The sequence below is a fragment of the Lolium perenne genome, chromosome 2 (assembly GCF_019359855.2).
Source record: "Lolium perenne isolate Kyuss_39 chromosome 2, Kyuss_2.0, whole genome shotgun sequence".
Lineage (NCBI taxonomy): Eukaryota > Viridiplantae > Streptophyta > Magnoliopsida > Poales > Poaceae > Lolium > Lolium perenne.
In genome coordinates, this window is record NC_067245.2 from 269356648 (window position 1) to 269428352 (window position 71705).

Below are 71705 nucleotides of genomic sequence, written 5' to 3' on the forward strand. Positions count from 1 at the left end.
TTGGTCGGCGACGAGCGCAAACGCGGCCTCCGCCGATGCCGCTTGCGTTGGGTGGAAGCCGTCCCAGAAGAGGTAGTTGTCGCGGTTCGGGCACACCGAAGCGAACTTGGTGCACTTGCCATCCCCGGACAGCCCGGCGCCGCCGCAGCACCCCGTGTCCAGCACCGTCAGGTCTGCCCAAAAATACGACACATTAGCAATTTAGCATACGACTTAGGTGGGGGGCGTTGCAGCTAGCTGACTTACTCAATGTAGGCGAGGCGGCGTGTTTGAGGACACTCTCGGCCATGGCGGCCGAGTCGCAGATGGAGTAGTTCATGCCGGCGAGATCGACGCTCAGGTCCTGAAGCATCGAGTGTAGCTTGGTGTACAGCTGCCTGGAGAGGTCGTTGGCCGTGCCGAAGCAGCGGTACCCGTCTAGGTCCTTCTTTGTCGCCCCGGCGTACCTCTGCGTTGGGCAGCAACCCACCATTGATGGGCTCACGATGCTGAACTTCCTCGCCCCGACCGCATACAGCTCCTGCAACAACAACATGCCCATTATTTCCTAGCACAACACAACTCTGACTGATATACACAATTCGTGTTCATGTTACTAGAACAATTAGAATTTTAGATATATATATAGGCACCTGCAGGTAGCACTTGTAAGTGCCGACGAGGCCTTCCAGGAACGCGGTGTCGTTGCGGCTAGGGGACAGGGTGGCGTTGCCGTCGACGTACTCGAACAGGTCGTTGCTGCCGACGCTGATGAAGACGAGGGACCTGGAGATGAGGTCGTACGAGCTGTTCCCCATCATCTGAACGGCAGACGTGAACTCCTCCAGCTGGTCCGTCATCGTGTACACTCTCCCGCACTGCAATAAAGCAGAGCCAATGTTACAATTCTACCTATTCGATCAGAGAAGTCAGGCAGTGTGTGCGCGTACGTGTTTGCCCGTCTGATCCTGGAGTCCTGACCCTCCTGATGCGAAGTTGATGCCGGTCTTCATCTGCCCAAGGATTCTCTCCGGTGGCAGGGATCCATAGGCTGGTGGGCTCTCGGTGAATCCAAGAAACTGAGCTGTTCGCGCAAACAAACAAAACTGGTCAACCTTAAGGTTTTTCATACTTCCTCCGTCTCATGAAGGTTGTCTGAATTTTTTCATCACCTCAGACAACTTTCATGGGATGGAGGGAGTACTTCCTTATGGCAAATATCTATACTTTGGAAAACCGCATTGACAGATGATATGAACAATTTTGCTATTTCTCCGATTTATAATAAACTGCATGAGAACTTGGTGAAGAGAAATGTCAAACATATGTAGAAAGCTAGAATTCCACCTAAAATTTGGTTGTGCTTGATTTGGTATAATGCTACTGCTACTAAAAACAATATGCAAAAAGGTTTGGCAGGGGGATTTTAAATGGAGATTCTATGATGAGTTTGAAACAATTCACCATCTCTTCTTTTACTTACCTAAATATATAAGTGGAGCGTAGTGAGCAAGTCTATTGGTGCCTTGAATATGCCTGGCAATTTTTTTCAGTATTTTAGTTGGATTGCAAGATCTTTTCCTAGGAAAACAAACTTACATGTTCTTGGAGTTGGAGCTTCGTGTTGGAATTTAAGAGATCAAGCATGTTTTGAATTGAAATTAATAAAGTCAGAGATTGTTTGATATGCATGCTCATTTTTTGGACACTAATGTTTTAGCAGGTGTAGATGCTATCAAGTCAATGACACTTTCCCTCCACACCTCTACTTACACTAGTAGGAAAACTCTTATAGACGGAGCTTAATTCTGTGGCGCACCACTAAAAATGCGCCACAGAAAATTATTTTGTGGCGCACCACGCACGGTGCGCCACAGAAATAGCTTAATTTTGTGGCGCACCAACAATCCATGCGCCACAGAAATAAGGTGGGGCCAGCCCCAATCATTGGTTTCACTATTTCTGTGGCGCACGTGACCACGTGCACCACAGAAATAAGACATTCTGTGGCGCACTGGTCCTGGTGCGCCACTGAATTAAGACTTTCTGTGGCGCACGTGGGATGGTGCGCCACAGAAACAACACATTTTTGTGGCGCACATGAGTTCCGTGCGCCACAGAAGTTTTTTTGGCGCCTGGCGGCAACTCCACCTCCCCCCCCCTGTGGATCGCCTTTTTTACCTCTGTAAAAAATAAAAGAAATAGATAGAAATTTCAAAAAATAAAATCCTTCGAGATTCCCATGTATTATGTCATCTAGCACCACTGAAATTTAACAAACATGAATTTTGATTTTTTTTGCAAAATTGTGTGGGAAAATCATCAAACTGGATTTCTGGTTGCATACGAACTCAAAAAAAGACGCATAATATATCAAAATGATCCCACGAAAATTCTACATCCGAATTCACCTGGGCTTGCCCGGTTGGACAATTTTTAGAATAGCCAAATTCAAAAAGAGTAAAAAGTTACGGCCAGTTAAAGTTTTTTTGCTGCAAAATACAAAAAAAAAGAAAAAAATTCTGTGGCGCACCTAGTGCCCACGCGCCACGGAATTAACGTCCAAAATTTGAATTTTCTGCCGCCCTCCTCCACTTCTCCTCACTACTCCTCCACTTCTCCTCACTTCTCTTTGGATGCAAACTTCTCCTCCACTTCTCCTCCTCCTCCTCCTCCACCGGCCACCACCACCACCACCACCTCCTCCGGCCTCCTCCTCCTCCTCCTCCACCACCACCACCACCACCAACACCACCACCAACACCACCTCCTCCGGCCTCCTCCTCCTCCACCACCACCACCACCTCCTCCGGGGCTGGCCTCCTACTCCAGCGACCTCCTCCTCCTCCTCCTCCGGCGACGACGACCTTCTCCTCCCCCTCCTCCTACTCCGGCGACCTACTCCGGCGACGACGACCTTCTCCTCCTCCTCCGGCGACCACCTCCTCCGGCGACCACCTCCTCCGGCGACCACCTCCTCTTCCTCCACCACCAACTTCTCTTCCTCCACCACCACCTCCTCTTCCTCCACCACCTCCTCCACCACCACCACCTCCATCACCACCACCACCACCACCACCACCACCTCCTCCTCCTCCTTCACCCACCCACCTCCGGCTACCTTCCAGCGAAATTTTTAAAAAAATTTAAAAAAATTTGGTGGCCCCAGATCTAGATCTAGATCTAGATTTGGCCGCCATTTTTTTTAAATTTCAAAAAAAAAATTCTGTGGCGCACCACCGCCGGTGCGCCACAGAAATAAGACTTTCTGTGGCGCATGGGCCGGTGCGCCACAGAAACCTTATTTTTGTGGCGAGAATTCTGTGGCGCACCGCCCATGCGTCACAGAATTGATTTTTGGTGCGCCACTGATGAGCCTTTTCCTACTAGTGTTAAAGGAAGAGGAGCCTTTATATTTCTAATCACCAGAGTTCATTGGAGGAAGAGGACCAGCCAGAATAATGCAAGCACGACAGTTTCTTTATTTTGGTTTGCTTAATTAATATACAACCTATTAAAACTAACTCTCTCCTCAGTACTGGGTCTATTACATTATTTTTTATCATTTAACATTTATATAATTATATCCGCCTTTACTTTTATGTTTGGATCAAAAGTCTTTCTTATATTTTGATTTTTTTAGACATCTTTCATTATATTTTTATTGTTTATATTTTCCACTTCCTTAATTCTCATTTTGTTCAGTCTTTTCTATTTTGTTTTTATATGACAATATACCAATTTTAATTTTTTCATGATTTTACTGTTTTATTCTACTTTTAAAATAATACATATTTTCTGACTTATATGAATAATCTTATTGCCACCAGAAATACTTAGCTTGTTTGGTATTTTCTTCTTGTTCCTTTTTTCATGTTACTTTTTAGATACATTTGAAGTAAAGGAGGATTTCTTTTACGTACATTGACATATTTTTATTACGAACATGAACATGTATTTATGCACATGAATATTAATTTACGAGATGAACATTATTCCTTTATGGATATGAGCATTAACTAGGAATAAACTATGTGAACAAAAATGTATAAAATATTTTTTCCTTGAGTTAGATATATTCGAAATAGGTATAAATATATACGTACTCTATTCTGAAAGAAGTGATTTAACTTTTTCTAGATACAGATATATTTTGACGCATTTCAGTGTGTAGATACGTGTGTATCTAGATAAAGTTGAGTCACTTCTTTTTGAATAGAGGTTGTATATATTTATTAAAAGAATTTCTTTGTTTTTAAAATTAATATATATATGTAAATACTGAAATTATTATAAACATAAAAATATACATGTGTTAATTGTCCACACCCAATGTGGTCCACAAAGAAAGCTTCACACCTCACAAACTGTATTTGATTCTTAAAGACTCAAGTACAACCCTAGGATAACAAGAGGAGCAAGTATGTGAACATTTTTTAAATTAAACCTTTTAAAATTTAAACATTTTTAAAATTAGAATATTTTAAAAATTTAAACCTTTTCAAATTTGAACATTTTTCAAAATCTAAATATATTTCATATTTGAACTTTTAGATAATTGGCTAGGACGAGATGTCGTGTGTATGTGCGGTTGCGAGGGATTGACACACGTTAGGCACTGTATAGGAATCCTGAGGAAATTGTGATCTAGGGTGGCATTGTTTTGTTCGGGAGATCACAATAGTAATTTGAAGTCCTCTTAGGTTTTATGGTCTTTTATAGCATGAAAAGGGTTCAAGCCTGTTGAGAAAATTTCAAGACAATTAGAGAAACCACCACTCTGGTTCTTCTTTTGCAGATAGGACCAACTATATAAATTTGCTGCAGAAACCAGGAAGTCGACACGGCTAAATTGGGATTTGGACCTCTCTATAACATATTGCACCAAAGGCTGGTGGTTTCTTCAGCAAACTATGTATTTAGTGCATTACACAAAACAACATCGAAGATTGGTGGTTTCTTAATTTTAGGTCACAAAGTTCGCAAAGCACACTGCTTGCCTAAAATATGTTCTTCAAAAGCGGATGGCCCGTTGGCTCAACCTCACCCCTTCCCTAAAATTTCTTAGTTCTCCTAAACTGTCCAGTAATAGCGTAAGCATTTTTTTAAATAACATTGCCCAAAGCAATTCGACGTCCACCGATTCCACGTCGTACAAACAATACTGGTCCCACACTTCCGATGTTTCGCCTTTTTGTCTGCGCTCTGCTTGCAACCATGTTATCTCTGTTGAGAGGCTTTGGCCCCCAGCGCCTAGAATCTAGATTACCACCTTCGTGATCGAAAGGACATCAACTTTCACTTGTTCAGCAGGGGAAAAGATGTTGGCATCTCTCAAAGAAGAGAAGAAACGCTGCCTTCTATAGTTCTTTGTTGCATTTTAACTTTAAACCATATGCCATTATACTCTCTTCGGTAGAAGCGTAGCACATGCATCACGTACCTATCTGGTCAGCAAGGTTGTAGCCGTTGCTGAAACGGCCGGTGGGCTTGTGGGTGGGGAAGTCGACGCCGTAGCGCTGGTAGTTAGCCCTGCAGTCGGGCGAGCAGCCCGGCAGGAGGTTGTTATTGCCGACGTCCACCGTGGAGTCCCCGAGCACGTACATGGCCGGCATGAGCGGCTCCCCGGCGCCTGCGACTCGCAGCGCGAGCCCGGACACGCACAGCGCAACGAGCACGAACGCCCCGCCGTTTCTGGTCGCCATTGGAGCCCTCTTCTCCGCCGCCCTACTCACTTCTTCAGTGGTTAACGGGCTAGCTAGCGCTCATCTCTGAAGGTGGCACCGGCATGTCTTTATATACACTTGTTGACCCAATGTTGTCCGTGGAACGAACAAAGGCGGCCGAGGCTGTATAATAATGCAGTGCGTGGGTATCTTCGAACCCCTCGCCGCAGTAAGCTAGCGATCCGAGGGATATGCAGCGTATATCATGTTTGTTCTGTAATGCAGAAGCGGTTAACGGATCTTCATGTGTAACTCAGTCAAGCTAATTGTTATTGTAACAAGTGCCAATTTCCAGTGGCAACTTACCATTGGATGTTCAGCTAGGGACATTGCACTCAAACGGCTTATGCCAGCGTACATACGGTACTGACTAATGAACGGCTAGTACTAGCTAGTGGAAAATGAAGTTCAGGCTTGGATTATCAGTCAGTTCGCCGGTGCCCAATTAGGGTTCAGAAGATGAGTATACAAAGCTAGAACGAGACCGAGACGCGACGTCCCGGCGGCATCGCTCCTAGCTAGCTGGCGCTGTGATTGCGAAGTTCATAGAATACATCAGCGCTGAACGGGACGTGGTCGGCGCGCCCTCGCCATTCGCTACGTCAAAGCCATACATATATACGCCTTGTTGTTTAATCAGTAGCGTATGCTATGTCAAAAAAAAGACGTACTTAATGAGATACGTACGTGTCTGCATTCGTCAGGCATTTCGATGACCATTGCTCGCGTATAAATGTGAAAAAAAAAGATTGTTCAGGTATTTAAAAGTTCACTACCGGAATCAGTCACAATGCCGGTGCATTTATCGGGCACTGGGCAAACATGTGACTTTCCCTAGTGCCGCGATAAAACACTCACAGTTCACCAGTCCTTGCACTCGGCAACTTTTCTGGATGGAGGATAATTTTTTTGCCCTAATTAATCTACTAATTAAGAAGAGAAAGTGTTCAATTAATTAAAGGAAAGTGGACAAAGAAACTGTTACACAACACTCTACAAGAGAACAACACCAAAAACATGCAATCTCCAACCCAACTAGCTAGAACCGACGACCCAAGGAGGTAAGGAACACCGCAAAAAATACACTGAAAGGACATGCCAACTTTCCTGAACAAGTGTCCATTTTAATTGAAGTTAACGGTAAACATGCGGTGGGATCAGCTTTTGCTGGGCAAAAGAGTAAAATATAACATAATGCACATACGTATTTGGATTTCAAGGAGTGACCTAATGCGCCCATTTTTAATCTTCTAAGCGCTATAAATAGTTTATTACGAAGCAAACGCAAAGAATATGGTGCAAATTGACACCTCTTCAATCTTCGCACAATGTATACACATTGGATGACCAATTTTGAAGTGTTAATTTTTTTCACAATTTCTCGCTACATTCACCCATTTAAATGATTTTTTTGCAAATTTTCTGAAAGTAACTCAAATTTGAACTATGTATTTTAATTTGCTCCTAAAGATTGTCAATAATAATTTAGAGGTATCCAAGTATGATTCTTACAAACAAACATGGGTGTTGGGAATTTTAGGACCTACGAATGAATAGTTTCACAGGTGATTTTGACTCATTTTGAAAAAAAATGTCAAAAATCAAAATCCTTTGGCATGGAGACTTTTATAATCTTCATAAAATGAACTTAATTTATCTCGAATATTTCTTCGTGGGGCCTCTTTCTTAATTTGTCTCTTATCTCTTATCTCGGTCCGGTGGAATTTGTTGTAGTTCGTTAGATGTATGACACCATGCATTAATCATAGTTTATGATTTAATAGTAAAGATGGTAAAGGTGTCCTACCTTTCGATTAGATGAAGATAACTTTGATTTGTTGATGCCCCTCAAATTTTTTTTTTGATTTGTTGGTGGTGTTCGTGCTTGACGATGCGACTACACGTGCAAAGCTCGTGCTCCAATGCAATCGCTAGGACAATCTCTGGGAGTTACTGATCTTGCGGTTGCACGATCAGCCTGACCAGCATGGATCTTAATTCCTACCTGAAATCGAGAATAAGTAAGAACTAATAATGCAATCAGAATATTACGGATAAATATGAAGCTTTATTGAAAAAAAGGTGGGATTCTGAATAGTCAGTCTTGTTCTGGGCGTTGGCCTCAAAAGAAGTACATGAGAGTTGCAGGAACGACTAAATTTTAATCTAATAAAAATCCTAATCTAAACGTGACGGCTAGTGAGGTATTTAAGGAGGAAAATGAGAGGGTTTCAGCCAACCCTAGGTATGGTGGCCAAACCAACCTCTATGGGTCATTTTCTCCTTCAATACGGCCTCTAAAAAGTGGCTGAATTAATTCCTGCGAAAATGATATTTGTCTGACCCAAAACTAAAGGTGACGCGACACAATATTATGCTATGGACAAAATTATGAAGTATAATCTTGTATATTTCGCACAACTCTTCATTCATCATTATGGTGGCTTCAAAGTTCTGAAATCTTCACTTGTTGCCCCCTCTTGAATCCTCACATGATTGTTTCCATCTCCATGCACGGTCATGCTTCAATGCTTGTTCTTCTCATCCATGCTAGTTCCATCATTCGCAAGAGTAACAAACAAATCTGATTTAGCAGTATCATATTCTCATGCATGTGAGTAATAGTTCTAAGAAACGAAAGTACCTGATAATTAAGTTGTTTGGCACGAGCTCGAGTGATAGGTCCTTGTATTTGTGTGGTTGTAGGTACAACGGTTGTATCAATATATGGGATGTCCTCATCATGCTCCCCTTCTTGAATTAAAGTTTTCCTTGACACAATCTCATCTTCCTCACCAAATTAAGCCTTCAAATCTGCAATGTTAAATGTAGTACTAACCGTACTAAATTTTGCAGGCAACTCAATTTTATATGCATTATCATTTATTTTCTGTAACATCTTAAAAGGACCAGCAGCGCGTGGCATTAACTTAGACTTACGCAGGAGAACGATCTTTGCGAAAATGCAACCAAACTACAAGATTACGAACATAAAAAACAACGTGCTTTCTTCCTCTATCAACAACAATTTTATACTTAGCATTCATGTGTTTTATGTTGTCTTTAGTAGTCTCACGCAATTGTAATATCATTTCAGCACGTTGTGTAACATCTAAATTATTTTGCACCGAAGATGGTAATGGCAATAAATTAATAGGTGCACGAGGAATAAAACCATACACAATCTCAAATGGGCACATCTTAGTGGTAGAATGCAGCGAACAATTGTAAGCAAATTCAATATGAGGTAACCATTCTTTCCACAACTTTAAGTTCTTCAAAGCAGCCCGAATCATAGTAGACAATGTTCTATTTACTACTTCAGTTTGTCCATCAGTTTGAGGATGACATGTAGTAATAAACAACAATTTAGTCCCCAACTTAGTCCATAAACATCTCCAAAAGTGGCTAAAAAATTTAGTATCACGATGAGAAACAATAGTATTTGGCGCACCATGTAAACGAATAATTTCACGAAAGAACAGTTCAGCAACATGCGTAGCATCATCAGTCTTGTGACAAGGAATAAAATGTGCCATCTTAGAAAACCGATCCACAATAACAAAAATGACATCCCTCCCCTTCTGTGTACGAGGCAATCCTAAAATGAAATCCATAGAAATATCCTCCCAAGGTACACTAGGAACAGGAAGAGGCATATATAAACCATGTGAATTAAGTCGAGACTTAACTTTTTGACATGTAGTGTAGCATGCCATGAATATCTCAACATCTCGACGCATGCGTAGCCAAAAGAAGTGTGCAACAAGTACATTCTCCGGCTTCTTCACACCAAAGTGACCCATCAATCCTCCTCCATGCGCCTCCTGCAACAACAAAAGACAAACGAAATTATCTGGGATGCATAGCTTGTTAGCACGGAACACAAATTCATCATTGAGGACGAATTTGTTCCATGTTCTACCATCTCTATAATTCAGTAACACATCTTTAAAATCAGCATCATGCAAGTATTGTTCCTTTATAGTTTTTAATCCAAAAGTTTTGAAGTCAAGTTGAGATAGCATAGGATAACGGGACAACGAAGTATCAACAATAACATTATCTTTACCCTTTTGTGTTTGATAACATAAGGAAAAGATTCAATAAATTCAAACCACTTTGCATGGCGGCGATTCAACTTAGCTTGACTACGAATATGCTTCAAATATTTATGATCAGAATATATAACAAATTTTTTAGGCCATAAATAATGTTGCCAAGTTTCTAATGTCCGAACCAGCGCATATAACTCTTTATCATAAGTAGAATAGTTCAGAATAGGCCGACTAATTTTTTTACTAAAATATGCAACAAGTTTACCCTCTTGTAATAACACACCTCCCAAACGAATCCCACTAGCATCACATTCAAACTCAAAAGTTTTATTAAAATCAGTAAGTTGGAGTAATGGAGCATGTGTTAACTTATCTTTCAGTATCATATGAAGACTTCTTGTTGTGCATCACCCCAAACAAAGGCGCATCCTTCTTTGTAAGCTCATTCATTGGTGTAGCAATGGATCCAAAATCTTTAACAAAGTGCCTATAGAAACCAGTTCTCAATTGTGTGACCGTCTTGGGCTGCGTCCGATTCTCAATTGTCTCATTCTTGGCTGGATCAAGTTCAATATCCCGTGCTATAACAACATAGCCAAGAAATGCAAATTGATTGATGCAAAAGATGCACTTTTCAAAATTACCATATAAACATGCATCACGTAAAGCATTGAAAACAACACGTAAATGATCCAAATGGTTCACGTAAAGCATTGAAAACAACACATAAATTATCCAAATGGTCCTCGAAAGATTTGCTATATATAAGAATATCATCAAAGTATACCACCACAAAACATCCAATAAAATCACGTAAAACTTCGTTCATCAGTCTCATGAAAGTACTAGGATCATTAGTTAATCCAAAATGCATTACTAACCATTCATATAAATCGAACTTAGTTTTAAACGATGTTTTCCATTCATCTACTAATTGCAATTCATCTCCTAATTGCGTACGAATCTGGTGGTAACCACTACGCAAATCAACTTTAGAGAACATAATAGAACCACTCAACTCATCAAGCATATCATCCAAATGTGGTATAGAGTGACAATATCGAATAATATTATTATAACTCTACAATAAGTACACATGCGCAAAGAACCATCTTTTTTAGGTACCAAAATAATAGGAACATCACATGGACTAAGAGACTCACGAATGTAACCTTTAACTTGTAGAATCTGAATTTGTTTTTGAATCTCTTTGGTCTCTTTAGGATTGGTGTGATATGGTGCACTGTTAGGTAAAGAACTGCTGGAATCAAGTAAATTTGGTGTTCTATCCCACGAATAGGTGGTAGTCCAGGTGGAACATCTTGTGGGAACACGTCAATGAATTTCTGCAAAAGGTTAGCAACTGCAAGTGGCAAAGAAGGAGGCATATCCTCAAATGAAAACGAAACTTATTTGCAAATAATTGCATAACATTGAGTAATGTTCACATCAATTTCAGAAATATCAGATTTGCTAGCAAGAAAAGAAGGATTTTTCAAACGAATTTCAGTAGCATGGTAGAATCAGATTTAGTATTAGTCTTATGTGGTACAAAATCTGCAGCAACAATCTAATTTTCACTCTTATATTTCTCCTTATTTTTTACTCTACTAGCTCTAGCAATATCATCTTTTAAAACTTGTTCAGGAGTCATAGGTTTGAGACCAATTTTCTTTCTATCATGCATAAGAGAATAGTAATTATTTTTACCATTATGAATAGATTCTCTATCAAAATTTCAAGATCTACCAAGTAACAAAGAACAAACTTGCATAGGTACAACATCACAATCAACAAAGTCAGAATATGTAATAATGGTAAAATACACATGTGTAGTTCTTGTTACCTTGAGCTTCAGAGAGCTCTCAAACTATTGAATATAGTATGGATGGGTGTGTTGTCTTGTAGGTAGAGCAAGCTTATCTACCATGTCAATGCTAGCTAGATTATTAGAACTCCCTCCATCAATGATGATTCGTATTTCTCGATCTTTTACACTACCTCATGTTTGAAACAGATTGTGGCGTTGATCATGTTCAGATTTGCTCAATTGCACACTCAGCACACGTTGTGCAACTAAAATCTTGTACTCATCAATAGTTTCAGCTCCCATTACCTCCATCTCTTTCTCAGTATCAGTATTTGCTCCTTCACTTGCAGGAATAAAGGCCAATGTATCATCATCAAACTCACTTGTAGAATCATATTCACCATCTTCAAGTACCATCATCACATTTTGGGGTCTGCATTCTTTTTCTATGTGACCATATACCCAACATTTGTGACATTGAACGCCGCGTGTCTTCCCCGTGGAGGCCATAGAATATGAACTCTGAGAAGGACTAGTAGATGGTGGTGCAGGCTTAGGTGGTGCTCTTGATGCCGGCGCGGTGTACTTTGAGGTAGTAGGTGCTGGAGCAGCCCCACGAGTGGGTGGCGCCGATTGTCGCGAAGACCATGACGAAGTACGACCTGCAGTAATATTAGCTCTTCTTCATGGTGATTGACGATCCTGCACTTCACATTTAGCTTTGCAAGCAAGATGAAATAAACGAGTAATGGTGTTGTACTCCTTATAGTCTAAAATATGTTGAATCTCTTTATCCAAACCACCAAAGAAACGTGCAAGCATAGCTTTATTATACTCTACAATACCACAACGAATCATGCCCATTTGTAATTCTTGATAATAGTCTTCTACATAATTTTTATCTTGTTCTAAAAGAGACAACTTTTTAAGAAAATCACGTTGATAATGTGGAAGAACATGCATAGCAAGTTTGAGAACAATCCAAGTAGTAGGAACATTAGCATGATGTACTCTACAATATTCAGACCACCAAATATAAGCAAAATATGTGAACTCACAAGTAGCAGCACTAACACGCAAATGATCAGGATATTTTAAACGTGCAGAGCGTTGTTCTACTTCCAATTCCCAAGTAAGTTATGCATCAAGATTATATCGACCCTCAAATGACGGAATATTGAATTTAAGTTTTGCAACATAATCATCATCAAGTACCGTCCGTAGAGGTGGACGAGCCTTGCAGTTGTATTGTCGTGGACGACCGGGTGGAGGTTGTTGTACCTCCTCGCCATCAAGCACGTTCTCGTCTGCCATATCGTCCTCCCATTCATAATCCTCGTATCCTTCATCAGAGGCTGCTTCAGGCGCGGATGGTGCAACAGCAATACCTGCAGGCAAATCCACACGAGGAACGCGGCTTGCGCGTCGTGCATTGTCACGAGGCTGTGGTAACCTGGCCAAGATCTCCTAGAACTTGGCATCGAGCTTGGTGTTGAAGGCTTCCTCTAGGCCATCTATCTTCTCCAGCGCATCAGTGACTTGGAATGCATGCCCGTCCAAAAGGTGGGTGAAGTGAGCATGCAACTCCGCACTCGTCATCTTATCCGGGTCAACACTTTTCGATAAAGTTCCTATCATGATTAGTATGCAACAAGCATAAATGTATGTAGGGATACGTTGCATAGAAAACAAAAAATTTCCTACCGCGAGAACGCAATCCAAGCCAAGATGCAATCTAGAAGATGGGAGCAACGAGGGGATGAACAAGACTAACCCTTGAAGATTTCCAAAGCCTATAAGAGTAGGCTCTTATTGCTGCGGTAGACGATCACTTGCCGCTTGCAAAAGCGTGTAGAAGATCTTGATCACGGTGCCACGATCGGGCAGCACCTCCGTACTCGGTCACACGTTCGGTGTTGATGACGACGTCCTTCTCCCCGTTCCAGCGGGCAGCGGAAGTAGTAGATCCTCCTCGGAATCCCGGCATCATGATGGCGTGGTGGCAGTGTCGATGGAGATCTCCGGCGGAGCTTCGCTAAGCATATGCGGGAGAAGTAGTGGAGGAGGGGTGCTAGGGTTTGGGGAGAGGGGGTGCCATGGGCGCCGGCCTCAAGGAGGCAGGGGTGGTGCGGCCAAGTCATGGGCTGCCCCCTCCCTCTCCTCCTCATTATATAGGTGGAACCCCAAGGGTTTGCCCAAAGTCTTCGAATAAGACCCCAACAGAAAAACTGCCTTATGGACGAAACCTAGAGGGACAGGGACTCTCCCCTTCCCCCTTTTCTTTGGCCGGCCAAGGAGGTGGAGTCCACCATGGACTCCACCCTCCCACTTGGTTGGCTGGTTAGGGTTTGTGGAGTCCCTCCGGGACTCCTCCTTCCATAGTAATTTATTTCCGGATAATTCTAGAAACCACCTTCCATAAATTCACCGGATCATTTCCAAACTTGGAAAGTGACTTCCTATATATGAATCTTATTCTCCGGACTATTCCGGAACTCCTCGTGATGTCCTGGATCCCATCCGAGAATCCGAACAAAACTTCAAACTCCATTCCATATTCCATATCTACTTAAACGACATCAAACCTTAAGTGTGTCACCCTACGGTTCGCGAACTATGTAGACATGGTTGAGACTTCTCTCCGACCAATAACCAATAGCGGGCTCTGGAGATCCATAATGGCTCCCACATATTCAACGATGACTTTAGTGATCGAATGAACCATTCACATACGATACCAATTCCCTTTGTCACGCGATATTTTACTTGTCCGAGGTTTGATCATCGGTACCACTCTATACCTTGTTCAACCTCGTCTCCTGACAAGTACTCTTTACTCGTACCGTAGTATGTGGTCTCTTATGAACTTATTCATATGCTTGCAAGACATTAGACGACATTCCACCGAGAGGGCCCAGAGTATATCTATCCGTCATCGGGATGGACAAATCCCACTGTTGATCCATATGCCTCAACTCATACTTTCCGGATACTTAATCCCACCTTTATAACCACCCATTTACGCAGTGGCGTTTGATGTAATCAAAGTACCTTTCCGGTATAAGTGATTTATATGATCTCATGGTCATAAGGACTAGGTAACTATGTATCGAAAGCTTATAGCAAATAACTTAATGACGTGATCTTATGCTACGCTTAATTGGGTGTGTCCATTATATCATTCACATAATGACATAACCTTTTTATTAATAACATCCAATGTTCAGGATCATGAAACGATGATCATCTATTAATCAACAAGCTAGTTATACAAGAGGCTTACTAGGGACTCCTTGTTGTTCACATAACACACATGTATCAATGTTTCGGTTAATACAATTATAGCATGGTATGTAAACATTATCATAAACTTAAAGATATTATAATAACCATTTTATTATTGCCTCTTGGGCATATCTCCAACAGTCTCCCACTTGCACTAGAGTCAATAATCTAGTTTACATTTGTAAAGATATAACACCTTGGCCTTCCGGTGCTTTATCATGTTTTGCTCACGGGAGAGGTTTTAGTCAACGGATCTGACATGCTCAGAACCGTATGTATTTTGTAATTCATTTGCGTCTCAACGCATCACTCATTTCCAAATGAGTCGGTATTAAATATGTTTGGTCTTCTGGTGGAACCTTAATTCCGTGGTCTGAAATATGTCACTAATATTGTCACACACAATATAGCTTCAAAGTTCTGACTCTGTCGGAACTACACCAAGTTCGACTTAACATCCTTTGTCATTGTCAAAACAATGACATATTCTGCCTTCTTTTGTAGAATCCGTCACAATATTTAGAACTCTTCTAAATCTAGCATAGACAACTTCTAGCTCATTGTGCTACCTTTTAAACAACACTTAGTCTAATTTGAAATTGAAATTTTATTTTCATATGTGACAAAACAAATATCGGTGCAACACTTTACATCGATTTGTTTGTCATTTCTTCATACAAAAACTATATATATATATATTCTTGGTTCTTCTTAAGTACTCAAGAATATTCTTACTATTTTTCAATGATCATCACATGAATCATTCTGGTATATGCTCCTAACCTTTTAGAGCACAAGATATCTGATTATGTACATATTATTCATGATCTAAAATCACTCATGTGTTTTTACTCATCGAGTGTCAGATACACTCAAGTCTTGTTAAACCTTCATATGACAAGAACATTTTCTTAATATTTCTATATTGAACTACTTCAATATCCATTCTATGTACTTTGACTTAAACTTATTATGTGTTTCAATATATCTTCATAGATTTTGACACTAAATTTGTTTCAGTCCATATCCTTTCATTGAAGTTAATTTCTCAATGAAACCTTTTTAATCAAGTATATAATTACATCATTTATAACCAACTATATGTCATGTACATAAAGTATTATAAATATGTCTCAGCGCTCCCACTTAATTTCTTGCAAATGCAAGCCTCTTCATCATTTCTGATGAAATCAAAAACTCTTTGACTATTTCATCTGGTGAAGATTCCAACTCCGTGATACTCACTTCATCCAATTGAAGTTTTGTATACCTATCTAGTATTCCACGGACTAGCAAAACAATTGGTTGTATCTTGTATACACCTTTAATACACACGTCTGATAAGTAATGTATTTTGCCATCCTACTAGCATATCTCATAAAAGAAATATGTAGTGATTACTAGAATAATCCACATAGACTATAAGCATTGCTACGGAAGATCTAATCTTATCGTAGTCAACTCTTTGAACTTTGTCGTAAACAACTTTTCGACAAGTCGAGCTTCTTCAAGGATATTTCATCCAAGTCCATCAATTTTATAGATCTATTTACTTTCAAAAAGTATTTATCTATCTTGGATTTCATGGCGTATAGCCATTTTAACGGAGTCAGGGCCCATCATAACTTCTTTGTTTGTAGTTGGTTTATCATTGTTCAAAATCAATCCTTTGTCCACAAATCATTTATTTGATCACAAAGTAAACCATACCTACAAGGTTCAATATGTACTTCGATCTCCATGGCTAAAACACTTTGTAGTCATGGGAGCCATGATCGTCGTGGCCGCTTCCGAAACCAATTCCGATGCTGCGCTACTCTGATCATTATGCTCAGGTTCATAAACCTTATCAAATCCTATTGTCCTCCCACTCAAATACTTCGCTAGAAACAATTTTTTGGAAATAAATAAGAAACATCGACAAACACTTTTGTCTTTGTATCCATAGTGGAAAGAATTCCCAATCAATACTTTGGGATAACAAAGACACTCATCCGATTTTGGTTGTAAACTTATTTACTTATGCTATGCATACCAAAATTTAAGAAAAGACTATTAGGGTTCATAACCATGTCATAACTCGTATGATGTCATTTCAACGGATCATGATGATGCTCTATTCAGTGTAAAGCGGTAGTCTCTAAAGCATAATTCACAAAAATATAATGGTATCAATATTTTATCTCATCATTGATCCAACAAGATTTGGATACATCTCTCGGATACTCCATTATCACTATGATACTCCAAGAAACGTGAGTTGTAGAACAATTTCATAACTCTCTTAGATGTTCGCTAAAACTCGTAATTCAAATATTTCCACCATGATCCAATCATAGATATTTGATTTTTCTATTACGATGATTTCCACTTCATGCTGAAATTTATTTGAATCCATTCAAATGTTTCAAACTTCTTCCTTATTGAATATATCCACACGTATATACTCAATTCATTGTTGGAAGTTTTTCATGAAGTAGAAGAATCTCCCGCAAACAACTATGCCCTAGTGAACCACATACATCATCATGTATTTTTCACTAAGTTAGTTGCCCGTTCAACTCTTGGCCTATGAACGGTATTTTAGTCATTCTCTTTAGAAAAGATTTGCAAGCGCCAAGCGATTCAAAAATCAAATGACTCCAAAAATCCATTTGCATGGAGTTCCTTCATGCGTTCCTTTCTAACATGACCTAAATGGCGGTTCCACAAATAAGTGGAATTCAAATCATTTGCCTTATGGCATTTTAGCGTCAGTGTTATGTATGTGTGCTTCACCATTAAGATTTATAATAACTTATCCATTGTACATGGAGTAATGTCATAATTTGAACAACTTATTGTTTTCATTTGACCAAAGCAAAATAACAATTATTAAGTTCTTTATTATAAATTCTAAGGGCTAGATAGAATGCCAACGACGAACATAATAACACTTTATTTTGTTCCAGACGTGCATTCCTATCATATTCCTTGTCAGTCACTTAGGCCATTGTATTCTTGTATTGTGTTGTTTTGTATGACACTTCATACCAACCAATATGATACTAATACCCAAGAATTTCATTGTGTGACCTAACTAGGAATACAACCATAACATGTATATCATTTATATACACCTGAGCTAGACTTTCTAGTCTTTTCTTTTCTCTCTGCCAAAATATCTTTTGTAATTTCTCTTTTAGCTTTCCTCATTATTCAGAAAACACTTCATCTTCAATAACTTCTAGGTTTGTTGGTCAAATACCAATAACCTTGAGGTTCTTACTTTGAATTTGATCATCATATGACAAGTGTTCTAGATTTCACTATTAGTAACTTTGTAATACGATGAACAATTTCACTCATAATTTTTATCCATCAATTCATGACGACTTTCTGAGACCATGTCTGTACATGCTAGGCTCATAAAGTTTAACCTTAGTATTCGCATGTGCAAATCTGGCTTGCACCCGTTGTATGCACACGTAGAATCTATAACACCCGATCATCACGTGATGCTTCGAAACGACGAGTCTTAGCAACGGTGCATACTAAGGACGATTACTTCATGGATATGCGAATATCGTTAGTGCCCCAATAGTTGGAGGATTGGGACGCCTTGCGTCTTCAACCTTCGTACATTCCCATACAACTTATGAGTTTATGTAGTCCCACCAAATTATATTCTATCATCTTGCAATAAGGTCTTAGATATCACATATATCTCATACCTTGATTATTTCTGAAAACTAAATTTGCAGCTCTTTACTTTTCAAACAGATTTGAACTTCAAGTTTCACGGAGACAAGATAACTTTAGGTACTAATTGAAACCATAGCTCTTTGAATCAACAATGTGAGGTTTACTAAAAGTTTGCAATAACACTTAATCAATTCTTGATTCTTTAACAATACGGTACCAATCCGTAAAGTTTCTTGTCAGATTTTAACAGTATTTCAATCTCAATTACAAGACTAGCGCATGGTAGAAAACGGATGCCAATACTACAAAATTAATTCAAAATACTACTCAGACTATGTTTATGATAATTAGTTCATGTTTTAATCTAATTACTAATGAACTCACACTTAATACAACATCCCTCATAGTTGTTAAGTGGTACATGATGTCTACTTCCCCCTCCTTTTCCTGTAGACAGTGTTGGGCCTCCAAGAGCAGAGGTTTGTAGAACAGCAGCAAGTTTTCCCTTAAGTGGATCACCCAAGGTTTATCGAACTCAGGGAGGAAGAGGTCAAAGATATCCCTCTCATGCAACCCTGCAACCACAAAGCAAGAAGTCTCTTGTGTCCCCAACACACCTAATAGGTGCACTAGTTCGGCGAAGAGATAGTGAAATACATGTGGTATGAATATATATGAGCAGTAGCAACGGTGCCAGAAAATAGCTTGCTGGCGTGTAGTTGATGGTGGTAGTATTGCAGCAGTAGTAACGCAGTAAAACAGTAAACAAGCAGTAGTAACTCAACAGTATTTAGGAACAAGGCCTAGGGATTATACTTTCACTAGTGGACACTCTCAACATTGATCACATAACAGAATAGATAAATGCATACTCTACACTCTTGTTGGATGATGAACGCATTGCGTAGGATTACACGAACCCTCAATGCCGGAGTTAACAAGCTCCACAATTTGTTCATATTTAAGTAACCTTATAGTGTAAGATAGATCAACATAACCAGATAGATCACATCAATACCATCATAATGATAATTAACTCCACAATCTACAAGAGATCATGATCATAGCCTACGACAAGAACCACACGGTGCACACACTAGTCACCTTTACACACGTGCAGGAGGAATAGAACTACTTTAATAACATCACTAGAGTAGCACATAGATGAATTGTGATACAAAACTCATATGAATCTCAATCATGTAAAGCAGCTCATGAGATCATTGTATTGAAGTACATGGAGAGAGATTAACCACATAGCTACCGGTACAGCCCCGAGCCTCGATGGAGAACTACTCCCTCCTCATGGGAGTAGCAGCGGTGATGAAGATGGCGGTGGAGATGGCAGCGGTGTCGATGGAGAAGCCTTCCGGGGGCACTTCCCCGTTCCGGCAGCGTGCCGGAACAGAGACTCCTGTCCCCCAGATCTTGGCCTCGCGATGGCGGCGGCTCTGGAAGGTTTCTGTGGTTTTCGTCGAACGTATCAGGGTTTTCAATCCAGGGGCTTTATATAGGCGAAGAGGCGGCGCAGGAGGGTCGAAGGGGCGACAACACCATAGGCTGGTGCGGCCAGGGCCCAGGCCGCGCCACCCTATCATCTGGGGCCCACAGGGCCCCCCTCTGGCGGCTCTCGGGTGTTCTGGATGCTTCCGGTGAAAATAGGAACCTGGGTCTTGATTTCGTCTGATTCCGAGAATATTTCGTTACTAGGATTTCTGAAACCAAAAACAGCAGAAAACAGGAACTGGCACTTCGGCATCTTGTTAATAGGTTAGTTCCAGAAAATGCACGAATATGACATAAAGTGTGCATAAAACATGTAGATAACATCAATAATGTGGCATGGAACATAAGAAATTATCGATACGTCGGAGACGTATCAGCATCCCCAAGCTTAGTTCTGCTCGTCCCGAGCAGGTAAAACGATAACACAGATAATTTCTGGAGTGACATGCCATCATAAACTTGATCATACTATTTGTAAAGCATATGTAGTGAATGCAGCGATCAAAACAATGGTAATGACATGAGTAAACAACTGAATCATAAAGCAAAGACTTTTCATGAATAGCACTTCAAGACAAGCATCAATAAGTCTTGCATAAGAGTTAACTCATAAAGCAATAATTCAAAGTAAAGGCATTGAAGCAACACAAAAGAAGATTAAGTTTCAGCGGTTGCTTTCAACTTGTAACATGTATATCTCATGGATATTGTCAACATAGAGTAATATAATAAGTGCAATAAGCAAATATGTAGGAATCAATGCACAGTTCACACAAGTGTTTGCTTCTTGAGGTGGAGAGAGATAGGTGAACTGACTCAACATTGAAAGTAAAAGAATAGTCCTCCATAGAGGAAAGCATCGATTGCTATATTTGTGCTAGAGCTTTGGTTTTGAAAACATATAGAGAGCATAAAAAAGTAAAGTTTTGAGAGGTGTTTGTTGTTGTCAACGAATGGTAATGGGTACACTAACTACCTCGCCAACCGGACTTCCAAGAGCGGCTCCCATGAATTATTTTATTTTTGGGTGGCACTCCTTCCAACCTTTCTTTCACAAACCATGGCTAACCGAATCCTCGGGTGCCTGCCAACAATCTCATACCATGAAGGAGTGCCTTTTTATTTTAGTTTTATTATGATGACACTCCTCCCAACCTTTGCTTACACAAGCCATGGCTAACCGAATCCTTCGGGTGCCGTCCAACAATCACATACCATGGAGGAGTGTCTATTTTTGTTAATTAATTTGGGACTGGGAATCCCATTGCCATCTCTTTTTTGCAAAATTATTGGATAAGCGGATGTGCCACTAGTCCATATGAGAGTCCGTCAAAAGTAAATGACAAGGTTGAAAGCTAAACACCACATACTTCCTCATGAGCTATAAAACATTGACACAAATCAGAGGTGATAAATTTTGAATTGTTTAAAGGTAGCACTCAAGCAATTTACTTTGGAATGGCAGGAAATACCACATAGTAGGTAGGTATGGTGGACACAAATGGCATAGTGTTGTTTGGCTCAGGATTTGGATGCATGAGAAGTATTCCCTCTCGATACAAGGTTTAGGCTAGCAAGGTTGTTTGAAGCAAACACAAGCACGAACTAGTACAGCAAAACTCACATAAAAGACATATTACAAGCATTATAAGACTATACATCGTCTTCCTTGTTGTTCAAACACCTCACTAGAAAATATCTAGACTCTAGAGAAACCACTCATGCAAACCAAATTTTAGCATGCTCTATGTATTTCTTCATTAATGGGTGCAAAGCATATGATGCAAGAGCTTAATCATGAGCACAACAATTGCCAAGTATCACATTACCCAAGACATTATAGCAATTACTACATGTAGCATTTTCCAATTCCAACCATATAACAATTTAACGAAGAGGAAACTTCGCCATGAATATCATGAGCTAAGAACACATGTGTTCATATGCAACAGCGGAGCGTGTCTCTCTCCCACACGAGCATGATGTAATCCAATTTATTCAAACAAAAACAAAAACAAAAGCACACAGACGCTCCAAGTAAAGCACATAAGATGTGACCGAATAAAAATATAGTTTCAAGAGAAGGAACCTGATAATTTATCGATGAAGAAGGGGATGCCTTGGGCATCCCCAAGCTTAGACGCTTGAGTCTTCTTGATATATGCAGGGGTGAACCACCGGGGCATCCCCAAGCTTAGAGCTTTCACTCTTCTTGATCATAGTATATCATCCTCCTCTCTTGACCCTTGAAAACTTCCTTCACACCAAACTTCTCATAAACTTCATTAGAGGGGTTAGTACATAATCAAAAACTCACATGTTCAGAGGTGACACAATCATTCTTAACACTTCTGGACATTGCTCAAAGCTACTGGAGTTTAATGGAACAAAGAAATCCATCCCACATAGCAAAAGAGGCAATGCGAAATAAAAGGCAGAATCTGTCAAAACAGAACAGTCCGTAAAGACGAATTTCTAATAAATACTTCCGTTGCTCAAATAAGAAAACTCAAAACTAATGAAAGTTGCGTACATATCTGAGGAACACGCACGTAAATTGGCATATTTTTCTGATTTTTCTACAGAGAGAAAATCCCAGATTCGTGACAGATAGAAATCTGTTTCTGTGCAGAAATCCAAATCTAGTATCAACCTTCGATTAGAGGCTTCACTTGGCACAACAAAACACAAAACTAAGATAAGGAGAGGTTGCTACAGTAGTAAACAACTTCCAAGACATAAATATAAAACAAAGTACTGTAGCAAAATAACACATGGGTTATCTCCCAAGAAGTTCTTTTCTTTATAGCCATTAAGATGGGCTCAGCAGTTTTAATGATGCACCCGCAAGAAATAGTATTTGAAGCAAAAGAGAGCATCTAGAGGGAAATTCAAAACACATTTAAGTCTAACATGCTTCCTATGCATAGGAATCTTGTAAATAAACAAGTTCATGAAAAGCAAAGTAACAAGCATAGGAAGATAAAACAAGTATAGTTTCAAAAATTTCAGCACATAGAGAGGTGTTTTAGTAACATGAAAATTTCTACAACCATATTTTCCTCTCTCATAATAACTTTCAGTAACAACATGAGCAAACTCAACAATATAACTATCACATAAAGCATTCTTATCATGAGTCTCATGCATAAAATTATTACTCTCCACATAGGCATAATCAATTTTATTAGTTGTAGTGGGAGCAAATTCAACAAAGTAGCTATCATTATTATTCTCATCATCAAATATAGGAGGCATAATATAATCATAATCAAATTTATCCTCCATAACAGGCGGTACTAAAAGACCAATATCATTATAATCATCATAAATAGGAGGCAAAGTATCATCAAAGTAAATTTTCTCCTCAATGCTTGGGGGACTAAAAATATCATGCTCATCAAAGCCAGCTTCCCCAAGCTTAGAATTTTCCATATCATTAGCAACAATGGTGTTCAAAGTATTCATGCTAACATGTTCCATGGGTTTTTTAATTTTCGCATTAAACCATTCATGTCTTGACTCAGGAAATAGTACAAAGAGCTCACAGATGTTTTCCATTATGCCTAACTAGTGTAAACAAGAAACAAAAAGTTGCAATTGCAGGATCTAAAGGAAATAGCTTCGAGCACAAACACAATGGCGCCAGAAAAGTACTTTACCTGGAACCGAAGTATGAGTGCCTTTTACCTTTCCTCCCCGGCAACGGCGCCAGAAAAGTGCTTGATGTCTACTTCCCCCTCCTTTTCCTCAGAGATGTGTTGGGCCTCCAAGAGCAGAGGTTTGTAGAACAGCAGCAAGTTTTCCCTTAAGTGGATCACCCAAGGTTTATCGAACTCGGGAGGAAGAGGTCAAAGATATCCCTCTCATGCAACCCCGCAACCACAAAGCAAGAAGTCTCTTGTGTCCCCAACACACCTAATAGGTGCACTAGTTCGGCGAAGAGATAGTGAAATACAGTGGTATGAATATATATGAGCAAGAGCAACGGTGCGTAAAATAGCTTGCTGGCGTGTAGTTGATGGTGGTAGTATTGCAGCAGTAGTAACGCAAAGAAACAAGAAACAAGCAGTAGTAACTCAACAGTATTTAGGAACAAGGCCTAGGGATTATACTTTCACTAGTGGACACTCTCAACATTGATCACATAACAGAATAGATAAATGCATACTCTACACTCTTGTTGGATGATGAACGCATTGCGTAGGATTACACGAACCCTCAATGCCGGAGTTAACAAGCTCCACAATTTGTTCATATTTAAGTAACCTTATAGTGTAAGATAGATCAACATAACCAGATAGATCACATCAATACCATCATAATGATAATTAACTCCACAATCTACAAGAGATCATGATCATAGCCTACGACAAGAACCACACGGTGCACACACTAGTCACCTTTACACACGTGCAGGAGGAATAGAACTACTTTAATAACATCACTAGAGTAGCACATAGATGAATTGTGATACAAAACTCATATGAATCTCAATCATGTAAAGCAGCTCATGAGATCATTGTATTGAAGTACATGGAGAGAGATTAACCACATAGCTACCGGTACAGCCCCGAGCCTCGATGGAGAACTACTCCCTCCTCATGGGAGTAGCAGCGGTGATGAAGTTGGCGGTGGAGATGGCCGCGGTGTCGATGGAGAAGCCTTCCGGGGGCACTTCCCCGTTCCGGCAGCGTGCCGGAACAGAGACTCCTGTCCCCCAGATCTTGGCCTCGCGATGGCGGCGGCTCTGGAAGGTTTCTGTGGTTTTCGTCGAACGTATCAGGGTTTTCGATCCAGGGGCTTTATATAGGCGAAGAGGCGGCGCAGGAGGGTCGAAGGGGCGACGACACCATAGGCTGGCGCGGCCAGGGCCCAGGCCGCGCCACCCTATCATCTGGGGCCCACAGGGCCCCCCTCTGGCGGCTCTCGGGTGTTCTGGATGCTTCCGGTGAAAATAGGAACCTGGGTCTTGATTTCGTCCGATTCCGAGAATATTTCGTTACTAGGATTTCTGAAACCAAAAACAGCAGAAAACAGGAACTAGCACTTCGGCATCTTGTTAATAGGTTAGTTCCAGAAAATGCACGAATATGACATAAAGTGTGCATAAAACATGTAGATAACATCAATAATGTGGCATGGAACATAAGAAATTATCGATACGTCGGAGACGTATCAGTACACGATCCACATCCACTACACCAAAACCGATCATCACGTGAGATGATGTAGCTTCAATGGTGAACATCAACATGTTGATCATATCATCCATATGACTCGTGTTCAACCTTTCGGTTTCCGTTGTCCCGAGGCCATGTCTGTACATGCTATACTCGTCAAGCAAACCCAAGTATTCCGCGTGTACAACATGGCTTACACCCGTTGTATGTGAACGTTGAGTCTATCACATCCGATCATCACGAGATGCTTCGAAACGACGAACTGTACAACGGTGCATACGAGGGGAGAACACTTTATTATCTTGATATTAATGTGAGGGATCATCTTATAATGCTACCGTCGCGTTCTAAGCAAAATAAGATGCATAAAGGATTAACATCACATGCAGTTCATATGTGATATGATATGGCCCTTTTGTCTTTGCGCCTTTGATCTTCATCTCCAAACCACGGAATGATCTCCATCATCAACGGGCATGATCTCCATCATCGTCGGCGTAGCGTCAAGGTTCATGGCTCCGTCTTCATGGTTGTTCACCTCATGTAGCAACTATTACAACTACTTTGAAATACTACTCAACATGAAAATTAAAGACAACCATAAGGCTCCTGCCGGTTGCCACAATACAATAATGATCATCTCATACATATTCATCATCACATTATGGCCATATCACATCACCAAGCCCTGCAAAAACAAGTTAGACCTCTCTAATTTGGTTTGCATATTTTACGTGGTTTAGGGTTTTCGAGAGAGATCTAATCTACCTACGAACATGAACCACAACGGTGATACTAATGTTGTCAATAGAAGAGTAAATTGAATCTTTACTATAGTAGGAGAGACAGACACCCGCAAAGCCTCTTATGCAATACAAGTTGCATGTCGAACGAGGAACAAGTCTCATGAACGCGGTCATGTAAAGTTAGTCCGAGCCGCTTCATCCCACTATGCCACAAAGATGCAAAGTACTCAAACTAAAGATAACAAGAGCATCAACGCCCACAAAACCATTGTGTTCTACTCGTGCAACCATCTATGCATAGACACGGCTCTGATACCACTGTAGGGATACGTTGCATAGAAAACAAAAAATTTCCTACCGCGAGAACGCAATCCAAGCCAAGATGCAATCTAGAAGATGGGAGCAACGAGGGGATGAACAAGACTAACCCTTGAAGATTTCCATAGCCTATAAGAGTAGGCTCTTATTGCTGCGGTAGACGATCACTTGCCGCTTGCAAAAGCGCGTAGAAGATCTTGATCACGGTGCCACGATCGGGCAGCACCTCCGTACTCGGTCACACATTCGGTGTTGATGACGACGTCCTTCTCCCCGTTCCAGCGGGCAGCGGAAGTAGTAGATCCTCCTCGGAATCCCGGCAGCACGACGGCGTGGTGGCGGTGTCGATGGAGATCTCCGGCGGAGCTTCGCTAAGCATATGCGGGAGAAGTAGTGGAGGAGGGGTGCTAGGGTTTGGGGAGAGGGGGTGCCATGGGTGCCGGCCTCAAGGGGGCAGGGGTGGTGCGGCCAAGCCATGGGCTGCCCCCTCCCTCTCCTCCTCATTATATAGGTGGAACCCCAAGGGTTTGCCCAAAGTCTTCGAATAAGACCCCAACAGAAAAACTGCCTTATGGACGAAACCTAGAGGGACAGGGACTCTCCCCTTCCCCCTTTTCTTTGGCCGGCCAAGGAGGTGGAGTCCACCATGGACTCCACCCTCCCACTTGGTTGGCTGGTTAGGGTTTGTGGAGTCCCTCCGGGACTCCTCCTTCCATAGTAATTTATTGCCGGATAATTCTAGAAACCACCTTCCATAAATTCACCGGATCATTTCCAAACTTGGAAAGTGACTTCCTATATATGAATCTTATTCTCCGGACCATTCCGGAACTCCTCGTGATGTCCTGGATCCCATCCGAGACTCCGAACAAAACTTCAAACTCCATTCCATATTCCATATCTACTTAAACGACATCAAACCTTAAGTGTGTCACCCTACGGTTCGCGAACTATGTAGACATGGTTGAGACTTCTCTCCGACCAATAACCAATAGCGGGATCTGGAGATCCATAATGGCTCCCACATATTCAACGATGACTTTAGTGATCGAATGAACCATTCACATACGATACCAATTCCCTTTGTCACGCGATATTTTACTTGTCCGAGGTTTGATCATCGGTATCACTCTATACCTTGTTCAACCTCGTCTCCTGACAAGTACTCTTTACTCGTACCGTAGTATGTGGTCTCTTATGAACTTATTCATATGCTTGCAAGACATTAGACGACATTCCACCGAGAGGGCCCAAAGTATATCTATCCGTCATCGGGATGGACAAATCCCACTTTTGATCCATATGCCTCAACTCATACTTTCCGGATACTTAATCCCACCTTTATAACCACCCATTTACGCAGTGGCGTTTGATGTAATCAAAGTACCTTTCTGGTATAAGTGATTTATATGATCTCATGGTCATAAGGACTAGGTAACTATGTATCGAAAGCTTATAGCAAATAACTTAATGGCGTGATCTTATGCTACGCTTAATTGGGTGTGTCCATTATATCATTCACATAATGACATAACCTTGGTATTAATAACATCCAATGTTCATGATCATGAAACGATGATCATCTATTAATCAACAAGCTAGTTATACAAGAGGCTTACTAGAGACTCCTTGTTGTTCACATAACACACATGTATCAATGTTTCGGTTAATACAATTATAGCATGGTATGTAAACATTATCATAAACTTAAAGATATTATAATAACCATTTTATTATTGCCTCTTGGGCATATCTCCAACAATGTATTGCCTACAAACTAAGATGGTGGTTCACGCGTAGCCCGTCAAGAAAAATAAAGCTCTTACAAGTTCTTACCAAACAGGAGGAAGGCGATATGGCAACCAGCAAGGATCAGCATTGCCCAAAAGATTTAACAAAGCGATTACCAGGTGTTGACAGAATGCACATGGAGACAATATGTGAAGCTGTAGGAAGGCTTATATGTAGTAGAAAAAACAACAATTGCTAAAACAGCGATGCGATATTGAAAGAATGCTCAACAACGGTATTGTGCTGGTCCTAGGCTAGACCGTTCTAGAGACGCGAGCCTAGAACACTAACAAGGTCACGACGCGGCACACAAGCAACGAGCAGCGATGAGGTGGCAACCGAGATGCGAAAAAACACTATGATGGCGAGTGTCTCAAACTTATATATTCATGAGGTCTAAAAATAGTATATCCTTGAAAAAAATTATCGAAATTTCTGAAAAATGCTCCGGAAAGCGCGCTGGCGCAATTTTTTTCCGCTATAACGAACAATGGAGAAAAGTGATCTCCAAGGTCGAAAACTAGTGTAGCCAAAGGTTTTTTTCTCTCCTTACTATTGCCAACGATCGAAACTTAACTCACGGAGATTTGGATCACAACACGGACGAAAATAGAAGGAAACAACTAATAAGGAAATAGGGAAAACCTAATTCTACTCGAACTCATGCCGCGGTAGTAAACATGGTATATGTCGGAAGTGGATGGCGGCGGTTTTAGGGTATATGCGTGGAGCAGCGTATGGTGGTGATAGGCGGCGGTGGCGGAAGTGTATGGTGGTGATATGCGGTGGTGGCGGAAGTGTATGGTGGTGATGATATGCGAGCGGTGGAAGCGGGTGGCGGTGGCGTGACTAATATGACAAGAACTTGAAACTCTAAGGGAACTAGACACTAATTAAGACCACAACTCGACACGAAGATTCAGACACAAATTCAACGATGCAAAACTGAAAAGACAATGCAAATACTCGGGGTGGTTTATAGGACGATATGATCTAAACCCCTAAATGTATTTTTGCCTTTTTCTTGTTTTATAGGTATAAAGGCAGGCACAATCTACACTAGGAAAACAGTAAATCTCACCGAGCAACCTGGAATATGATACCACTGGATAGGGCAAAGGTGTCCGATCTTTCGATGAGATGAAGATAACTTCGATTTGTTGGTGTAGTTTGTGCTTGATGATTCGACTACACATGCAAAGCTCTTGCGCCAATGCAATCGCTAGAACAATCTCCGGGAGTTATTGAACTTGATGTTGCACGATCAGCCTAACCAACATGGGTCTTAATTCCTACCTGAAATCGAGAACAAGTAATAACTAATAATGCAATCAAAATATTACAGATAAATATGAAAACTTTAGTAAAAAAAGGTGGGATTCCGAATAGTCGGCCTTGTTTTGGTCGTTGGCCTCAAAAGAAGTACACGAGTGTTGCAACAATGACTAAATTTTAATCTAATAAAAATCCAAGTCTAAACGTGATGGTTAGGGAGGTATTTAAGGAGGAAAAGGAAAGGGTCTCGGCCAACCCTAGGTATGGTGGACCAACCAACCTCCATGGGTCGTTTTCTCCTTCAATACGGACTCTAATAAGTGGCTGAATTAATTCCTGCGAAAATGACATGGGCCTGACCAACAACTAAAGGTGACGCAACACCATATTATGCTATGGGAGAAATTATGAAGTATTATCTTGTATATTTTGCCAAGTCTTCATTCATTATTATGATGGCTTAAAAGTTTTGAAATCTCTACTTGTGGTCTCCTCTTCAATCCTCACATGCTTGCTGCCATCTCCATGTCCGGTCATACTCCAATGATTGTCCCTCTCATCCATGCTAGGTTAATCATTCCTAAGAGTAACAAACACTTTCAAGAAACCAAAGTACCCGATAATTAATTTGTTTGGCGCGAGCTCGAGTTATAGGTCGTTGTATTTGTGTGGCTGTAGGTACAATGATTGTATCAATAAAGATGGATGTACTCATCATGGACAGGTGTTGAAAGATTCATGCCCTACCTTTGCATAGTTTCGTATGTGATTTTGACCCTATTTTTAAAAAACCAAACAAAATGAAGAAAATGTCAAAATATGGAATCCGTTGGCATGTAGTCCTTTCTAGGAAAACTGATATAGGTGGATTCTGACGTATTTTGTAAAAAAAAACTTGCACAAAAATGTTGTCATTTATGAAACATGCATGCCTTTGGATCCAAATGATCAAGGTCATGGACATATCCCTGGAATAGTTCATGATAATGTGACTATATTTAGCGCAAAGGTGCATACTAGAATGCTAAACAACATATTTTCCAACATTCATTTATGATTGTTTTTTCATTTTCTAACTGCCAAAATTTGATTTTCTATGATGCATGTGCAGAAAAATGGTGCAAAACACCTCCTCATATTTCACACAAAATATGCCACACTGGATGACCAACTTCACAATATTAAGAATTTTCCCAATATCTAGCTACTTTCACCCATCTAAATGAATTTCGGTTGTTTTTTTTTGAAAGAAATTCAAATTTGAACTACAAGTGTTTGTAGTTTGCTCCTAAAAATCACCATAATCTTTCTTCTGACTATTATACTATGTAATAAACAGTGAGGGTGTTTATTTCATTAAGGCCCAATCGATGAATAGATCAATATGGGATTTTCACCTCGTTTTGAAACAAATCCTAGAAAGTGAACAAATGTTAAAAAAATGAAATCCTTTTGCATGCATCCCTTTCATACATATATTTTGAAAAAAGCATTGTAAAAAAACCACCTTCACAAATGGTACTATCATGTATGACCAAGCATGGCTTTCAAGCAAAATTCTCAAGGCCATGGTCATATACATGAAATATTCCCTGACAATGTGACCATATTTGGAGAAAAGGTGCATATTTGAATGCCAAACAATAGTACCAAAAGGAGTTTCCAAATTTTATCTACAGAAAATAGTTTTCATTTTCTAAGTGCCAAAAATGGTTGTTTTGAAGAAAGTGCAAAAATATGTTCCAAAATGGCACCTCTGAATTATTCACACAAAACAAACCTTATAGAGGAAATTCTAAAATTTTAGGAATTTTCTAAATTTAGCTAATTTCTCCAATTCAAATGAATTTCAATATATGTCCCAAAAGTAAATCAAATTTTAAGTACATGTGTGTATTATTTTCATCCCAAGAATTGCCAATTCTTTATTTGAAGGTACCTAAGTATAATTTTATTTAATATCCCTAGATATATTTGAAAGATTTAGGATCTAGCTATGAATAGTTTCGTAGGTATTTTTTAAGGGTTAAACAGTGGGAAAATCCCACTGCAATATTTTTATTATATAATAATCAGTACAACACAATACATGTTTTGTCTATATACCAGTGGTATACAGAACAGAAAAGAAGATTACAATTCTGGAGATATACCATTATAATCACACATTTGTTTGTATCCATTCTCTAAAAGCTTCTGCATGCTTCTTCTTTATTCTGAACTGAATCATTCTAAGCTCATTTTTGTAAATTGCCTTCCAACTCTGGAAGTTTGGAACTTGGTTCTTGAAAATTTTGTTGTTTCTTATTATCCAGATGCCCCAGCCAGCTGAGATAATAATTTCCATTGCAAAAGGGACATTAAGTTTTGTCTTGATATTATAAAAAGCATCCATAACTGACAACAATCGAGTTCTTTGTGGGCAAATGGAATCTTAGCATAGCTCAACAAATGGGCAAGTCCAGAATAGATGCACTAAAGTTTCTTCCTCATTGCATTGGAGAGTTGTGCAAGAATAAGAAGGTAAAGTGAAATTCTTTATTGTAAGGAGGTTTCTTGTGTTAAGTCTATCCAGAAGAAGAAGCCAGAAAAAGAATTTGTTCTTTGCTTGACATGAAGACTTCCAGATCCAAGAGAAAATTTCAGGTGTATGTCTCACCTCTATCATAATATTGTATGCCTTCTTTGTTGAAAATTGACCAGTACCCCAGATGTAACTCCAAGATTCCTTGTCTCCTCCTTGCACAATGTTCGTTGCATTGGTGCAAATTTGTTCAAATACTTCAAACTCTTGAAATGCCTGTTGAGATACTGGTAGATGAAACAAATCTTCCAAAAATTCTTGGGAGATGACATCATAAACTGAGACATATGTTCTCTTTGCAAAAGAGACTAAATGTGGCAATTGATGATGTAGACAAGAATCTTCCCACATGTCAGTCCAGAACAAAATTGTTTTCCCATAGCCTCGGTTACACTTGGCCATGGATTTGTATGTATCCAGCAATTTTAAATGAGATTTCCACCAGAAGGATCCTTCCATTGTATTGGTTATTCTTCCAGTATTATAATAAGTTAATCTGATAAGTTTAACCCAAGGAATGTCCAAGTTATTATGAAATTTGTGCAGATTTTTAAGCAGAAGGGCTTTGTTTTGTATTTCAAGATTCAACACTCCTAGATCTTCTTGATCTTTTGGTCTACATATTTTATTCCATGATACTAGAGCCTTCCCCTGAGCTTTTACATTATTATTATTTTTTCTACATAATTAATGTCTCATATATTTGATCACCTGATCTTTGATAGTCACTAGGATGTCAAGGGAACACATGTAGAACATGGGAAGAGATGATAACACAGATTTTACCATTTCCAATTTCTCTCCATAGTTAAGAAAATCTGAGATACCACATAATCTTCCTTGAAATCTTTGAACCATTGGGATGAAGTACTCAAGAGAGGGATTTGTGATACCGAAAGGTAACCCCAGGTATGTGAAGGGTAAGCTGCCCTTTTTACAGTTTTGTGGGTATTCGATCCCTTTTTGAACAAAATCAAAGAAAATATGAAAAATAATATATTTTGTCATGGAGTCCATTTTATGCATACCTATTGTTATAAAATAAACGTGGATTTTGAAGTATTTGAAAACAAAACATCACAAGACGAACTATCTTGTATGAAAATGCATGGCGTTCGACCTAGATAATCAAGATCATGGCGATATACATGGCATATATCATGATAATGTGACAATATTATGCACAAAGGTTCATCTTGGCATTTCATAAAACAGTGCCAAAAGAAGTTTCCAATTTTTACTCACATTTTTTAACATTTTTCTAAGCACAAAAATGGGTTCTTCGTGAAGCAAGTGCGAAGAATAAGGTCCAAAATTGCACCTCTCAAGATTTCACACAAAGTGGACCACAGTCGATGCACAATTTACAAGTACTAAGGGTTTTTCAATTTCAAGTTATTTTCTCCATTTTCATGATTTTTTGTTGGTTTTCCAAAAGTAATTCAAATCCGAACTACAGGTGTGTTCTAATTTACTCCTAAAAATTGCCAAAAACTATTTTAAGTTATTAAACTATGATTCTATGCAATAAACATAAAGGATTTTGAAGGATTCAAACCCTAGGTGTGCATACTTCCATAGATGATTTTGACCGACATTTAAAAAAAAAGAGACCGTGAAGAAAATGTCATAAAATTAAATTCGTTGGCACATGTTCCTTTTATACATACTAGTTGATAGGAAATGTGATAAACATGATTTTAATATTTTAAATAAACTTCACGAAATGGACTATTAGGTCTGAAGTATTTTTCGTACCTTTCTAGAACATTTGGTTTGTAAAAATCTCGCGGTTATGTTCCTACCAGAAAATACCGAAAAATCCAGAATTTTTTCGAAAACCCTGAAACCACTTTCCGATATATGAATATTATTCTCCAGACCATTATGAACCTCCTAATGATGTCCTTTATCCCATCTGAGACTCCGAATAATTTTCGGTCTCACGATTATTAATATCTCATCATTACCCTAGCTACATCGAACGTTAAGGGTGTGACCCTACAGGTTGGAGAATCTGTGGACATAATCAAGAAAATCTTCGATCAAAAATAATTAATAGCAGGGTCTGGATGCACATAATGATTCCCACACATTGATAACCCCCAAGTGCAGGGGGATCACCGTAGTACAATTCGATAAGTATTTGAGTGTCGACCCACGAGGAGCTGAAGGTAAACTATGTATTCATTAAAGCCCTATAACCCACTCATATGGACTTCTATGCAAAGATAGGAATTATAATATGTGTGTGTGGTGGTTTCTACTAGGAACTACGGATAATGCAAATCGAAGCTATTTTATGTTTGACTCAGGCCTATATGACCGATCGATCGAAATATTCCAAGACTCCACCTTTGTCATATATTCCATATATCACATTAGACAGATATCATATTCATGGAATATGATTCACTTTCGAGATGCCTTGATGGTGAAATGGTAGACACGCGAGACTCAAAATCTCGTGCTGAAGAGCGTGGAGGTTCGAGTCCTCTTCAAGGCATAATATGGAGAATGCTCATTCAATCAGCATTCCCCGTAGAAGTATTCCGAAAATCTGAGCCTGGCGCTCTCCTCTATCTTCTGAGGTCCTTAACCATCTCCCTGAGAAAAGTACTAAAAATAATTGTAGGAAGTAAAATTAGTGAAGTAAAGTAAATGCTGTGAGGTGAAGTGAAGTAAAGTGGAGTAACTCTAGGGAGTAAGTGTTCATGCAAATTGTTATTTCATTTGTGTGGTTGTCACGATTAGTAAAGCTCGGTATAGTATTTTTTAGTGTTTCTTCTAGAGAGGAGTCATAGATATGTGTAGCCATATACATGAGAAAATACACCACTAGTAATTGATCCCGAGGAAAATTAAGAGCAAACAAGGGAATTATTAAGACATAAAGTTCAACCACCGCTGTAAGTTTAAATGTCCCCATAGTTATACCCCGCTGATTAACCATGAATTAATATAACATGAATATATAAGAATTGGGACATGGTTTCTGTCAATCTCCATCTGACCCTCTCCCTACCATCATGCAACAGTGACAACATCATGTATTCTCCCAACATATGTCTATGCTTATGTATCAGTACAAGAGATCATCATAGAAGATAGAAAATATTTATATGCAACCATCAACAAATTATCTCACAATTGCCAAGAACAAGTCACTACTCAAACAAAGACATAAAGATGCAATATATCATGAGAAAACGATAGATTGCCTCACACATCATGTTTGCCAAGATATTACAAAGGGTAGATGAAGATGGTGTTGAGGGTGTTGATGAAGATCATGATGATGACCACACCGAGGGGGGTGGAGTCCACCGGAGGCGATTCCGGCAGCGGTTCCCCCTTCTGATCTCCATCGACAGCAGCCTGCTCACTCTCTGTTCATGTGTTTTTGATCTCCGCCTCCAACTATTTGCGGTACGCGTGGGGGGCTTTATATAAGAGTTTTTAGGCCAAAACAAGTTTGTGCCCGAAAGATTGAGGCAAATCGGACAATCGGGGGGGGGGGGGGAGGGAGACACCAGGTGACGCGCACAGGGTACTGGGGCGTGCCACTGGTCCTATTTCCCAGACCATTTACCTCATAGTGTCACATTTTAGCTCATTTTGTTCGTCTAAAAAATACCGAAACGGGGCCTCTGACCTTGGCCTTTTTCGAGTCTCGTAACTCCTAGAAAGTCAAAAGTACTAACAAAAGGTGTTTTCTGTCAGACAAAGTGAAAACAAGAGAAGAGGTGATTGTTTCAAAAATGTCCAAAAACAATATAAAACATGGATATAACATTATATGAAATGCAAATATGTGGAAATATATGTCAATAAACTACAAAGTTCATGCATGAATTTTACATGCATCACACATTCAGCGAAGATCTTTATCGGTTGAACCATAGTGTCAAGGATTCAATCAATCCTATATTTTGTTCCTTTTGTTTCGTGATATTTTACTTACCCGAGATTAATTTGATCGTCGATGTCACCTTACCTAGTTCAATCTCGTTACCAGGCTAGTACTCTTTACTCGTACCGTAATACAACATTCTCTTGTGGTTAGCTCATTAGTCACGTGCTTGCAAGCTATATAGAGTGTCCATTACCTGAGTGGAGCCCTGAGTAGATCTATCCATTACGTAGATGGGAAAATTCCACTCTTGATACATACTACTCAACAAGTACTTTCTGAGACACCGAAGAAGACTTTTATGATCATCCAATTAAGAAGTGAGGGTTTATGCCCTCAAAGTATTCTTCTAGTACTAGAAAGTAGCATAATCTTATGGTCTAAGGATTGGTATATTTGACATTGAAAGCTACTACAATTTAAACATTGATTCGATCTAATTGTTTTGCTTAGTTAGGTCTTATCCTTCATGTCATTCTCCTAATGACATTACCCCGTTGTTAGTTGAAAACGCATGTCTATGGTTAGGTATCCTTAATAATAATCAACCAAGGGACTCGTCTAGTAGAGGCTTATTAGGGACACAATATTGTTTACGAGCAATACAAGTATTAATATTTCCGCTTAATATAATTCTAGCATGGAGTATAAACATTTATCATGAACAATAAAATAGGATACTAAATCTATTATTACTGTCTCTAGGGCATATTTCCAATATTATCATGTGTGAACGTGCATGACTTTGGAGCAAAATGATTAATGTCATGGCCTATCGACGTAATAGTTCATGATAATGTGACCATATACGACACAAAGATGCATATTTTCATGCCAAATAATTGCGCCAAAGGAGTTTCCAACTTTTTTTTTGTTAGTGCCAAACGATTTGTTTTATGTAAAATGCAAATAATATGGTGAAAACTGGCACCTGTACAATTCCCACACATAGTAAACCACATTTAGAGACCAATTTCCAACTATTTAGATTTTCTCAATTTCTAGCTAGTTGTGCCAATAGAAATGAATTTCGAACGAGGTTTGAAACTAATTCAAATTTGACATACAAGTGAGTTCTAGTTTTCTCATAAAATTTACAAAAATCATTCTAATATAACCAATTATGATTATGTTCAATAAAAAGAAAGTGTTGAAAGATTCAAGACCAAGTTATGAATATAATATTTTCACACACAATTTTTACCTTGTATTAAAAAATCAAATAAAATGTCAAAAAATGAAATACTTTGTCATGGAGTCCTTTTATGCTTACTAGTTGTTAGGAAAAACAATAAACGTGGATTTCGATGAATTTGGATGGACTATCGTGTATGAAACGTATGGCGTTCGAGTTGAATTATCAATGTAATGGCCATATGCATGTCATAGGTCAGGATAATGTTACAAAATTAGGTGCAACGTTTGATGTTAGCATGTCATCTTACAACAAATATATTTACATTTGCTATGTGCCAACAATGGTTTTTTTAATGAAGCAACTCCAAAGAATAAGGTGCAACATGACACCTCTAATTTTCACAAAAGGACACCACATTTAATGATTTATTTACACGTGTTAGGATTTTTGTCAATTTCAAGATATATTCCCCGTTTTAATGGTTATTTTGCTAGTTTTCCAAAAGTAATTCTAATTTCACCAACAAGTGTGATCTAGTTTGCTCCTAAAAAATTCCATCAATCATTTCAAGGTACCCAAGTATGATTCTAGCCAATAAAAATAGAGGGTGCTGAAATATTCAGGCCATAGGTATGCTTAGTCCCGTAAGAGATTTTGACCCAATTTTGAAAAAATGGAGAAAAATCATAAAGCTAAATCAGTTGGCATGGATTAGTGGAAGGACATCTTTGCCCTCCCAGTGGATTTTGGGTGATAAAAATGCTGCATATTTGGGGACTGAATTTTCAATCTAGTGTTGCAGGCACTCAGTCTCAACATGGTTAGATGTTCCTTTCAAAACATACAACTAGGTTCAATGTACCCTCCAATAACACCCTGGCAAGGGACTGAAGCAACTATATGCCCAGTCATAGCCTCATAGGCGTTCTTGTGGGTCAAACCCTTGTTTGGTTAATCATTGATGCAACACTTGAAGAACTCAAAAAACTCAATTCCTTTCCTCGAAGTATTCTTGGTGGCGTGGCGCAACAGGGCCATGGCAGCGGACGTGTGATGATGGACACACGCAGGGTGGTTGCACTGTTTGGCGATGTTGCAGCATGCCTGACAAGGACTATATGTATCTTTGTCCTAAAGATGGATCAACAACTGTGGATGGTGGTGACGAATTCTGTAGCGTGTACATGAGATGCTCGCTAAGAGTTTACTAGACCGGATGAGTGCTCCCGTTTCGCTTAGTGGGTGTCTCAGGGTATGCGATGTTTATGATCCCTAGTTGGTGGGAGTTTTTATTTTCTTTCCAGGAAATAAGTTCCCATTGACATGATATTCACCCGTTGTCGGCTATGTATGTGTTGTGTGGTGGCTTCGGTTTTTTTTTTTATGTATGATCTTTATCAGACCTTTGTTGAATAATTGAATAAATCAATAAAAACGTTGTAGAGGCTGGAGTCCTCCACTCCTCCCTCATTTTTTTTTAAAAAAGAACGTGAATACAACACGTCACTAGTATAACAAGATTGGCATGTTGCCTGTCGCGTGCTATCTAGATTTAGAATCAAAAATCTCACCTGCATTTTGTAATGAACTTGTTCTCACATTTCATAAGACTAAATAAGCAAATACTATATGTAAAAACGAAGTTAGTGTACAGGCTAACTACACATAGCAATTTCATGTAAATTAAGATGTTTATGGATGCACATGACGACAGAAGCAAGTGAGTCTTTTAAACACAGGCTAGAAAGATGGAGCAGTGATAAATCAGGAATCTCACTAACAGTGAAGGCGCTAGTAAGCTCCAACTCCAAGACGTACAACCACTTCTTCGGATGTTGATCTAAAAAAGTTGGGGAAAAAACTTAAATTCAATCTTGTTTAGAAACAAAAACCCCACTTCTACTCCACGACACACAATTGGTTATGACGAATAAATCCACCTAAATAATCGACATAACAAATTGACATATACTATCAAATATCACACTTGTTTATAATGAGGCCATTCAGGCCTCAAACCTGAAACGATTCGAGATGAGAGGTTCAAACCCAGACCAAGACCTGATGAGCCAAACAGTCTTTGACAGTTTGACTTGTTTTTTTAACAAACTACTAAAAAATAACTTTGATACAATTAGTATAGAGAGAAGGGGAGGCCGCTGGTGTTGGTTGCCTGGCCACAAAGGAGAGCATTGTCCGGGATGGGGAGCTCATCACGGAAGGAATGTGTTGGCGTGTACACCCGGAGGTAGAACTGTTGGCCTAGGTACCTCCTTGTCCAATCCTCTGATCTCAGGTTCCACATGCCCACGTTGTCCAGTGCGATGAAGATGGCCGTCCATGCTCTAGGATACACCTTCGCAAAGTAAAAACAACAAAAAAGTTACGAACATAAATAAGCTGCAGTTGCAGGATCTTCTCTAGATCGTGAAAACGGGAAGAAAATCTTACTTGCACCGTGCAGCGCGCAACTGCATCCACAAGATTGTAGGTTGTCCTGCTCTGCTCACTCCACACTCCTTTGTCCATCCTACCATAACCAATGGGACATGTTTACCGTTCGAAAAAATGGAAAATGTTCATACCAAACAAGTAATTAAAGATTGTGTAAGCAACATAGTGGATGGCTCTCATGATGTTGGATATGCACTTACCCGACTACGAAGACGCTATACCCATCGAGGTGCCAGCTCTGGACGGTGTCCTCATTGTTCTCGAACACCACTTCGACAAAGGAGCGGTGGTCGGAGTCCATGACGGCCGTCACATTCTGCAACTCTGTGCCGGTGTTGGTCTCATTCGGACCCGTCCCGTTGGTTGTCGCGGGCGCATCTGCGATACCGCCCATCTTGAACACACCGGTGAGGTTGTAGTAGTCGGCCAACTTGAGGGGCGTGGCAGCGTCCACGTACGACACGCCATTCACGCCATACCTCAGCTTACCGTCGACCTGCCCAGCCGAGTTGGCCAGCCTGATGGTGCGGGTCACATTGATGGACCCGTAGTGGTACGACCCCTGTGGGTTTGGCCTTGGCCCGCTCGCCGTTAGGTTCGTCCTGCACGCCAGCCATAGTTAACAAGTTCAGTAACACGCGAATATATAGCCATTTGACAATTTAAGTTGATGGTTGAGATGATGTGATCGGTACCTGATGGAGCGAGCCTGCTCAAGCGAAAAATCAACGTCGCTGGTGTTCACAACAGGTGGCCGCCCCCAAGCGGGGAAGCTCGAGCCGGCGTAGTGCAGCACGGCGGTGGAGTTAAGGGTTTGGTTGGTGAAGCGGGTGGAGACGACGATGTGGTAGTCCCTGGGCAGGCGGTCAGCGGTGACGAGCACGGACAGCGACTGCCCGACATGGACGTCGATGGAGGTGTAGGTGTTCTGCACCGTGTGTGTGCCCTCCACCTCCACGAGCGTCACGTTGTGGTCTTGGATCATGAAGTTCAGAGTGTTCTGCAGGCCAACGTTGGAGATGCGCAGCCTGTACGTGTTCCCTTGCTGGACGGTGAAGTTTGCGCCGCCGTGCGGCCCCTTGCCATTGATCAGGATGGCGTCCGGGAAAGGCAGCTGCGTTCCGTTGTCCATCGTGGTTTGCAGAGCCTGACAAGCAAAAAACAAACCCATAAGTTATGAGATACGTGCATTTCGTACAAGCAAACGCAACCAGATGTTCAGGTGCAAAGGCCGCAATACCTTGTGGGTGGCGTTGTACCAATCACCGATGAGCACGGTGTACTCGTCGGCCGGCGGGGGAAACGGGACCGGGACGCGGGGGCGGCTGTTGATGCGGATGGCGCCGAAGCCGCCGGCAGCCTTGTGGAAGGCGAGTGAGGGGTAGTAGAAGAAGCTGCCAATCTGATCCTTCGCCTGCATACGGTAAGTGTAGTTCTGGCCAGGAGGAATCGGGCAGTTGGTGCCGGACACGCCATCCTGCCACGAGTTCTTTCTTTGCTGGATCCCATTCCTGTTGTATTTGCAAGTGATAAGTGAATAGATGTGCATCGATGCTATACATAGGTAACTTGCTTGTAGTAGGCGAGATATCCGGAAGGTGATATTATCTACATCTGTTTTAGGAATCACAGTTTCCATCAAACAACCACTGGTAGACGTCATGATCAGGTACCAGAATTATCCATGGTGTCGTGTCGTGTGTGTTTGCAATTGCCACTTTGCCAGTAAGGGAATTAGATGTATATATTTGATGTACGTGGAATATGCATGCATCTAATTTTGTTTAGTGACTTTCAAGATTGGATGCCAAGCGTAAACCAGACTCGTCACACTGATACTACTATACGCAAACAAACTTCCACTTTTACGACCACTTTGTTTGATCCGGACGACATCATAAACAAGTGCAGATTAAAGTGGTACAACGTCACCAAAGATTTGAGTAAGCCAAACTCATTAAAGAGAGATAAAAATGCAGTCTGAAAGACTGAATTGGTGTAACAGCGTACTAATACATCTAACATCTTGATAAGCAGGTTCCACGTAAGGTAAGCTAGTTACACATTCACGCAGATTGAACTGGTGCAACAAATCAGAAGATATGATCGAGTAAGGAAAACAACTTGCCATGAAAGTAGGAACGGCTCCGGCAAGCTGTTGTGCACGTTGACGATGAGATTGGCGTTGGTCTCGCAGTCGATCTCCGGCCCCGGAAACTGCCCGTTGATCAGAATACCCTGGAGAGGAAAGCAAACAACACATCACCAACATGCATCAAAATCATCGCGTGTAAGCACGTCCCCATATCAGATCAAACCAGCGTAGCTTCGCTCGGCATAGATGATAGATGGTACCTGCTGCGGAGCTCCAAGCGGGTTGATATCGCCATAGCTGACATTCCAGTCGAAGAACTTGTACGGCGCCTCTCCGTGCGCGGAGAGGACGAGCGAGCAGACGCACGCGAGCGTAACCAGCGCCGCCGCCGCCGCCGCCATCTGGACCTGGAGCTAGGGAGATGAGATGAGTTGGGATGGGATGTTTGCAGCGAAGATAAATGGCTCCGCGGGAGATGAGGTTAAGGTGGGCATTTATAGATGGCTTTCTCGCGCGCGCGCGCGCCGTATAGGCGGAAGTCTGTTGGGATCTCGGAAAAATTTCAGTCGTCTGTTACGACGATGGCCAGGTTGTTACAATGTGATGGGCTGGTTTGGGTCCAGATTCTTGGCCCATCTAGAAAAGGGCCCGTGGAGCGTTCGTTCACTGCCAGATGGGCTTCCCCACCGTAGACAGCACGGACCGACCGGCTGGTCCTCCCGCGAAAGTACCGAGCACCGCCTCCCTCCTCCTCCTCTCGTCGGCGCGGCGGCGAGGATGCCCTGCTGCGGGGCAAGCGATCCCGACGAGTCCGCCAGAGTCCCGTCCCAGCCGCAGCGTCATGGCTCCCACGGTTCGTCGTTTGTTCGATTTGGTCACAATGAGGGTGGTTCCGTCTCCTGGGTCTGAATGGTTGAAGAACTGATCGGCGTCTGGGGATTTGAGTGCAGGGAGGAAGCCGTGGAGGTATGTCCGGGTAGTCGTGCTACTTCTTCATGTGTTCTTCATTGGCGCCATCTTGCTGCTCGATCCCACCCTCCGGAGCCAAATCCGTCAGGGCAACTGGTACAACCACTACTCTCTTTTCCCCTGAATTTGCCGCTTTTCAGATTACATGTGTTAATTTAGTGCTAGATTGTATGGACTCGATTTGCTCATAGCTCTTGGCTATCATTTAGTACTAATAATGCAAATTCAACATATTATCTACTTCTCTGTTTCTCACTAGACACTGGCGAAGTTTTAATCTTGAACAACCCTTACTTGCCTCATCTATCTTCAGTCTTCCCACTGTCAGTTTTTCATGGCAGGTATATGATGTTATATGGAGTGATGGTGCTGCTTACCTTACTGCAGTACTTGTATACAGCTAAATCGTCTCCAGGGTAATTGACCCTTCTCTTGTCAGTGTTACTTTTGTCCATCCAAACATTAATACATTGATCCAGGGTTACCTTATACTTTTGTCCATCCTTTTGCTGTTGTTAGGTATGTGGCTGATATGTTGAGAGCTGGATCAGGGATGCATGCAACCTTCGTCAATACAGCGACTCTCTCAAAGTAATGTCGTAAGATCTTTTGTGTTTCCTTATGGCATGCATATTTGAAGTCATGGAACCTACAGATTGCGCGGGCTTGCTTCAAGCTAAATTGATAGTGGTCCCTTTTTATGATTAAGAAAAGACAGGCCACTACCAAAGGATGGAAGATTAAATTCTGCCATGAGTCGCAGCAAAATAGAGGAACAAAACCAGCAATCAGCTACGCCTTCGTTGCTTCTGCAAATGATGGATCTATATCCTCCTGGATCTAACAGCAGGTACACTTGTCTGGATTTGACATTAAGTGTTTTTTCCCTCTTCGGAGGTGTTGTTTTTATCTACTTTTTTAAATGTGATATGCTTATATTGCTTCCATTTTATTTAGGGATTTGACTTGCTCGTCCTGCCATCTCATTCAGGTAATCTCTATTTTTTCTAAGGTTGCACTCTAGTGTAATGTGCTCTTTAGTCAACGAAATGACAAAATAACCAGGCAGCAGTATACCTGCTTGGAATCTTGATTTTAGTGCTTTTAGCAGAACAAATAAAATGCTTTGAGAAAAAAATAGAAAGAGAAGATCAGTTGATTATTCTCTAATATGTATATGTCACAGCATATGCGCGATCCATCGCCATATCCTTAATTAGCTCACACAAGGTTCAAAAAAGCGCTAAGCGCTAAGCGAGCGGTGAGGCTCTGCCTAGAGGAACTACTGCTTAAGCGAGCTTAAGCACCGCTTAAGCGTGCATGGCAAAACAGACATATGTAAGCCTAAAATAGGAAATATTGAATAACCTCATGTAGTTCTGTGTTATTTCTGGTCCAACAAAACAACACGATGCCTCTTGCTTCTCAGGTCGTAGCGAAACACATGACCCCCTCCAAAAGGCCCAATAACCTCACGCACTGCAAATAAATCGATCCCCTTGTGCTTTCCAGCCTCCCAGATCCCTGGTCGTAGCCGCCACTCACGCCCACCCGCCTCTCTCACTTTGATCCCCTCCATCTGGACGGGAAGGGGACGAGGGGAACGAGCTGCTAGAGGAAGGGGACCCTGTCTAGGCGGCCTTGAGGAAGATCTAGAGGGCGGCACGAAAGAGGAGCTTGACCAGCGGTGCGGAGGAGCTTCAGTGGTGTTGCCTCTTGCTTCTGCCTCGACACGGGAGTGGAATTGGGATGAGTACGGAATTCCTAACCCTAACCCTCTTGCTTCTGCCTCGACACCGCGTGAGAGCCCGCCTCCACAGCTCCTCCTCGCTTTTCCTCTCGCTCAGGCCAAAAGCTGAGCGGAAGGGCTCCGCTTAGCTCTAATCTACGCTTAAGCGTACACTCAGGAACGCTTTTTTGAACCATGAGCTCACATTTCTGTTATGCTGGCTTTCTAAAGCTCACCTTTTGCTGATCAACTCCCTTTTACAGCCACCACGCACCAAGCATTGTCATGATTGTGATAAATGTGTTCTCAAATTTGATCATCACTGTACATGGCTTGGAACATGCATTGGCAAACGGAATCATTGTCGTTTTTGGTGAGTTTTCGATTTACATGTTGTGCAGCATATCTTGAACATATTTGCATCTCAGATGCACGGTAAATGTGCAATTATGTCTAAATACAACAACGTTCTTACGTTTTCCAGCTGTACTCCGTGGTCCCTGTCGCCGAACAACATATCCAGAACCTCACTATATAGAAGTTGCCTCGTAATGAAGGACTGACCTTCTACCTAATAATTAGACCATCCATCATACTTTCTTTGCAATAAGTATTAACAACTAATTCCTTGGATGCAATTGGAACTGCATATTGATGTGATGTCCATTCCCACCCTTTCCCCTAGTACTGATCGAGTGAAATTGGAAGGACTTTATTTGTTTTTGCCAAAGAACTCCATCAAGCTTTACCTAATATAGTCATATCTATCACAATCTTGACATTCAGCGCTTGACGTGATGTCATGTCTCATGTGAATATGCTTTGGAGGATAAATGCTGACAGGCTTGGTTCGCATTTTCATGCTCGTTATGTCCTAGACCCCTGGTTGTTTTGTAGGATGGAAGAAAATATTAATGGGAAGAAAATTAATGATTATTGGACTTAAGGAATCTGCCTGATATAACGAAAATTGCAGCCCTCCTCCAATTTTTTAGGGATGTCCTCTTAGTATGCATTAGTTTATTGTAGATGTATTGCACTTACATGCTTCGATTCTGGTAATACATTTGAATATGCATATGTAATTCTATTTTATGACCCCTCAAAAGTCCATACAGCTTTCATCTTTGCATTATTGACGTTTTTTAGGTGGTACCTATTTGAAGAAACAACTTTAATTGTTTGGACTGTTGCTCTCTACATTCAGTTCTTACATTTAGACATGAAGGAGTCCTGGTATGTATTTATAACTTTTAGATCTAGTTTCACGACTCATAATACTTTTGTGGATTTAGTCCTGAATTTGGTTCACCACACATTTTATTTGTCTTTTAATGGACAGGTTGAAGGGTTTGACTGGTTTGATATTGTTGGTGCTGTTGATATTAATCCTCGTAATTTTGATGATCTTACTGATGTTGCATACGTAAGGTTTTATTCTTCAATATTCACAATAGTATGAGTTATGTTGGCCATCACATTTACTTTGCAGAAGATGAAGAAAAATAATTAAAATATCTACTGGTCTTAAGTTTTCTACTGGGTTTTTTTCTGACAAGTAATTGGAAGGTAAAACTACAATGCCAACTTAAGCTGGTTAGAACTACCACTCTAAAAGTTAAACCAAGATAGTTGAAGCTTAGATGTTGTAATGTCACATGTACCGGGGCTCTCTTTCAGTGGTGATTGTTGTATTCACAAGCTTGTGTATATCTGCAGTTACCTTGCTCTTACGAACCAAACAACGTATGAAATTGCCAGAAGGAGGCGAATCACTTACCTGAGGTATTAAATGGCTGAAGGGTAGCATTTTTCTTGTTATATTTTCTTGCCGTTAGATCATCAGTAACGAATCATTCAAACGCCACTTTCAGGGGAGTCCCTAGCAAGGTTTACCCGTTCAGCAACGGTATCTGCAGGAACCTCTATGACCTCTGCCTCTCTAGAGAGAAGGGATATGTCCTGGAAGCAGTGCCTCCAATGGAAGAACTAGAAGCCCGAGCTAGACCGTACACATGCCGAGATGTAATCTGCTGCCGGTGCTGTTAGTTTGTGCTATATGCGGAATAGTGTCATTAGTTTATCATTAGTTCAGGTTCATGCATATAATAATATGATAGAGATACTTGTGGTTCGCTAATCATGTAGAATGTAGTGTAGGTTTTTTTCTCTCCTAGAGAATGCATCCGGGCTAAACAATTACATTAGATTTATCTGTATCCATCTGGATTTGCGTTACACTCCTTGTAGCTTCAGAAAATTTGAGAACTGCCATATAAATTTGTGTCTGGGAGAAGCAGCTATAATGTTCAAATGCACCCTTAAAACCTGTTCGTTTTGTATCTGGTTATTCCTTTTGTTCCTATATATGTGCTGTTCTCGGCTGTTATGCTTCAAAGTATTCATTACCCTATATATGCACGCTGATCTGAATGTTTTGGAACAGAAAACAACATAGCCCCACAAGCATGCTATATTAACAGCTGATCTTTAGTAATAGTATGTTGAAACGTAAATTCAGCTTTGCTTCCAAAGAAAATCGTTTCAGGTTTCAGGTTTCAGTACACGACACCGTATATTTCTCAGAAAGAAAGGGGGGAAAACGAGACAGCACTGCATCGCATTTTGTCTTCTGTTGCTTCTTGATTGGCACTACTCGGGCTTGAAGAAGTGCACATGAAGGCCTCTGGCAACGAGCCCCCACAGGTTCCCGACGATGAGGGCGAAGCTGAGGACCATGCCGAGGCTTCCGAGCGCCCAGTTGAGGCACCACATCGCCGAGCCTCTCGGCGGCTTCATGATCGCCACCCACATGAAGCACGGGTAGGCAAGCGTCACCGGCAGCGAGATGCCGCCAAGGAGCCCCGCGAGCTCCGAGAGGAATGGCATCGCGACGGCGATGAGGAGGTTGACGGCGCCGAAGAAGGTGCGGAACCCCGCGCGCAGCCACCAGGGGCACGGCCGGTGCTTCTTGTGCACGTAGCCGGCCTCCATGTTGTCGAACACCGGCATGGCGTAGAGCTGGAAGGTGGTGAGGCAGTTGACGACCACCAGCAGCGTGGCCAGCCCCACCACCAGCCGCGACACGTCCCGGCTGTGGAACTTGTAGAGCGCGCTCAGGACCCCGTTGGGCGGCATCTGGTCGCCGTAGGCCCAGAAGCCGCCGACGGCGACGGGGTAGAGGCAGAGGGCGACGACGAGGTAGGCGAACTTGACGCCCTTCCACATGGGCACGTGAGAGGGGTGCTTCAGAGTCGACGGCATTGTTCCCTGCGATCGATGAGCAAAGTGAAACACACTCACTCAGTGACTTTTCTACTTCACTGGCTCAGTGGGGTGGAGACTAGGATAACATAGGAATTGATTTCCATGGCTGCTGACGCTTTTACCTGAATCTCGAGGACAAGATTGTGCCCCCTGAAAGCGAACGCGATGATGCCGAGGCCATTGAGGACCGCGATGGTCCTGTCCACGTCGCCGGCGGCCTTGACCGGGTCGTGGGACGCGCCGGCCACCCTCCCCTTGGCCACGGACACGGCCCAGATCATGGTGCAGTACCCGACCGCCGCGGTGCCGGCGACCAGGGAGACGCCGGCGATGGAGTTGAGGTTGGGGAGCTGGGAGAGCACCACGGCGACGCAGATGAAGACGACGTACCACTCCACGGTGGTGAGCGGCCGCGCCACGCACGCCGGCCCGCACGCGATGCTGAAGAGGATCTTCATGCTGCCGCCGCCCACGATGATGAGCGCCGTGCAGGTGCCCGCCGACAGGTACATCGTCGGGAGCAGCGCCAGGATCTTCCCCCATTTCTCGCCTGAGAGAACGCATGCGTGCGATGAGCGTGGAAGAGAAAGACAGAAACGTTGTTTGGCACATGATGATGTCGTTCTAAGACTGAAAAAGGAAGCGCGCGCGGGAATTGAGGAAAGGGTGTGTACCGAAAACGGTCGTGGCGAGGTGCATGTACCGGCTGTACCGCGTGCCGCCGGCGACGGGCTCGTGGAGGTTTACGAGCAGCCGTAGCGTGTAGAGCTGCCACGCGAACGCCGCGGTCAGGCAGACGATCGCCCACGTCCTGCAGGAACCAAATCGAATTCACCGGACAAGTTAAGTAAGTATGTTCATGTTTATATGCCCAGTGCTCGATCGAATAACACTACAACAGTACTAGCTAAGTAGCTAGCTCGGTGAGTAGAGTAGGAAGGTATATACCATCCGAGGGAGGCGAAGGCGGCGGGGAGCACGAGCGCCTGGAAGCCGATGCCGGAGCTGAGGCTGTGGAAGGCGGCGTAGTAGGAGTTGCCGCTCTGGGACGCGGTGATGGGGAGCCAGGCGTCGTGCGGGTCGGCGAGCCGCGTGATGTGGCCAACGTCCTCCAGGTAGCCCTTCACGCTCGCCACCGCCTTCCTTACGGGGCTGGCGAGCGGCGTCACCATCGCGCGCAGCGGCGACCGGCTGGGCGCCGGGGAGTGCATCTGCGACGGCGGGGTGGACACCGGCCGCGGCGTCGGTGGCGCCGAGTGCACCTCGCTGGACATGGCGGCCGCGCGCTACGGTGTATGTACTGTACGTGCTAGCTAGCTAGCTGTGCCGGACCGGTGACCGTACCCACACGGCGGCGCGGCTGTATTATATACCGGCCGGGGGCGACTCTGTGCCTAGGAAGCTCGGTTGTTTACTGGTTCCGGCGATGCTCAAGCTCAACGTCAGGGGGAGATTTATAGGTGGTTTCTTCTCAGTTCTCGCGGACCGCCACCCGCGCGCGCGGTTGGTGAACGTTGAGTGGTTAAGCAAGTCATAACATGCAGCTAGCTTTAGGTGCGCGCGGGCAGTGGAGACACCGTGAAAGCTTTGCAGGCAGGCTCGTCTGACTCGGATCGATAGCATGTTCCGGGACGCTGCGGTGACACGATCATACGACATCGAGTATTCGAGTGCATGCTGGTCATAATTAATGTTTGTGTATGTACTGTTGCTCCTGCCTTTTTTTTTTTTTTTTTTGAACACAAAATATTTTATTAAATTAAGTGCATTTTACAGATAGAAGCGTGAAAGGGTTGCTCCTGCCTTGCGCTAGCAGCTCTCGAATAGAGAGCATGCATGCCGGCGTTGTGTTGCGTGGTCAGTCTTTCGGCTGGCCGGACCGGACGGTCTGGCCTTCGTTTGTGCATGGTTTAGATACATTCATTGTCAAGAGGATAGGTTTGGCGTAATCCTACCTCTTTTTTTTTTAGAACACAGTACAACGCAGACGCTCACAAACAACTGCCCTATCTTTTCATAGCCGAGTACATACTCTAACATCACCGAAATTGTAGCGTCGTGAACAGCATAAGCGTCGGTAAAATAAGATTGATGCACTAACCAGATTTTCAAATGTTCGAAGTGATGGAAGGAGGCTATGTAGTATGTTTATATTCAACAGGTAGAAACCATTTGGCTGACATCCCATGTAGTATAGCGGGAACGCCGTACGGTGTCGCGGTGCAGAAGCTTGGGTTGTAGAGCAAGATGATGAGGTGCTCCGGCCGGGCGATAGCCCTTTGTGCCGGCGTGGAAATAGCTGAGAGCATTGGGCAGTGCAAGCTTCGTCAAGGTATCCATGCAAGGCGTCACCATGGTCGATGTCGTGGTAGGGCCGGGTTGCCGGTGTCGAGGTAGCTGCACATGAAGCCGCGGGGCGATAGTGATGAGGAGAATGACGGAGACACACCGAGGATGTCAATGCCTAATTCGGTCCGTCGGAGCCGTCGAGAACGATATGCGAATAGTGTTTTGTCGAACCAGGCGCACATGTGGGACGAAGGCATGAAGTAGTTACATTTTGGGATTAATTTATAATATTTACTTAACTTTATAATTGATGCCATTTTTGTTAAAAATTAAGTAACTTCAGTATTTATATGAACCATCCGCACTTGTAATATTGATACTTAAATTATATTTCTTTTACAAAATCATATTCTGATTTTTTTTTGCTTTGAATAATTATATATTTAACATTCAGTTTTCATGATATTGTAGGGCACCTTTACAAAATTTTCCTCAAATTAATCAAAATCAGATTCTAGTATGTTTGTCCAGGTTATATCAACATTGATTAGATTCTTTTCATGAAGACACAAATTGAGTTATTATTTATTGTCAAAGATAAATGGAAAAAATTAAAAGTGGAGTTCCACTAGAGTTTGAGGGTACATAACTAGTGTCGGGGGAGCCGCATCCCGGTTCGGTGTGCTTTTCTTACAAACCATCAGAGATACTTGTACGACACTCCTCTCTACGTATGCGATGATGTATCCTCTAGAACTCTTGAGACAAAACATTGTTGGGTTCCTTCACGACATGTTTTTGAGTTCCTTGACGACACCCTCTCAAACTTTAGCTATGCTACATCGTCAAGACTCTTGTCATGCTAGAGAAGATTCCAAGAATATTCCTTCCCCCTAGAGGGTGGGGGTGGGGGAAAGGGAGTATTCCCCTTAGGGCATCACCAACGCAGGCGCTTAGGCCAGACGCTAGGGTGAATATCCCAACCGTTATCAGCAATTCCTGGTTGAGACGGGGATTAACACATGTGTCGACGCAACTTTCCGCGTCGGGCGCTTAGCCCAGCTTTTCCCGCATGGGCCGTTGGAGAGTGGGCGCTATAGTTGATTCTGATGTTTTTTCAATTAGATTAGCGGCAACTTAAGCGCTCCGCGTTGCCGGACACGGCGCTTATATGATAATCTGAATTTTAAGTATTCTTTTCGCTCGCATAAGCGTCTATCTAAGCGCTGAGCGATGTACATGCTCTTAGATGCCCTGGGAGAGGGGAAGATAACCGGTGTATCTTGATATAAATCCACAAAAGAGGAGAACAAATTTATAATGTACATACTCTCTCTTCCTCCTCTCCTCCACCCTATAAATAGGCCAAGGCAAATAGGTACATATGAGGGAAGAGATCCACTCGTAACCCTAATTCTCAAGAAACAAAGATGAACATGTTTCCATTTGGCAGTCTCTTACCACCATCCGAAGATTCGAGTCGAACGTCGGCATCCGCTAAGTCCGCATGCGCCCAACATATATCCTCGCAATCGAGCAGTAGTGCCTCATTTTCACTATCCGGTCTTATATTTGACGTCAACTACTCTTAGAGAGGAAAAATATCTATCTCTACTTATACTCGTTAGTCATAAGTGTGAGAGTCCGGATTTGACACAACTAATGATGTCCATCTCTTTTCAAAAAAACTAATGATGTCCATCCAATCGTATATATGTGATAACAAAATTAATTATTTTGCTGAATGTTAACCCCTTAGTGGGAGAAATAATGCCTGCACTATATCACCCATAATTTCTCTAGCATCCTTCATCTACCATGTTCTGTTGATCCGTTCACAGGACTGCACCTACACTTGCGGTCTGGTCCCTACTCTTAGTTAGTGAGAACAAACTTTATGCGATATACCGTGGAAAATTTGCATTACATAATTATGTAGTTTATATGGTGAATTGTGTAAAACATGTATTTCACCGTCACAATTGCAAATATATTTTACATAAAACAGCCACACATACAAACAGAATAAAATAAGCTAACAACATTGTATTCTTGATGAAATTGTTGGGGATTCCTCTGACTTGACGACACTTGAAACGAGAGCGATAGTCAGCATAGAGAAATTCAGATGAATCGACCACTTTGTCATGTCCTACTCAATTACAATAACGGTCTTAAAAGTCAACATATGCATGTTTGGCAAAATCATATAATTGCAACCGCGAACTTGAACCCGTATCATTCCTCTAAGCTGTAAACCCAGCTAGTTGTGAGCCTTCTCGAAAAGATAGCATGCTGGCATTATGAAGTGGGCGCTAGGATACATGCCAAATCTTTGTTGCTAACGAGTCGAGTATAAAAACATATATCACTTTTGACTCTATGTGCTTTGAGACATTTGGAAATAGAGGAATCTCAATCATTTGTATCCACATGAGGTGAAGCTAGATGATTTAGCATGTCAAAAAATTTCCATGCTAGCATCCCTTTGGGAGTGGATCCCACCTAACATTAGTTGTTGTCCAACCTAGCTAGTTGCCCTCTTGCCATTCCCAAATTTTACATTATTACTTTTTAATGTAAAAGATGGTTTAGATCAATCTAAGAAACTACATATTCAAAATAATAAAACTATGTATGGTAGAATTTGAGGGTACATAACTAGTATTTGTGAGGATAAATATCTACTACTATGTAGTACTCTTGCCTCCAAAATCCATGACATATAATTTTAGTCAAAAATCAAAGCTTACTAATTTTGAACAAATTTTTTTAGAAGAAAATATCAAAAACTACAATATTAAATAAATATATTATGAAAGTATATCTTTGGGGGGGGGGGGGCACATGACCCTACTTTAGGAAAGGTACAAAATAAGAGGAAACTAGGAAAACTAAGAAAAAGAAAGGGCTAAATCAGAGAAACTTGTGCACCCAAGGTCCAACAGTGATAAACTTCTTTCTGTCCATGAGAGTAACCTAGCCTAGGTCCTGTTTAAACTTCTCATCAATAAAAAATGTTTGGAGACATAATGAATATCTCCTTGAAAAAGGCGTTGTTTAAGGAATACTTTAAGGGAGTGATGGATAACATGAACATCATCTGAATTAACCCAGCCATACACCAAGGATGACCAATACCAAGATGCAAAGGTGCAACGGAAAAATACTTCATCTCTAGATTATATTTGAGTTAAACCCCACATTATGCAAGTAAAACCTGGAAGAAAGAAATTATTTCTTTGCAGGAGCTCTAGTGCTTAGCCTATTATGAAGAAAGTACCAGCAAATGGTCTTGTGCTTCTTCTATAGCATCATTAATGAATTAGACATTTGAAAGAAGGGGCGTATGAACAGGCCCTCGAAAGGTTTCATACGCTTTATAGAAAAATTCACCCGGTGCATATTTCCAAACATCGTTAAGAATCTTTAGCCTCAATATTTTGGACACCTTGCTGTTGTTCAGATGGTTCATTGAAAGCCTCAAATGAATCTGGTAATTGAAAAATATGCTTCTCAATATGATCATTTGCCATTCGTTGTACTAAAAACAATTCATCTAGTACAAGAGAGGACTAGTGATTGGGGATTAACATCTTCCCATGCACCTTTCCATAATAAAAACTGTGTTACCTTGCTTGATCTGACACAAGTGCTAGACTTTTTGATACAGAGGCAAAAGTTTAAGCGGTCTCTCCACCAGAAATAGATTTCACTTGCTTTGAATGGCGGGATACAGAGATGCTAATATGATAACCATATTAACCTAAACGAAGTAGGATTGTGGTGATTCCAAAATTTACGGAGACCTTGGGCTTTTTGCAGACAAGATCCCAAGCTGCCACAGAGGAGATTTATTTTTGGGAAATATCATTATCCGCTGAAATACAATGCCCCATATACTTATCCACTTGCTCAATTACACTTGTAAATGAGAAAAGAACTGAAGTAGTTTTTTTTTTTTTTTTGAATCTTAGCAGGAGAGCTGCTGGTTTCATTTATAGAAGGAGGAAAAAAACTGTACAAACAAGTCCGGTGGTTAAAACCACCAAGGTACAAAGCCTACTCTCGCCTCACAAGGTGCCGCGCACCGGCAAGCACCCAACTATTAGCCTCGTCCGAGATGAGGTGGACAAGGCCGGACACACTCAACTCCTTATCACAGAAAACACGTCTGTTTCTCTCACGCCAAATTTCCCACGCTACCAGGGTGGTGATTGAGGCAGCACGCCTGTCCGCACCTGCGAGCTTGGACACCACCCAAGAGAGGGCGAGACCGTCGCCGTCCGGTTCCCTAATTGACAAGGTATCAACTTGTCAATGCCTACAGATTGTAGACTAGGGTTTCGTTAGATGTAGAGGGCAAGTAGATCTCGAAGGTTTCAGCCGAAAAGTACTCGACGATGTAAAGACTAGGGTTTTAGAGACAATGATTTGATCCTTTCTGCGTCCCTCGACTCCCCCTTATATAGGAGGTGGAGCCGAGGGTTTCGTATTGTACAAGTTTACAGAGTCCGGGTAGGCTTCTAACTCCTCCCGCAAGATTACAAATAATGCTTCCTATTACAACTCTAGCTTTCCTTAACAATATCTTGGGCTTCCAAACCTTTTTATTCTTCGGGTAGTGGGCCTTCAGTAAACCCCGGGTACCATTATCGGCAGGCCCATTGGGGATGCCTATGTCAGTAGCCCCCGAGATTTTACTTGAATCGTAGAGTCAGGGAAAATCTCCATTGTTTATTTTTACTCGACAATTCAAAAACCTTTCTATATTTCTTCACATAAGTTTCTATATTGTGCAGGGATAATGGTATTTGGGGCTAGTTCATCTGACGGATCAGGTACTAGTTAACTGCTCTAGTGGCAATCCGCAAAAACCTACTTCAAAATCACGTCCCTGGACATGATCTCGGGATACTGGTGTAAACTTCGACAGGTGCCGCTTAAGGTCTTACCATTCTGTCGAGTCCCAGTTATATTTATCGGGTACCTAACGCGTCCGTTAGGATTTTTCTTCGTATCTGTTGATACGGATAAAAGTAGCAAACCGACGTCAGAGACGGCGCCACGCCTCACAGAACGGATCTGGGGTCTTACCTTCGCAAAGTTTTGCGGCATTCAGAAATTAATCGCAACTTTGACGTTCTGAGAATATATTGTCGAGTGCTTATTCGGCTGTTGGAATGGCACATTTTATTGAGTCAAAGATGACTTATATTTTTCTCCCGATGGGAGTATATGCAGAGTTATTTTATAACTCGAAATATACTCTGTTGCTCTTTTGTCTTTCTTCTTTTTGATTTCATCGGGCACGCGAACAGCGTTCCCGATGGGAGTAGCCCCCGAGCCTACAGCCAAGGACTTGTGCTTGGTTGTAGGCTCTACACCTTATGCCGCTATATTTTCTTTCTCTCCCGAAGTTTTATAATTTCTCGGGTGCGCGAACAGCGCTCCCGATGGGAGTAGCCCCCGAGGCTATGAACAAATATTTGTATTTGGTCATAGGCTCACGCCATTTCTATCTTGTCTTTCTGGATCTTTTTCTTCTTTCCAAAGTAGCCCCCGAGCATTTGATCAAAAACTTGTATTTGATCAAAAGCTCAGCATTATTTTTCCATGTCGCCTTTTATGAAGCTGTTGAGTCGAACTTTTCCTTCTGCCAAGGTGACGTTATTGCTGACGATAGCCACGATTACTAGTCAAAAAATTTCGAGAAGTCTTCTCTCGCTGCCTTACGGGCCCAATTGATCCACTATCTTGACACGTCGTGCAAGTGGGGGACACACGTCCTCCGCTTTTTCTGGCGCACGTACCGTAATTTCTTTAATGTTGAATTACTTTTTTACCCTTGTGTCCATGTGGCTACCATCTGCCACACATTTTTCTTATCCAACGGTCCGCCGCTTGACCGTACCTGTATATAAGATCTTCTTCTTCCTCCTCGAGCACTTCCGCTCGCGCCGTTCTTCTGTTCTCATCTGCAAATTTGCTCCTGCGACTCACAGCCACCTAAGCTCCTCGTTTCCAAGCTGCAAACCCTGCGCCATTGTCAATGCCTCCGCGTCGATTGACAAGGCACAACACGCCGAAGTCCTCCATGGCTGCCGTGGATCTGGGGACGGTGGAGTGGGAAAGATCGAAGATTTCCTCCCAAGACATCAACATGCTGAAGAAACTGGGGATCAGCAAGAAGCCCAAAGCTCTGTGCTTCCCCAGTGAGGAGAGCTACCCAACCCCTCCAATGGGGTACCGGGTAAGTTTTGTCGACCACCTCATCCGCGGTCTTTCCGCCCCCATTCATCCTTTTCTCCGCGGACTGCTTTTTATCTACGGTCTGCAACTCCACCACCTCACGCCAAACTCGATTCTTCATATCTCCATCTTTATCACTCTTTGCGAGGCCTTCCTTGGCGTCCAACCTAACTGGGCGCTATGGAAGCGCATTTTTTCTGTCGCCGCAATGGCTCTCCCAATGTCGCCTATAATATAGGCGGCGTTGTAATTTCTGTTCGTCCCACTGTCGACTACTTCGACGTCAAACTCCCTGACTCAGTTCAAGGATGGCGCAAGAAGTGGCTGTACATTCAGGAAGAAAACCATGGATGTGCTGAGGACAACATCCCTCCTTTTGATGGCGCCGAAAAAATCCTTCGCCGCCGCTCCTGGGACGCAGAGGCTACCGAAGAAGAAAAGGCGTCGACAGAAACCTTGATGGCTCGTATCCACGAGTTGCAAAATACTCGTGGCAAAGAGTTATCGGGTATCCAAATCACGGCTTATTTTCTTAGGACTAGAGTGCAGCCGCTTCAGGCTCGTAAAAATCCTCTCTGGAAGTATGCTGGTGACGAGGACGTAGATCGGCTGTCGGTGGATTTGGAGGTCAAGGATTTAGAAAAACTTGTCCGAAAAATCTCTTCTCTCAGCAAAAAAGATTCTGTCCCTTCGTCCTGTCGTGTAAAACCGTACAGCGCCACCAATGTGCTTCCCGAGGTAATTTTTGTCGGTTGATTTGTTATTGCCTTGCTATTTGCTTGTAACTCTTTTTTATTGACATCTTCCCCTGTTTTATATAGAACCATCCAAATCTTGTCTCGCTTCCTCCCCTTCCTGAAGATGGAGAAGTCGAGGAAAGGGCCGTTGTTACTGACGACAACCAAGAGGCCCCCTCTTTTATGAATGAACCCGCAGATTCTCGGAAATCTGCGGGATCTGTTGAAAAGGAAGCTGCCTCTGAAGGCACTGCATCGGCACAATCTCCTCCTCCTGCTGTTTCTCCAAGGAACAAAAGGAAGAGGAATGATATCGAAGATTCCGGCACCTCCAAAGCCGAAGAAGTTGATCCTTCACGTCAGAAGGCAACTTATGATCCATATCTCGAATCCCTCGTCAGCTCGTGAGTCACTTTTATTTCCCCTTATTTCTGTACTTGAAGTTTTTTGTCTTATCTCGTTTTTTTTATACTATCGATTTTTAATCACAGTGATGATGAGGAAGAAACACCAATTGTTGACGTGGCTCCTCGAACGAGCACGTCACATACTTTAACTGTTTCGGAGACGCCAGTTGAGGGAGAAGAATCCTCGCCTCCTCAACAAAACGTCGTCACCACCACTCCTCCTTCAAGCCCTCTTGCTCCTTCACCCAAAAGGACAAGGGTTGAAACGATGGTGGAGCCTGCCCCTCAATTGGACAGCTCTTCTAATCCGCTCTTAGATGATGTAAGTTTTTTGATTTTCTTACCAGTACCTATATTTCCTCTGTTTGCTTTTTTATGCCTTCATATTTTTCTCGTACCGATATTTTCTTTCTTTGTGCTTCTTTGACAGCCCATGATCAAAGAGCTTGTTCGTATCGGATCCCAATTTATTGGGTACCGTGAATATGCCAGCAGAACTGAAGGTAATAACTCTTTTGCTGTCGCTGTTTCTGACTTCTTGCTCCTGTTTTTTGTCGCAATTTTGACCTTTCTTTTCTATTTCGACAGAGAAACTTGCAGAGGCCAACAAGCTTGCCGACACTCTTGCTCAAAAATTGGAGCAAAGTGAAGCGGCCCGCAAGAAAGCCGAATCAGATGCTGTTCAAGCTAGAGCAGAGGCTGACAAAGCCAAGACTGATGCCGCTGGTGTCGAAGATCTTAGGAAGAGACTTCATGATGCCGAGACTTCGCTGAGTGAGCATATAGCTGCACAATCTGCTCACGAGGAAGCGGTCCTTAAGCGCATAAGGACGCAAAATCGTCGCTTTGTCAGTAAGTATCTGAACCACTTCATATCCTTTGAACTTTCTTTCTTTCGCTCGTTTATTGATCATTAAGTTTTTATCTTGACAGATAAAACATGTCAAGAATTTGAACTTGAAGACCCCGACAATGATCCTCTTCTTGACGTCGTTTCGTTCCTTGAATTTCATGGAACAGAAGCACGCGAGGGCATTGACCAAGCTAAAGCAGGGTTGTCGCGACTCTTCCCCTACTTCTTCCCGAAGAAAGAGGAACCCGCAACCTTCCTTGCTCTGGCTAAGTGCTTTAATCCACCAGAAGATCTTGGACTGAAGATGCGCCAGGAAAATATGAAGGTCGCTGTTGAAAACACTGTTGCCTTGGTTGCTGATAGTCAGCAGACTATCGACTGGGCGAAAGTAGGCGACACGGAGCAGATAGAACAGCCAAGATGGCGATCGCTGATCAAGGCAGCGAAGCCCAATACGAAGAAAATTCTGGCCAATCTCGGGATCAAGCCATCTTCAACTCCTAGCTCATCGAGGCCGGAGGTCTAGTTGCATGCCTCTTTGTTTTTTGCTTTCTCTGTCTCTTTTGCCCTTGTCGCCAATTTAGCTGTGGCGACAATTATCCTGGTAGTCCTTTTGGAGAAACTTCTTTTGTAATGTCTATGTAAATTTTTCTAGAAATTAATGAAATTCCTTCTGACACTATCATTGATCCTGGCGCTTTCTTTTCCAGTTAATATTTGATAACTATTCGACCAATCCTTGCTCTGCCGATGCTTCACCTGCTTCTTCCTTCTCGAAGAAAATGCTAGTTGATGACGACCCTCTTGAAGGTTCTTCGAGCAAACATTTCTCGGAAGATTTGCAAGAACTTCGATAACAACTTCAATCCATGAAGAAACAAACTCTGGCAATGATGGAACAGTCTCGGAAAGCATCTGAACAAGAAAAACTTGCTCTCCAACAAGCCAAAGAGGCTAAGGCTGCCAAGGATACTGCTGTATTGGAAGCAAAGGAAGCCACTACCCGAGAAAATAGCATGCTCGAGCTAATGTTGGAAGCTAGCACAGATATGTTAGGTGTGTTTTTCCAACTTCACAATGCCTCCTCTTTATTTTGCTGTACCCCCCTTCAAATTTCTTGCCTTGTCGCTTCATAGGCTCGGTTCTTGATGCTGCCGCCGAAGATCGAAGAGTAAACGAGAGAACAAATCTTCTTGTCAATCTTTCCCTTAACCATGGCTGTTTATTCTGGGCCACCCCTGAACGAACCCAGCAAATTGTCAGGTTCCAAGATCGTGCTTGCCAAGTGCGCGAATTTCTCAATTTTTGCACGACAACATTAACCCTTGTTTACAAGACTTTGTTTCCTCGAAATGAAGTTCCCAAAACTCTTCCTGAATTGCTGGAAATATTCAGAGATGCTCCCCGCATTCATAATTTTGTGCGAGCTCAATTGACTGCTGGAGCAAGGTTCGCCATGATTATGATAAATATTTGCCATCCAAAATTAGACCTGACGAAGATTGTTGCTGATTGCCTGGCTAAGAAATCGCGGCGAAAAAATGATATTGACACAATCAATGAGATGGTAACTCCTGTGGCCGATTCGATGATAGATGAGTTTCTTCGGATGGACTCAGAATTCTTCGTCAAGGGGTCCTATGCTGAACATAAAACAACCAGAGGCTTGTCCATAGATAGTATTTTAGGCTTTGACTGATTTGTACCATATTGGAAAACATTATGTCTGTATCTTTTTTGATTTCTTTTTTATTTCCGAAGAAATTTGTTGTATATTGTAAAGTGCTCTATATTGTTGGAGCCCCCGAGCCTTCTGGCTAGAGTTTGTACTGTTTTTTCCATCTCGAAGATTTTTCCTCTTGCCGTAAGAAGATATCTTTATTTGTTCACCAAATAGGTTGCAAGCCTCCGAGTATCTTAATGTCGAAGTTCTATATTTTTGTTGCGAGGTTCTTAGACCAAAGCAATAAGATTTTTGACGTGTAGACTATATTTATAATTGTTAGCTTCCGATTTTTATTTTTGGCGAGGTATAAGTGTACCAAGGCGAAATATTTCGGTAAGTCTAGTTTGTCTATATTGTACGTATTTTGAGACTTGAAGGCGTTGAGCCCCCGAGCGTGTCGAAGAATGAGAAGTATATCTCCACTATCTTTATTATATTTGCAGCATCGCGAGCCCGCCTCATTAAAAACCTTTCCCGGCCCCACTCGGTGCCCCGAAAAAGAAAAAGAGTGCGTATGAAAACTCGCGAGCGTTTCAGTACATTGTATGTTTACAAAGGAGACTATATTTCGGCATCTAGGCGTAGAAGCGCCTGAGCTGTGCCACGTTCCAAGGATTTGGCTCAGCAATCCCCGTCTTCTTGTCCTTGAGTCTGTATGCTCCTCCTTCAATTACCTCTGTGACTATGTAAGGTCCAAGCCATGGTGGCTCGAGTTTTTCATGACTTTTTTGATTTAGTCGCAAAATCAAATCGCCAACTTGGAAAGACCTCGGTCGCAGTCGTCGACTATGGTAATTTTTCAGGTCCTGTTGATACTTGGCAACTCGTGACAGGACTTCATCTCGAGCTTCATCAAGTGCGTCGACATCATCTTCTAAGGCTTTTCTCGAAGTTTCTTCATCGTATTCTGTAACTCTTGGAGCATCATGTTCTATTTCTATCGGCAATACTGCTTCAGCTCCGTGGACCAGGAAAAATGGCGTCTCCTGCGTCGCCGTGTTTGGTGTTGTTCGAATACTCCACAACACACTTGGAAGCTCCTCTGGCCAAGTATGTCGAGCTTTTTCCAATGGTCCCAACAAGCGCTTCTTGATACCATTGCAGATAATGCCGTTGGCCTTCTCGACTTGACCATTGGTCCGTGGATGTGCGACAGACGCGAAACTCAGTTTGATGCCTACTTCTGCACAATATGCTTTGAACTCCTTGGAAGTAAAGTTACTGCCGTTGTCTGTGACGATGCTGTGAGGTACTCCAAATCGAAAGAGGATGCTTTTCACAAACTTGATTGCTGACGCACCGTCCGGTGAATTTATCGGCTTTGCTTCTATCCATTTAGTAAATTTGTCGACGGCAACGAGCATATACTCATATCCGCCTAGCGAAGCTTTGTGTAGTTTTCCCACCATGTCGAGACCCCACTGAGCAAAGGGCCAAGACAATGGGATTGGCATCAGTTCTGCTGCCGGAGAATGAGGTTTGGCGGCGAATCTTTGACACGCGTCACAAGTTCGTACTATTTCCTTCGCGTCCTCGATTGCAGTTAACCAATAAAATCCCGCTCTGAAGACTTTAGCTGCGATAGCGCGGCTGCTTGCGTGATGCCCACATATTCCTTCGTGTACATCTTTCAGGATGATCCGTCCTTCTTCGGGTGTGACACATCTCTGTAGTACGCCCGAGATACTTCGTTTATACAACTCCCCTTTTACCACAGTAAAAGCTTTAGATCGCCTAATGATTTGCCTTGCTTCAACTGGATCGTCGGGTATTGTTTTTCTTAGGATGTATGATATGTATGCCTGCATCCATGGAATTTGTACCATCATGACTAGCTCCTGTTCCTCTTCTTCTTCTTCCAGTGATTTTTTAGTGACTTCCGAAGGTTTCTCTTCCTTCTCCTTCTTCTTTGTTTTCATTGGCTTTGTTGATCTCTCACTTATTTCTTCCCAAAACACGCCTGCAGGGATCGCGAGACATTGTGACCCGATGTTTGCAAGGACGTCGGCTTCATCATTGCTCAATCTGCTGATGTGGTTGACCTCGCATCCATCAAACAATTTTTCCAACTCATTATACATCTCCTTGTATGCTATCATGCTCTCATTGACTGCATCACATTGGTTCATAACTTGCTGTGCTACCAACTGCGAGTCGCCGAAAATTTTCAGTCGGGTTGCACCGCAAGCATTTGCCATCTTCATCCCGTGTATGAGAGCTTCATATTCTGCTTCATTGTTAGATGCGTTTGGGAACGTCATCCGCAAGACATACTTCAGCTTGTCGCCTTCAGGTGATACCAATATCACACCTGCTCCGGCGCCTTCTAACCTTTTAGACCTGTCGAAGTTCATAGTCCAGGTTCTCGATAAATCTGGAGGTCCCGTATTTTGTAGCTCCATCCACTCTGCGATAAAGTCCGGTAGGACCTGCGATTTTATTGCCTTTCTTTTTTCATACGTGATGTCCCGAGGAGAAAGTTCTATTCCCCAAAGGGAGACACGACCCGTAGCTTCTGGGTTGTTCAATATATTTGACAGAGGAGCTTCATTGACCACTATTATCGGGTGCGCCGAAAAATAGTGTCGCAATTTTCTTGCTGTCGTAAATACTCCATATGCCAGTTTCTGGTACTGAGGGTACCGCTGTTTTGACGGCGACAGTACTTCACTGATGAAATATACTGGCCTCTGAACTCCATGGAGCTTTCCTTCTTCCTCTCTCTCGACTACCAAAACCGTGCTGACCACTTGGGGTGTGGCTGCAATGTATAGTAGGAGAGGTTCTTTCTCTTTAGGCGCTACCAAAATTGGTGGTGTCGAAATTGTGCGCTTGAGGTTCTCGAAGGCCCTATCTGCTTCCTCGTTCCATTGAAATTTCTCCCCTTGTTTGATCAATGCGTAGAATGGCAGCGCCTTTTCTCCTAGCCTGGCGACGAATGTGCTTAAAGCTGCGACTCGCCCCGTCAGCTGTTGTATTTCTTTCAACTTTGTTGGCTTCCTCATAGTTACGATGGCCTGCATTTTTTCGGGATTAGCTTCGATCCCTCTTGCTGATACTAAAAATCCAAGAAGTTCTCCCGCAGGAACGCCAAAGGAGCACTTTGTCGGGTTCAACTTGAGGCAAAACTTGTCTAGATTGTCGAAGGTTTACTTCAAATCTTCGATCAGTGTTGACCCCTTCTTTGATGTTATCACGACATCGTCGATGTAGACTTGTACATTTTTCCCAATCTGTGTTGCAAGGCACTTCTGCATCATCCGCTGATATGTTGCTCCCGCGTTTTTCAAACCAAAGGCCATTGTTTTGTAGCAAAACACGCCGTAAGGTGTTATGAACGCTGTTTTGGCCTCATCGTCTTCTTTTAGTCTGATCTGGTTATAACCAGAGTATGCATCCAAGAAGGAAAGGCGTTCACATCCTGCCGTGGAGTCGATGATTTGATCGATCCTTGGGAGGGGAAAGTGATCCTTAGGACAATGTTTATTGAGACACGTAAAGTCGACGCACATGCGAAGGACTTTCGTGTGTTTCTTCGGCACCATCACTGGGTTAGCTACCCATGTGGCTTCTGTAGATATCTCTTTGATAAAACCAGCATCCTTAAGTCGATCTATTTCTGATAGCATAGCTTTGCGGTTTGGTTCCGAAAAACGCCGCAAGGGTTGTTTGATTGGTCTCGCGAGAGGATCCAAGTTGAGGTGGTGCTCGGCAAGTTCCCTGGGTACTCCTGGCATGTCAGCTGGACACCATGCGAAGATTTTCCAGTGCTCACGGAGGAACTTGACGAGCGCGCTTTCCTATGCAAGATCCATATTTGTTGCAATGGATGTCGTTTTCTTCGGGTCCGTCGGGTGGATTTGCACTTCTTTTGAGTCCTTCGCTGTGTTAAAGATTGGTTCCCTGAGCGGCCTCCCTGTGTCTGGCAAAACATCATAATCAGTTTGCCTTGGCGCCATATATTCTGCTTGCATCCCGAAGGTTTCTGACAGTTGATGAAAATCTCTGTCGCATTTGTCGGCTAATGCAAAGCTTCCTTTGACTGTGATTGGTCCTTTGGGTCCAGGTAACCTCCACAGTAAATACGTATAATGAGGTACCGCCATAAACCTAGCATACGCTGGTCGTCCCAGCAAAGCATGATATTGCGACGGGAAATCCACAACTTCAAACTCCAATTTCTCTATCCTGTAATTTTCTCGGGTCCCAAACTGAACGTCGAGATTAATCTTGCCCAACGGATAACTTGGTTTCTCTGGCGTGATCCCGTGAAAACGTGTGTCAGTTGGTGCTAGGTTTGCTAGGGATATGTTCATCTTCCTTAGTGTATCTGCGTACATAAGGTTTAAGCTGCTGCCGCCATCTATGAAAACTCTCGACACGTCGAAGCCAGCAATTACTGCGGGTAAAATAAGTGCGGATTGCCCAGGTCGAGGAACCTGCTGCGGGTGATCCGCAATTGTGAAGCCGATATCCTGTCCTGACCAATTTAGGTAGTCGACTGTTGGTGGAGGCATCTTTTCTGCCATGAATACTTGCCGCGAAATTACTTTTTGCGCCCTGTTAGATGGCCTAGCTTTCTGAATCATCAAGACTGTGCCATTAGAATTGGGATCAACATATGGAGGTGGTTGTGGTGCTGCCGCTATTCTGAGCTGGTGCCGATTCTCGTCTGTAATCGCGGGAGGAGGTGGGAGATGTATCTCGCTCCTTGGTCCCTGGTGATTTCTATTCATTGCTTGGGTATTTGCAATTCCTGCGGCTCGCAACATTGCCTGAAAGTTGCGGCAGTCTTTTTGGAGATGTCCTGATTGTCTCTTTCCGTTGCTATCGAGAAAAAAGTGCATCTGACACGGTCCGTTCATCATTTCCTCGGGGGACACATAGGGTCTTTGAAACCTTGGTCCACTATTTTGCCTGTGACCGCGAGAATCACCTCTATTGTCGCCTTGTTGTTCATTACTTCTTTGGTAGTCATCTCGACTATTTCCTCGGAAGCCAGCCGATATGTGGCCGGGAGCGTCGTTATTGTAGAACTGGCGAGAAAATCGCCTTCTATTTTGAAAATTTCGACCGCGATCCTCTTCTGGCGACCTGTGTCGCTTGTTATATATTGCGTCTTCTCCATCTGCCCACTTGTTGGCTATCTCCATCAGTGCTGATATTGTCTTGGGGTTGGTTCTCCCTAAGTCCTCGACGAAATCTCCCCGTCGGATTCCTGCCACGAACGCGTCTATTGCTCTCTCGTCAGATATATCTTCTGCCGAGTTTTTAATAATGTTCCACCTCTGTATATATTTTCTCATCGACTCATCGTGTTTCTGTCGGCACGCCCTCAACTCTTCCAATGACGCAGGTTTCTTGCAGGTGGATCGGAAGTTTCTCACAAAAATATCTTCAAAACTATCCCAGCTGTCGATGGAACCTGGGGAAAGTTTCTTTATCCAAGATCTCGCGGCACCACTCAGGTGGACTTGGATACTTTGCATGGCTGTTGCTCTGGTTCCTCCTACCAGCTTCACCATCTCGAGATAATCAACGAGCCAATCCTCGGGATCCTGCAGACCGTCGAATTTTTTGAAATTTTCGGGTAACTTAAACCCTTTTGGTACTCGAGTTTTTCGGACTCCTCTCGTAAAGCACGGAAGCCCGCACAGATCTTCATCGGCGACTTCTGGTGAATGCCGATGTTCTCTTCTTTCTTGCCGCGCTCTGTCTACCCTTACTTGAGCCACCGTATCTCTTGCCCCACTTGTTCTTGGTGGATCTTGCACTGCAGCAGTAGGTCGTGGACTATTTTGCCTTGCAGTTCCTTCGGGAGGTGTAGCTGTGAATGCTGTTCCCATGACTCCAACTCCAGCCATTGCCATATTGAACAATGCTTCTCTCGGGTCTCCGGGGGGTGGTCTGGACGCGAGGATGTAAGCTTGCGTTGCCATGTATCCTGCTTCTGGCGTTTTCGGGATGATATTTCCCCTTGTATCAATCGACATGAAAGACATGTCGAGATTTTGAATTATGTTGCCTCTCTCTGCTTCAGGTATATTTTGCAGCCGAGATATTGCCCTCCTCCGAGCTTCTCTGTGACTATCTCCTGAAGTTCCTGATTGTCGACTGAGCTCTGCTCGACGCCTGCTTGACGCGGATGCTGCCTCTTTTCTTCTATTCAGGGATGCTGTTTGTTTTTCCAACTCCCTACTCACACGAGCAAGTCTATATTGATAGGCTTGTAATTCCTCGGCAGTAGCTGTGGTGGTCATTGGTTCTGAACCATCCATGGCTCTTGCAGCCCTATCCCACGCTGCTTGCGGGAGTTGGACTCTTTCGCGAGGTGAGGTCCCGACATATTTGGTGCCTAAGCCTCTTCTGAGATCAGCAGGATCGACGTATGGATTTCCCAAATCATCGAAAGCCTCTGACGTCTCTGGTTCTGCTCAGCTTGTCTCTTCAATTGCATACACTTGATGATATTTTGAGTATTGGTTTTTGTCGGGATTGGTGACACCATCATAAAGATTGGTGAAGACCTTTCCGATGGCGGCAGATTTGTCGATGAAGCTGTTGACGCTGTTGGAGTCGCTGCTTATAAAGGAGTCCGCAGTCGACCCGAAGGATGTGTCGCTGAAGATCTTGACGAATTTTTTGCTTGCCTTGGTGTCGATGAAACATGGCGACGAAAACTCTTCATCACTTGTCGAAAAGTTAGAATCGATCGCTGAAAATTTCGACGAGATCGGAACTTCGAGACGATAAGATCCTTCCTTGTTGACGCTGAATCGGAATTCTCCGAACTTCATAACAATGGGATCCTCCAGATACGCACATGCATCCAAACGGGAGGGCGGGTGAGGAATAAAATCGACTAGATCAGTTTTTTCCTGTTTACCTCGATCCATCGCATTGCTTGCTACCGACGAAGTCAACGATTCTGGACGTGCCATCGAGATCAGCTCCTTGCAACCTCTAGATCCCATAGACGGCGCCAATTGACAAGGTATCAACTTGTCAATGCCTACAGATTGTAGACTAGGGTTTCGTTAGATGTAGAGGGCAAGTAGATCTCGAAGGTTTCAGCCGAAAAGTACTCGACGATGTAAAGACTAGGGTTTTAGAGACAATGATTCGATCCTTTCTGCGTCCCTCGACTCCCCCTTATATAGGAGGTGGAGCCGAGGGTTTCGTATTGTACAAGTTTACAGAGTCCGGGTAGGCTTCTAACTCCTCCCGCAAGATTACAAATAATGTTTCCTATTACAACTCTAGCTTTCCTTAACAATATCTTGGGCTTCCGAACCTTTTTATTCTTCGGGTAGTGGGCCTTCAGTAAACCCCGGGTACCATTATCGGCAGGCCCCATTGGGGATGCCTATGTCACTAATGGCTGGGCAACGAAACAACGAGGCTGAACGCTCCCACACTTGCCTAACCCAGGGACACTCTGCGAAGAGGTGCGCCGGAGTCTCAAGGTTTCGCCGGCACAAGGGGCAGAAGTATTGGTTGGGCATCCGACAACGTAGCAGCCTATCTGCTGTGAAGATCCGTCGCTGCATAAGGAGCCACATGAAGAATTTTCATTTTGGCGGTGCCCAGACCGGCCAGATGTGGCGAAGGGGGGACTGCTGGGTCCCGACAAACTGTAGCGCATATGCGGAGGACGCGGAGTATCCACCAGAGGAAGACTTCCACCGGAACGTGTCGTCGGAATCTGGGTCAATGTTGCAGCTTCGCACGACCTGACGAAGTGCAACAAAGTCTGGCAGCAGGGCTAGATTGATCCTTCCTCGCAGATCCATGAGCCAATGGTCATCCTCAAGAGCGTCCGCCACCGTTCTGTTTTTGCGCCTAGACACCTCAAAGAGCATGGGCCATCGCTTCCTTAGCGGCTCCCCAGCCCAGCTGTCAGACCAGAAGCTCGTCGCTAGTCCATTCCCAATGGCAACCTCCGTCATCGAGGCGAACAAGGCCTGGTCAGAGGGAGAAGGCGGCTCCAACAATCCTTTCCATGGCTTGTTCGCCCCTGTTTTTGCTTGCCAGATCCATCTCATGCGAAGGTCGTTATTGAAATGATGCAGGTCCAAAACCCCTAGGCCGCCGAATTTCGGCGGACGGCAGACCAGCTTCCAGGCTACCCTGCACTGGCCAGGGTTGCAGACGTCCTTCGCGGCCCAGAGCCAGGCCCGCCGCATCCTATCAATCTGCTCCACCGCCCAAGTAGGCAGGGGGTGTGCCGTCATGAAAGTGGAGACTGAGTCGAAGGCCTTGGAGATGTCAAGCTTCAAGAGCAGCGAAGGTGTCTTTGAGCGGTGCAGACGTCGAAGGAGAGCACGAACATAGATGAAGTTAACCTGAATGCAGCGGCCTTTGATGAAGGCGCTCTGCTCGATGCCAACGAGGTCGTCGATCCGGGAGGCCAGCCTGGTGGCGAGGACCTTCATGAACAGCTTAGCGAAGCTGTGCATGAGGCTAATGGGGCGGTAGTCCTTGACGGCGGAGGCATCAGCATGCTTAGGCAGCAAAACCATGTGAGAAACGTTGAGCTGGTGCAACCCCGCATAATTGCCGTCCGCAATCTGTTGGAAGGCTAGCAGAATGTCAGGCCCAACCAAATCCCACGAGGCCTTGAAGAAGTTGGAGATGAAGCCATCGGGGCCAGGCGCCTTGTCCGCAGGCAAAGACTTGACGGCGTCATGGATCTCATCAAGCGTGAAATCGGCGTCGAGCGCGAAGAGGTCAAGGGTAGGCAACCCAAGCGATTCCCAGTCAAAGGTCACGGCCGCAGCCGGAGCCGTGCCCAGGATTGCATGGAAGTGTCCATCGACAACCTCCCGCTTCTCCTCCTGCGAAATGGCGTCCCTGCCACCCTCATGACTGAGCGAGTGAATGAAGTTCTTACGTCTTCTACCATTGGCCTTGACGTGGAAGAAGCGTGTGTTGGCGTCACCGGCACGCAGCCAACACACCCTAGATCGCTGACGATAACGGATGCGTTCAAGCACCGATAACCCCAGAATGCGGGATTTCAGCTGGTGTCGAAGGGCGGCCTGCTCCGCAGTAAGGGCTCTCAAGTCCTGTGCCACGTCCAGCAGCCTTACCGTCTCCTCAGCCCGCAACAGCTGCTCCTTGATGTCACCGATGCGTTTCTTGTGCCAAACTCGAAGGGCAGACGCCGTCCGGGAGAGCTTTCGGTGTAGACGGATAAGGGCGTTGAAATGATTGCAAGGTTGGACCCAAGCCTCAGCGACAGTCTGTGCATAGCCCTCGACGTGCAGCCAAAACGCCTCAAAGCGGAAGCCACTGTAACGCTTAATCTTCCCTGCACAGGACAGCACAAGGGGGCAGTGGTCCGAGATGGAGGACGAGATGGCCGTGAGCTGGGCGGTGGGGAAGGAGGTGTCCCAGTCCACGTTGCAGATTGCCCGATCAAGGAGGACGAGGGTGGGTGGGTCTTGCTCGTTACTCCAGGTGTATCGATGGCCCACCAACTTGATGTCCTTCATCTCCGTGATGTTGAGCATGGCCCGAAACTTGGCCATGAGACGTCTGTTGAGCCGGTGGTTGCTCTTGTCCGTAGCAGACAGGATGACGTTGAAGTCCCCTACGATGAGCCAGGGACCGGTGCCTGAGTGTCGCAGCTCCGCTAAATCTTGGAGGAAAGTTTCCTTTGCCGCATCAGCATCGGAGGGCCCGTAGACATTGGTGAGGGTCCATGCTGTCCCTCCAGCCCGGCTCATGAAGGTAGCGGTGATGGAGTGGCGTACGGAGCTAATGAGCTGGGCGTCGTATTTGTCCGGGTCCCAAGCGACCAACAGACCACCCCTAGTCCCCTCAGCCGGAGAGGCGAAAGTCGAGGGGCAGCGGTTGCCCACCGAATCCCTTCGAACATCATCAGAAAGATCAGCTAACTTCGTTTCTTGGAGGCAAACAATGTCGCAAGCCGATCGCTCGACGACGCCACGGATCGCAGCCCTCCTCGAAGGGTTGTTAAGTCCCCGCGGGTTCCAATCGAGAAGCTTAAGGCCTAAATCCATCGGAGACCAAGCAGACAACAAGCATGAAGACACGGGGAGGTTGCACGTTTCACATGAACGACCACACAGGTTCGGAAACGGGAACAGGCATCCGGAGCTAATCTCGACGGGAATTTGAAGGCACAGCACATGCGAGGTCCGTCAAGCTCGCGACACACACAAACAGGACGGCAACAGCAGTAGGGGTCCGGCACAGGGGAGGCCCTCTGCGACACATAGTGAAGACGATCTAACATGGAGAACGGAAGGCATCGGCTGGCACGATACACTGGGCCTAAGCCTCCATGTCCAGGATGGACAGGAGCTCGGCATCAGGCAGTGCAACCCGCGCGCCCTGGAGCAGGCCGGTGTCCTGGCGAATGCGGGCGATCGCCTCCGCGTCGAGCGGCGCAGGGCAAGGCAGCGCCGCAGCCCCCTCCTCTGCATCGGATCCCAGCTCGAGCGGCGCGGCCTCCTCGAGGACGCACGGCAGTCGCACACCCGTCTTCTTGGAGCTGCAGAGACGCGAGGAACGCCGCGATGGCAGCAGCTCGCCCTTGATCTTCCTGCGACGTCCAACCCTGGGCCTAGGTGCGTCGAGCGGCGGGATGGCACCCATCACGGACGGAGGCAGCATGCTCAGCACCTTGGCGAGGAAGGTGGTGGCGCCATCAACCTCCAGCGTGCCAAACTTGGCCGCCAGCAGGTCGGCGTGTTTGCCACGCTCCCCGCGATCACCGTGGTCACCGCCAGACGCTGGCAACAGCGTAGCCACCGCGTCAGGCAGCTGCACCCCAGGCCCGAAGAGGACCTCAGAGTCGAGAACACCTGGGTCGCTTGGCAGCTCCATGACGTCCATCAGCTGGTCGCTGTGAAGCTGCTCATCCAGCGCCGGCCACGCCATGGACACCGGGGTCGACCACCCCTGAGCCGCATCGATCTCGATGGCCACCGGGTCTGCGCGCGCATGTCCACCTCAGCGGGCAGCACACCATCATGCAGCAACTCCCGCTCGGGCTGGCGCAGGTCAGCGCGCGAGGACGCCAGGATAGCGCCCAGCGACGGGTCCAACACAGACAGTCCTGCAGGCTCGGCGACATCGGCGGCGTGGAGGCCGTCAACCTACTGGGCGGCTCCGTCTTCAGCCCGGCGGCGCCCGCCACCACCTTGACGCTGCTGCTGGCGGCGGTTATTGATGTTACCGCCGCCGTTCCTCTGCTGCCCGCCGCGGCCAGCGCGGCCAAGCAGAGCATCACGCCAGGGCCGGCGAGGACGGCAGCCACCGCGGCCAGGAAGCTCGTCATCATCGTCATCACGATCCTCACGGCGTCGAGGGCCGAGGCGGGCGTGCATGTCCGGCGCGTCGCGGCGCGCCCTCGGGTTGGCGTCCTCGACCTCCAGCTTCCAATCAAAACGCTCCGTGGGGACGTGCGCGTCGAGCAGCGCCACCTCCGGTGAAGGGATGCCGGAGGCACGGCTGCTGGGCGTGCGCCGCTCCGCCGGCGCGAAATCCTTTGTCTTGTCGAGGTGTATGAGCAGCGGCTCCCTCGTGTCCTCGAAGCCCTCCTCCCGGGGCGTGCCGTCGGGGAGGGAGCAGCGCATTGGCGGCGCCGCGCCCATGCGCATGAGGAAGGAAGCGTCACATGCGCGCGGGATGTCATCTGGGCTGCACGCCCAGCACCAGACGTAGCAGACTTGGGCGTCGTCGAGCGCCTCCGAGCGATACTCCAGAACGTCTACCTTGACGGAGGATCCCAGCACCTGTTGCATGACGTCCTTGGTCCAGAAGTTGAGGGCGACGCCCTCCACCGCGACACGGCAGTAGTAGCGCCAGACGCGATGCGACGCGCGGATGGAGGCTTGCTGCCACGGGGCCATGGTGAGGGCGATACTCCGTCAGGAGACCACGCCGGCGTCCATGGCT

General features: G+C 43.6%; 5 protein-coding genes and 1 non-coding gene across 6 annotated transcripts in view; 2 read left to right on the forward strand and 4 right to left on the reverse strand.

Annotated features, from left to right (window-relative positions):
- Window positions 1-1057, reverse strand: part of LOC127330631 (GDSL esterase/lipase At1g71691) — a 1177-nt gene extending 120 nt beyond the window's left edge. The window contains exons 1-4 of the mRNA XM_051356775.1: window positions 930-1057; window positions 633-857; window positions 247-520; window positions 1-173 (exon numbers count right to left, since the gene is read on the reverse strand). The exon at window positions 1-173 is cut by the window's left edge and continues 120 nt beyond it. Of these exons, the coding sequence (XP_051212735.1) occupies window positions 1-173; window positions 247-520; window positions 633-857; window positions 930-992 (735 nt within the window). The 5' untranslated portion in view covers window positions 993-1057. The remainder of the gene's footprint in view (window positions 174-246; window positions 521-632; window positions 858-929) is intronic.
- Window positions 1058-5414: 4357 nt separating this feature from the next.
- LOC127329374 (GDSL esterase/lipase At5g55050-like) lies at window positions 5415-5716 on the reverse strand. The gene has a single exon (XM_051355901.1). It carries the CDS (start codon window positions 5682-5684, stop codon window positions 5415-5417), a length of 270 nt encoding a protein of 89 aa, XP_051211861.1. The 5' UTR covers window positions 5685-5716.
- A 28654-nt stretch (window positions 5717-34370) lies between these two features.
- TRNAL-CAA (transfer RNA leucine (anticodon CAA)) lies at window positions 34371-34451 on the forward strand. Its single transcript has one exon. It is a non-coding gene; the product is annotated as a tRNA-Leu (tRNA).
- Window positions 34452-38853: 4402 nt separating this feature from the next.
- On the reverse strand, window positions 38854-41995 carry LOC127335945 (L-ascorbate oxidase homolog). Its single transcript, XM_051362679.1, has 7 exons — window positions 41806-41995; window positions 41579-41688; window positions 40691-40961; window positions 40146-40597; window positions 39651-40052; window positions 39448-39526; window positions 38854-39352 (listed from the first exon to the last, which is right to left on the reverse strand). Exons 1-7 carry the CDS (start codon window positions 41944-41946, stop codon window positions 39131-39133), a joined length of 1677 nt encoding a protein of 558 aa, XP_051218639.1. The 5' UTR covers window positions 41947-41995; the 3' UTR covers window positions 38854-39130.
- A 260-nt stretch (window positions 41996-42255) lies between these two features.
- On the forward strand, window positions 42256-46570 carry LOC127335944 (protein S-acyltransferase 10-like). The gene is made up of 11 exons (XM_051362678.2): window positions 42256-42398; window positions 42496-42610; window positions 42856-42930; window positions 43034-43105; window positions 43224-43364; window positions 43472-43505; window positions 44507-44616; window positions 45393-45479; window positions 45586-45669; window positions 45963-46028; window positions 46118-46570. Exons 1-11 carry the CDS (start codon window positions 42323-42325, stop codon window positions 46290-46292), a joined length of 1035 nt encoding a protein of 344 aa, XP_051218638.1. The 5' UTR covers window positions 42256-42322; the 3' UTR covers window positions 46293-46570.
- Window positions 46571-46732: 162 nt separating this feature from the next.
- On the reverse strand, window positions 46733-49010 carry LOC127335943 (lysine histidine transporter-like 8). Its single transcript, XM_051362677.1, has 4 exons — window positions 48459-49010; window positions 48185-48321; window positions 47633-48060; window positions 46733-47513 (listed from the first exon to the last, which is right to left on the reverse strand). The coding sequence occupies exons 1-4, from the start codon at window positions 48782-48784 to the stop codon at window positions 46896-46898; spliced, it is 1509 nt and encodes a 502-aa protein (XP_051218637.1). The 5' UTR covers window positions 48785-49010; the 3' UTR covers window positions 46733-46895.
- Window positions 49011-71705: the final 22695 nt, after the last annotated feature.

Coding starts and splice junctions, on each gene's coding strand:
- LOC127329374 (XM_051355901.1), bottom strand. CDS start 5,684: ATGGCGACCAGAAACGGCGGGGCGTTCGTGCTCGTTGCGCTGTGCGTG.
- LOC127335945 (XM_051362679.1), bottom strand. CDS start 41,946: ATGGCGGCGGCGGCGGCGGCGCTGGTTACGCTCGCGTGCGTCTGCTCG. Junction 41,689..41,805: donor CGCTTGGAGCTCCGCAGCAG/GTACCATCTATC, acceptor TTTCCTCTCCAG/GGTATTCTGATCAACGGGCA. Junction 40,962..41,578: donor GAGCCGTTCCTACTTTCATG/GCAAGTTGTTTT, acceptor CAAATACAACAG/GAATGGGATCCAGCAAAGAA.
- LOC127335944 (XM_051362678.2), top strand. CDS start 42,323: ATGCCCTGCTGCGGGGCAAGCGATCCCGACGAGTCCGCCAGAGTCCCG. Junction 42,931..43,033: donor ACAGCTAAATCGTCTCCAGG/GTAATTGACCCT, acceptor TGCTGTTGTTAG/GTATGTGGCTGATATGTTGA. Junction 45,670..45,962: donor ATCTTACTGATGTTGCATAC/GTAAGGTTTTAT, acceptor GTATATCTGCAG/TTACCTTGCTCTTACGAACC.
- LOC127335943 (XM_051362677.1), bottom strand. CDS start 48,784: ATGTCCAGCGAGGTGCACTCGGCGCCACCGACGCCGCGGCCGGTGTCC. Junction 48,061..48,184: donor CCTCGCCACGACCGTTTTCG/GTACACACCCTT, acceptor GCGTTCTCTCAG/GCGAGAAATGGGGGAAGATC. Junction 47,514..47,632: donor ATCTTGTCCTCGAGATTCAG/GTAAAAGCGTCA, acceptor CATCGATCGCAG/GGAACAATGCCGTCGACTCT.